The 72,089-nt window shown below is 37.9% G+C and overlaps 1 protein-coding gene and 1 pseudogene across 3 annotated transcripts; one reads left to right on the top strand and one right to left on the bottom strand.

Annotated features, from left to right (window-relative positions):
- Positions 1 to 16,720: 16,720 nt before the first annotated feature.
- LOC149828518 (mitochondrial outer membrane protein porin of 36 kDa-like) lies at positions 16,721 to 60,803 on the top strand. 2 transcript variants are annotated; one of them, XM_090017623.1, is made up of 6 exons: positions 16,721 to 16,848; positions 16,927 to 16,994; positions 26,616 to 26,726; positions 26,955 to 27,041; positions 27,291 to 27,499; positions 28,915 to 29,463. In XM_090017623.1, the coding sequence occupies exons 1-6, from the start codon at positions 16,800 to 16,802 to the stop codon at positions 29,219 to 29,221; spliced, it is 831 nt and encodes a 276-aa protein (XP_089873749.1). In that variant the 5' UTR covers positions 16,721 to 16,799; the 3' UTR covers positions 29,222 to 29,463. The 2 variants fall into 2 exon arrangements, with proteins under 2 accessions (XP_089873749.1, XP_089873750.1); XM_090017624.1 differs by lacking the exon at positions 28,915 to 29,463 and adding an exon at positions 60,389 to 60,803 and having other exon boundaries at positions 16,725 to 16,848.
- A 1,012-nt stretch (positions 60,804 to 61,815) lies between these two features.
- Positions 61,816 to 64,587, bottom strand: LOC149828517 (protein QUIRKY-like; annotated as a pseudogene). Its single transcript, XR_016434119.1, has one exon. The product of XR_016434119.1 is annotated as a protein QUIRKY-like (transcript).
- Between the last annotated feature and the right edge of the window lie 7,502 nt (positions 64,588 to 72,089).

Raw genomic sequence — 72,089 nt, 5'->3', positions numbered from 1 at the left:
TACCAGTTTTCAAAAAATAATGCCAGTTTTCAAAAAGCATGAGCCAATAAATTGCATTCCACATTAATTAAATTAAAAAATGTCATTTCATCTACCTTTTACAAAACTAATCAACGTGATAGGACGTAGCAGTCAAATCACGATAGCACATCTCGTGTGGATTTGACAATCAAACTTTTTTTGATCTTTTATATGTCATTGTGTAAATCGTGATAGAAAAATCCTTAACTTGGACAAAGCTCGTCAAAACAAATCACGATAAGACAAATCGTTGCAGTGATATCTATTTGCAACTGTGACAGGATATATCGTTCACATAGACAAAGCTCATCACCCTAAACACCAAACCCCAATACCTAAACGTAAAACCCAAAAACCTAAAACATAAAGCTTGTCAAATCACGATATTATGTATTGCTATCGTTCGCAAAGACAACGATTGATATATCATTATCGTGGTCGCTTCTTAAAACCTAAAACCCTATACCCTAAACACTAAACGCTGAACCCTAATCCTAAACCCTAATCCCAAAAGCCTAGACACTAAACCCTACACCCTAAACCCTACTAACTAAACCCTAAACACTGAACCCTACTACCGAAACCATAAATGCATACTATCTAAACCCTAAATCCTAAACCATACTACCTATACCCTAAACCATAAACCATACTACCTAAACCCAAAACCATAAACTATAAACCCTATTACCTAAACCCTGCTACCTAAACCCAAAACCTAAACCCTATTATCCAAACCCTAATTCTTAAAACCTAAACACTAAACCCAAAACCCAAAACCCTAAATCCTAAACCATAAACCTAAACCATAAACCCTACTACCTAAACCATAAACCATAGACCATAAACCATATTACCTAAACCGTAAACACTAAACCCTAAACCCTGCTACCTAAACCCTAAACCCAAAACCTAAACCCTACTATCTAAACCCTAATTCCTAAAACCTAAAACCTAAACACTAAACCCTAAATCCTAAACCATAAACCTAAACCATACTACCTATACCCTAAACCATAAACCCTACTACCTAAACCCAAAACCATAAACCATAAACCCTATTACCTAAACCCTAAACCCTATGCCCTAAGCCCAAAACCTAAACCCTACTATCCAAACCCTAATTCCTAAAACCTAAACACTAAACCCTAAACCCAAAACCCTAAACCCTAAATCGCTTATGAAAGTTTTTGCATGAGTACACATCTCTTATCGCTTATAGGATTTTCATTTATGAAGGGCAAACATTACAAGCCTTTGTTGACCGCATACATCACAAATCTATTTTGCGATTTTCATTCACAGAGGGTGAGCATTACAATGATTTCTGAACAGCAAACATCTCTTATCGCTTATAGAATTTTTATTTACGAAGGGCAAAAATTACAAGCCTTTATTGACCGCATACATCGCAAATCTATTTTGCGATTTTTATTCACCGAGGATGAGCAATACAATGATTTCTAAATAGCACATCTCTTATCGTTGTGGACTATTTTCATTTACAAAAGGCAAACATTACATGCCTTTGTTGACCACATACATCACAAATCTATTTTGCAATTTTCATTCACGGAGGGTGAGCATTACAACGATTTATAAACATCACACATCTCTTATCGCTTATAACTATCTTCATTTATGAAGGGCAAACATTACACGTCTTTGTTTACAGCATACATCGCAAATCTATTTTGCGATTTTCATTCACGGAGGGTGAGCATTACAACGATTTATGAACAACACACATCTCTTATCGCTTATAGGATTTTCATTTACGATGGGCGAACATTACAAGCATTTGTTCACTGCACACATCGCTAATCCATTTTGCGATTTTAATTTATGTAGGGTAAGCATTACAACGATTTACATGTGTGTTTAATAAAATTGAAATTTTATTTCAACCTAGAGAGATTTACATAATTTGTATACAGTCTTACAAAATTTTTATACAAAATTTGGTAAACACAGTCTACAAAATCTGTTAGAAATCTTTGTACATCATATTAATCCTGAAAGGATTGCGCCATTCGTTTCCTTGTAAGTACTCTTGCTGGCTGATTATTTTTCTCTTTCGCATTTAGAAACTCAGACAATTTTTGGCATAGTTTGGTGTGAAATCCCGGTAGATCATCCTGCAACAAAAATATAATGTGAAACCAATATATAAATTAAGTCCCCAATAACAGAGGATAAAAACATCATACAACATCAAAACCAGGTTCTCGTCCATTATATATTGCTTCAATATACTTCATTACGAATACGCCACAATCGACCCCATTACTTTGTAAATGATCATGGTCAGCACAGAACAAGATCTACTCGCCAATGTTGACACCCAAAACGTCTTTTAGGAATCCCGCTTGTGGTTAATGCAGAATATAGTAAAATCTAGGCCACTGTAAAAGATATGATACACCTATAGATAGGGGTGGCAATTTCTGACACGACCCGCCAATCCGACCCGCCAACCCGCCTCTTAGGCGGGTTCGGGTTGGGCTTAAGCCAACCCGTTTAATAAACGGGTCGACCCATGTAACCCGTTTATTAAACAGGTCGGGTTCGGGTTGGGGGTATGCCAACCCGCCAACCCGGCTGACCCGTTTAATAAACGGGTTAGGCGGGTGGGTCAACCCGCCAACCCGCCAACCCGTCTGCCCGACCCGTCAACCCGCCAACCCGACCCGCCAACCTGCCTACCTGTCAACCCGCCAACCCGACCCGCGAACCTGAAAACCCATTTACCCGACCCAACTCATTTATTAAATGGGTTGGCGGGTCGTGTCGGGTTACCCGTTTATTAAACGGTTCGGGTTCGTGTTTGCCACAGCCGACCCGTTTAATAAACGGGTCGGGTTTGGGTTGAGGTATGCTGACCCGCCAACCCGACCCGATTGCCACCCCTACCTATAGACAGAAACTTACCAAATGCATAACGTCACGTTGTACACCAGTGTGAAAGTCTAATGAGTTATAGCACCATAGTTGTTTTTCCCGTAAATCCATCATGTATAAGACCCAATGCTCAGCAGTTTGCCAGAGTGTAGGAATCAATATCTATGAATCAATACAATATATTAGAAATCGATAGACAAATCATGTTAGGAATGTTAGGCCTAAACCTTGGACAAGAGGTTTGTTCACTTACCTTTTCACTTGTCCAAAAGTCTTCACAGTGATCATCGTTACCCCAACATGGTAGTGCATCTTGAAATCCAATGGTGTATGGCTTTCGGCAGACGTAAGTCTGTTGAACAAAAGAGTGATAATAGTAAGGTTAAACCACGAAGCAACAAGAGTAAATCATAAAAGAAAATAAACCAATAAGAGTACAGATATACCATGAAATAAGGGGTGACAATGCGTCTAGTATTGCTTGTTGTGTTGCTTTGAATATAATTGACGAAATCGGATATAGTCTGTTTGCAACATATATGAACTTGTTAACATACATACCCATGGCATACGTAAATATATAACTGATAGTGGTTTCATACGTACAAAATTATTGATAGTGTTCTCTTCTGCAAATTCATCTTGCATCCGATTGATGTTCTCTTGGAGCTCTTTATAGCATTGTCGCCCACCTTTTTTTGCCATTGACATGAGCATAATATTCAGTATTCAACATTAAAATTGCTTTCTACAGTACACAACACAAATCGAATATATGCCATAAAAGAGAGAAATGTTGCCAAAACTAGTGATGAGGTTTAGAAAATATATACCTGAATCACCATCGTTGGTCGTGTAGTTGTGGTCATCTCCTTCGTCGCCATCACTGGCCATCTAGTTGTGGTCATCTCCTTCGTCGCCATCGCTGGCCATCTAGCTGTCGTCATCTTCTTCGGTGACATCATTGGACGTATAGCCATCGTCGTCTACTTCATCGATATCGATACCCCCTTTACAACGAAGCAGATTATATGTTTGTTTCACAGACACGTCGTTCTAAAGGAAAGCTAATCGACAACCTGCCAAACTTGTTTGATGTATCATTCATATATAAAGGAAATGTCGTTTCACCTACTACCCATTTTCAAAAACTGCATGCAAATTAATTGCATTGCGCTTTAATTGAATAAAAAAACATTGTTTCAACTGCCTATTATAAAATTAGTCAACGTGATATGACGTATCAGTCTAAACATCGTGTCAATTGGTTTATTGTTTTCTTTTTCGCCATTTATGAATGAGTCATTGTGTAAATTGTGATAGGATATATCATTCGCATTAAAAAAGCTAGTAACATCAAATCGCAATTGGATAAATATTGTAAAATTTTGAAAATTAAAGTATTATGGTTGTAAGTCTGTTTGTATTTATTAAGTAACTTATATTTGTATTTATTAAGTTACCTAGATTTGTAGTCTGAACAATGTCTCAATTTGTGTGATGGGTTTAGATGGGGGAGTGACCCGACCCGACCCATTGTTCAGGTCTAAATCCCTAATCTAGTTAACCTCTTTTCCTCTTTCTTTTCTGCGGCAGAGCAACTTCTTCTTTTTTCTCTTACGACTTCGTCTTCTTCTTCTTTTCTTTCTTCTTCTTCCTTGTATTTTTCTTTCTTCTTTATTCTTCTGTTTCTTCTACCTTTGCTTGATGGGTGGTGTTTGATGTTGATTCCGTAGTTGTTTCATGTCGTGCTGAAAGATCTGTATAATCTTTGATGATGATTATAGTGGTTATCTTCTGTAGATACATCGATATATTCATGACACATACAATTGTGGCATATTTGTTGTGAAGTATATCGAAGCATACGCAGTATATAACGGCCATAATCATCCTCAATCTTTGCCATCATACTGAAGCAAGTACAAATATTCTGCCTGATAGACAGGTGGGTGCTAATGACCATCTATTTGATCTATTCCTACTGTCGGACTCTCAATTGTTTGCAAACCATACTTTTTAGTTGAAAAAATATCTGCCCAATCTTCAATATACTTCATGACAAATATGCTAGTCGTGCGGGCTCCATCTTCTCTGCTTGTTGGGATCCACACCTTTATCTGCTATCAATATTCATCATGAAAAAAAACTTGCAAACAGATAAGGACCTCCATTGATAGATAGATTTGTCTTCAATCGTTCCCAGTGACTAGTGAAGGCCATTGAGTAAACTGAAAGTGCCAATGCTGATGATGATATTGATGATGTCTGTTTTGAAGCACATCACTATTTGGACGTGGGTTGATGCTGATGATGATGTCTGTTTTCTTCGATAACGATGATGGTAATGTATTATATCTAAGCCAAACCATTGGTCATGATGTATTGTAACTAAATACTCATGTAAATGAATGTCATTGTAATGTATCGTTCAAATTATTTATAATAACCATTTGTACTAAGGAATACAAAATCCTTCAACAATCATGAGTTATGAATGCAAACAATTACAACGATTTACACTACTGAAAGTTAAATGATAAAGTCATAACGATATGTACTAAGGAATACAAAATTCAGTAAAGATCATTACTTAAGAATGAAAAAGCGATTACAACAACTTACACTAAAGAAAGTTAAATGCTAAATCGATAACGACTTGTACTAAGGAATACAAAATCCTGCAATGATCATTACTTATGAATGCAAACGATTACAACGATTTACAGTACTGAAAGTTAAATGCTTAAGGCATAACGATATGTACTAAGGAATACAAAATCCTGCAAATATCATTACTTAAGAATGCAAACGATTACTATGATTTATAATACTGAAAGCTAAATGTGTAAGCAATAACGATTTGTACTGAGGAATACAAAATTCTGCAACGATCATTTCTTAAGAATGAAAATGATTACAACGATTTGCAGTACAGTACTGAAAGATAAATGCTAAAGTGATAACAAATCGTGATGGAACGTATCGTTCCCTAGGACAAAGCTCGTGAAGGAAAATCGCAATAGGATATTCATATAAGTTGTACAGATCGTGATAGAACACATTCTATGAAAAATAAATCATGATCTCTTATAAAAAAAACAAATGTGATCACTTTTATTTATGAAGGTTGAACATTACAAGGATCTGTTCAGTGGAACATGTGTGTTAGAAGTATTCAAAAAAGAATTAAACAATTAAAGAATGTCACATTATAAAAAATAATTATAGAATTACAAGAAATAATTATCGGGATAAAAAGAATCGCTATCGTTTATTCAGTGGCACTTGAAGACTCATATGGACTATGACATACAAATCATCTCTTTCTTTTTCTTAGTGGACTTTCTATCCTCGGTGGCCTCTTGGTTCCCTCGATCCTATTATAAACACTGGGCATCATCACTACCAGTGACTGCATTTGTGTCCCCAAATTGCTCACTTCCTTTCGTAAGTCCTTATTCTCCCTCTTCAATATCTTAAACCTTGTGTTGAAGACTACGTTCTCTTTTGTGAGTTGTGTTCGCTCTTCATCGTATAATGTTACTAAGGGAATCATTGTTGTAGCTAGAGAGAGACAATGGATGAGTTTTAGATGCTGGGATGTGACATGATGGGGGACAGAAGGGAGGCATGGGTTCCCAATATTCTCAATCTCCAGATTTCGACGCATGGGTTTCCAATATTTTTGGAAATAGACAAGATCATATTGTCGTTCTTTATAATCATACGTTATGGCACAGACACTTCTTGTGTTTCAGCTATCCAATTGTTCCTTATAGCGTTCGTGCTAATTCACGTTTCTGGCCCCACCACTATTCATCTTCTTTCTCACTTCCACAGGCTTCTTTGGGATAGACTGTCCCAAGCCAGATTGTAAGAGAACTCAATTACCATGTTGCAACTCGGCTTCATAATTGCTAAACAACTAAATATCGCGGTCAGACAGTCTTGCACCCTCGACAATAAGCTCTTGGTTCTCGTTCTCCCCATCTCCATACGGTCTCCACACAACCTGTACATTGGAAATTATGGTTTAGGTATAGACAATTATTCATGATAATGAATGCTAAATATTAATTTTTTTTTAATAACAAGTGCTAAATATATTACAACATCTGTTACTAAGAATGCAAACGATTATTACGATTTATAGTACTAAAAGATAAATGCTAAAGCGATAACTATTTGTACTAACAAAGACAAAATTCTGCAGTGATGATTACTTAAGAATGCTAAACATTTCAACGATTTATACTACTAAATGATAAATGTTGAACCAATTGTAAATGATTTTAGACCATTTACCTCATTTAGTTGCAGCCCATCTAAAATGAACTTAACATTATTCTCCTTGACATTTATTCTAACCCACCGACCAATCTTTGAAAAACCATGAATCACAGGGCCACACTGATGATGCGACGCAACAATATTCTCCTATGCCCAGGCCTACAAAAATAATATATTAGTAACACTACAACCTTCAACAAGCTTAGTCTACAAGTACTAAATATGTAATAAACAAATACCTGAATAAATGGCCAAAACCCTCTGACAGTTTTTGTACCCTTACTCTCATGGTAAAGTTGATTGTACAAGTATGTGAGCATAGTAGCAACCCATGCATAGTTGTCGACTTCGTCTAAGTCTTCCAAGTACTGCAACCACAAGTAACTTATTCTCGAACTAGAACATTCAGAAAATAAAGTAAGACCAAAAAAATAAAGAAGGAAGTCGCGCAACTCTTGGTCAGCTCTTTTAGATGCACATGTAGCGGACCAGCCTTCCCATTTATTATGGAAAGAAGAAACTTTCATCGATGTGGAATTGCTTCAACAAAAAATACATTGATTTCAGTCATCCATCGGCATTCCTAGAAGGGCTGTGCACTTTTCTCTTGCGTTATAGTTTGAATCCTGTAATAGGACAACACTGCCATGACACTTAAGGCTAATAATCCGTGCCCCATCTTCTAGGGTCATGGTGATCTCAAAAGAATCAAACTGGAATGTGTTCGTTTGATGATTCAACTTATTCACCAGGTGGGTCATGGTGTTCCAGCACATTTCAAAATAATGCTAGTCTAGAAGGCCACCAAAGTGCATATTTTGTAATCAATCATTCTGATATGCACTCAACTGACCATACCATGACAGAACTACATGCCACTGACACCGCCCTTCGAGCTTTTCACCCGGTGCTCTACTTCTCTTCTGACCCTCTGTAACACAAAATAGCATATTATTCGTATCAATTGTAAATTAGTCTCATTTGTACTTATACACCTAGTTGTAGACAATAATTGCTATAAATAATAATCGTTGCACATACACTATCACAGTAATCGCTAACACAGTAATTGTTATACATAGTAATCGCTATATATAGTAATCGATATCAAAGTAATCTATATCATAGTAATCACTATACATAGTAATACCTATCACAGTAATTGCTATACATTAATCGCTATCACAAAAAGCGCTATACATAGTAATCGCTAACACAGTAAATCGTGACAGACATGATTGATTTACGTACCTTGGTCGCACTTTTCTCCTCTTCAACCCATCCCTCCAACCTCTATCTTTCTTGTTGCTCCGCCGCCTCCCACTGCTTTTCTACTACTACCGTCCTTTGCTCTATTGCTTCCGTCCTCTGCTTTTCAATTTCTTCCTTCCTTTCCCTTTCCTTCTTTTCCTCCTGCTTTTTTCTTTCCCTTTCCTTCTCTTCCTCCTCCTGCTTCTTCCTTTCTCTTCCTCATCCTCTTGCTTCTTCCTTTCCCTTTCCTTCTCTTCCTCGTCCTTCTTCTCCTTCCTTTGCCTTTCCTTCTCTTCCTCGTCCTCCTTCTTCTTCCTTTCCTTCTCTTCCTCATCCTGATGCTTCTTCCTTTGCCTTTCCAATTTCATATTCATCATTTGCCTTTCCTTCTCTTCCCCCTCCTTCTTCTTCAATCGCTTTTCCCTCTCTTCCTCCTCCTCATCCTTATTCTTTTTTTGTCTTTCCCTCTCCTCCTCCTCTTTCTTCATTTGCCTTATCCTCTTTCGCTGTGCTAAATACTCCTGGAACATCTTTTGTCTTTCCTTCTCTTCCTCCTCCTCCTTATTCTTCAATTTCCTTTCCCTCTCCTCCTCCTCCTTATTCTTTTTTTGTCTTTCCCTCTCCTCCTCCTCCATCATTTGCCTTTTCTTCCTTTGCTTTTCATTCTCCTCCTCCTTCTTCCTTTGCCTTTCCCGCTCCTTCGCATTCTTCATTTGCCTTTGCTTTTCATTCTCCTCCTTCTTCCTTTGTTTTTCCTTCTCTTCATCATCCTTTTTCTTCATCTTTAGTTCTTTCTCATTCTTCCTTTGATCTTCAGCCTCAATATTTGATGGATAATCCTCCGCATAATACAATTTCAATGCTTTGTCCTTATCTTTATTATTCTCAATCTTCATTATATTTTGGTACCTTTCATAACGCTCATATAGATGGGACTAACGGATAACTTCTCTAATATTCATCCTATAAAACGATGGGAGATTTCTTGTCTGATGAGCTTCAGACATTTCTAACATGCATAACACATAAATTTAACTGCATCATTATACGTTACAACTACCTCCCCAAGTATATAATAATACAAATTATCCCATTCATTAAACGATCACAAACATTACAAATCGTCGCAATATTTGGCTTCATAAGTAAACATCATTGTAAGATTTAGCAAACTTAAGTATAAATTGAGGTAACTTCATAAATACACATTGTTATTACTTTAAATGTATAAATCATTGCGGATTAAAACTTACAAATCATTATATAAATCTCAACCTTCATAAGTACATATCGTTGAAATGTTTGGTCTTTGTAAGAAGCAATTGTGCTAACAGTTTTTAATGCCCACAAGGTGAATAGGTATAAATCGATTTGTTTTCGTATGATAATAGGTGTTATTTAGCATGGAGACAGCCACCCAATTGTAAGATTTAGCATTCAAATTTACAAATCGATTCGTTTGCATAACGAAACCTTACACGAAACTCACCGAAATGATAGGAGTTTTGGTAATTCGACAGTGGAGGAGAAACACCCAAAAGGTAGATGTAGCCGATGGTGGCAACAATGTTGTCACTACGCAGAAGACGACAAAGGATGCTCTGGCGACAGCAGAAGAAGGAAAATGATTTTGGTAATCCGACAGTGGAGGAGAAATACCCAGAAGGCAGACACAACTGATGGTGGCAATGATGCTGCCACTGCGCAGACGATGACAAAGGATGCTCTCGCGGCAACAGAAGAAGGAAAATGATGCTTCGGCAACAGCAGAAGAAAGCAAAGGATGCTCCGGCGGCAACATACAATGGCAAATGGTGCTCCGGTAGACTTTGTTGTTTAGGGTGAAAACAAAATGTTTGGACTTTTTAAATCCTTAAGATCAACCATTTTGTGCTTTTCTCGAACCATCGTTTCACTTTTCTAGATGGAGGGCACTTTTGTCCATTCCATGACGAGAATGATGGTAAAGGGTATTTAAGTCTTTGCAACTATGATGCTATCTGATGCTGACAAATATGGGGATACGAGCCACACGTGCTTATATACGTGGTGCTCATTGGGACCCCCGAACACTAGATGTAGCTAACGGTCGTCTTCGGGGGGGGGGGGGCATATAACCTGCTTTGCTCTTTTTGTAGTTCACAATCTCAGTGGCAACAAACTCTCATTCAAACATCCTTATACTGCAAAAGAAAGCACTCAGCAATAACCTACCTTACACTAATTCGTGAATAACGTGTTCCATCATAACCCAAAGCATAAGCATATACGCATGGCCACCAAGGTACAACTGTTGTTAGATGTACATGCTCTGCTCCAACAATCCCTTCTATGTTACTATAGAAAATCCAAGTTGCAACATTGTCATCACTCCACACAAAGAAGGGAATGGATCCTGGAAGGTCAAGTGTGGTGCATCATGCAGTGAGAGTTTGCATGCGTGACCTCTACAAAAAATCAGAATTTGAGTGTGCAACGGAGGTGCATTCATCCTGAGTTTGAGGCGTCTCAGTTGTGGCACAATCTCTCCATTATAGAATCAACACAATTTGGGAAATTAGAAGATACTAAGGAACCAAATAAAATTTAGTTTTTGCAGTTTCAATAGTAGCAAAATAGTAGAAAAGTATGAATAGAGAACTATTTGTGATTCTGGAAGAGGTGCACCAACATTGGACCTTTTAAGGTATCATATCAGACTTGTGCCTAGTGGGCTAGGCAAATCTCAAGGGAGAGAGGATGATACAAACCGATTTAACCTGGATCCAAAACCAATTCGATCCAAAGTTGCTGGCCGATGGGGCCCACCCTAGGGGGTGTCCTCTGCTATTTCTGAAGTTGGATAAATATGGAGAACCCTATTTGTGGCCTGGGTTATTTTTGGAGAACATATTCTTGTAATAGGTCTATCTTTGGAGATTTTAAAAAAATATACTAAGTTTAGCTTAAGTCTATTTTTGGATCTCCTAAAAAGTAGAGCAAGCTAATTCTGATCATAATTTTGGTATAACTTATTTATGGAGAACTCTAATTTTGGTGGTCCTAAAAATAAAGCAGTCTATTTCTAGATTGGAGGGCTCTAAAATTAGCTTGGTCCAAGAAGTAGCCATTTCAAGGTTCATTTAGATTTAGGTTTGAATTTAAAGTTTAATTTGTAACTTGTATAAGGCTTTCTTATATATAGTCTTTGTTATCCTTGTTTTAAGACTGAAAAAAATTGAATATGAATTCCTCTATCACTCTCTCTAAAGGGTGTGTCCCTATCTCTCTCACTTCTCTCTCCTCTATCTTACATCCTCTCTCTCAAGACGTCTCTCTCGGTTTCTCTCAAGGACTTGGCCCTCTCATTGTCTTTGGTTAACAAGACCTCTAGTAGGTTGAGTCCAATAAGCTAGAGCTTAGGTTGCAACACTAGGTCAAACACAATTATCAAATGCGTGCAACCCGAGTTTTGATGTTCCCTACCTTCTCGAGCTGAACCTTTGTGGATCCAACCTCAACCAGTCAGTTCTAGCCTTTGTAGAAGACCCCCTCTAAGTCCCCTTAGCCTGAGTAAGTCAGCGAAGCTTCTTGCCTTATCCTTAAACCTAAGTTGAACCTTTTCTACTCCAATTCAACCCAACCTGCATTTTGACAAATCTAGAAAAGTTCTCAAACTTCTAAAATTCACCCAGCCTAAACCGTGAAGGATCTGAGTATGAATTTTGGACCTAGTATTCTTTAGGGTATCTTTAACCAACCCTTCAAGTTTCATGATTTATTGAGCTTTCTATACAAAGAACTTGATTTTACAAGTCATTGTTTTTGTGTTCCGTAGCGTACCCTACATAGAAGTAGTGGACTGATGCGGGGGACAAGGTCTCCACCTTCACCCCATCTCAAAAATTTGCCCTCTATCCTTGCCTTCATCTTCACACGAGTTTTGATTTTAACTTTTATCCCCGGTATGTCTTTCATTTTCGGTCCAAACAGGGCGAGAAGGACCGGGACCTCATTTTCTCGGTCCTTCCACCGCTGCCACTATTGCATTTCGCCGTTAGAGAAAGGAGATTAAGGACAAGAGAGAAATTGGAGCTCTCGCGACTCGTTAGATGAAGGAGAGAGGAGAGATTCGAGAAAGAGATTTAGGTTAGAGTTTTATATATATATATATATATATATATATAATTTTATAATGTGTATACAGGTATAATAATAATTTTCTTAATGAGGACGGGGCAGGGCAGGGCGGGGGCAAAAGAGTCCATCCTCACACAGGCTTTGATTTTAACCTCTATCCCTGCTGCACTACTCGTTTCATGTCTTCCATTCTCGGTCCAAACGGGGCGAGGTGGGGCGGGGCCCCATTTCCCCTCGGTCCACTGCCATCCCTTCTTAGATCGATAATAGTTGGTATCATATTTTTATGAATCCAACGATGGATTTACATCAGGTTCTCATCTTGTGTTTCAAAGCTCTTTATGGGTTAAACACCTTATTTTTTACTACATTAAGGCTATGCTCGGCAGCCTGGACAAAAACATTCTCTTGTAAATGGTGTTGAAATGTAGTGTTGAGGTATTAATACAATGTTTTGGTAGCACCGCTGCTGCTAAATAGTAGAGAGCAAGAGAAAGATGAGGGAAACCATAACACAACTCTGTTTTAGAGTTGAGGACAATTAGCAAAACATGAAACAGAAACAAACAGTTAATTATAATTACAAAGTTTTGCATTCAACCGATGGATGGAAAAATAGCTAAAAAAATGGCAGACAATATAGACTTGTATAATTAATTTTATTAAACGAATTCAAAGAAACAAACATATATGAGGTTTTTTCCTTGAAAATCAAGGTAGGGTATAGGAACTATAGGATTGAATTTCAAGAATTTGTACAATCCATTTTGATTTTTTATAAATTTGATTTGTCATAGGATCCCTAATAGATTTTTTTATAATTTTTATAAATTTGATTTTTCATGTTTTAAACGTTTTTCTTAGAAGAACGATTTTTTGCCGATTTTTTTAACAAAGCCAACTGTCATTTGTATTTTTTCATCTCAGTTTTATTAAACAGTAGGGATTATGGTACCAGCCTGATAATAAAAAAAATGGAAGTTATATTGATCAGTGAGTTTTGCTAACTATAGAGTTGGTTGTAGGTTTAAATTTTATATGCCATCAATAGATGCCCTTAAGAAAAGTGGTTGAAAGTAGGAGTGTCAATGGGTCAGGCCTTCACTGGACTTGAGTGGGTCCAGACCTAAATCCGAATCTTAGGTCCTAGTACCCAGCTGGTCCAGACCTAGGTCTAACTGGATCTACCATAAGAGAGCCTTAACAGGGTTCTATAAGGATTGCATAAACCAGACCTGGTCCATTCTTTGTAAAACACTATTCTTTATGTTGTTTACATATGAAATATTGCAGTATTAATCGGAACTGTGGTCAAACAATCCGGGTCTGGTATGAAATTTCATAAACCATACTTGGCTCTGTATGCCGTGTGCTGCTAACGAAACCTTATGGGCCCATCCCAAATACTTAAATGGGCCCTTTCTTTTGTTTTTTACCAAACCTGGATCCTACCAGATCTGATACAGGTTGGCATCAGTCATACGTAGGGATGCAAATGGGTCAGATCCAAGATGGAGGTTTTGCAATTTGGACCCGACTCCTTCATGTATTTAACTGTTCCAGATCTGACCCATTTGTGTCCCTAACAGTTGGCACCCTTAGTTAAAAACATGACTTTTTATATATAAAAAGTGCGAGCTTGGATCCTAGTGCAAATGTCAATCTGAAATCAAATCCAGATCAAAAAATTCTGATAATAAAAATCCAAGCCCAATCCGCACACACGTTTAATCTTGGTTTAGGATCCCTGTGAGGGATTAGAGTATCAAATTCGTATCAGAGGCATGATGAAACCCGATCCATTTGCACCCCTAATGAAGACCAACTTAGTGGCAAAGGGTCAAATGGATCGGATTTAGTAGAGGATCTGATCGTAATATGACGCTATTGCTGTTCACGAACCTCAGGATAAGGTCCAGATGTGCATTCACATCAGACTTGGATTTGCTTGCTCGGATCATTTTCAAACGTTCCGGATTCAGTAACTATGTTAGTTTTGTGTTCGTACTTCAAAAAGTTCAAATAAATCCAATCTTTTTTGCACTTTCCACATTCAAAAAAGTCGTTCTTTCTTCTTATTGATCCAATTCCAGTGTTACAATATACATGTCCGTTTCCTGATTCAAACTTTGCTTCATCAGATCTCATTCGGATCTGGACTCGGGCTTAAATCCATTGCAGACATTTCCGACCATAATTCACATCCGGCCCGTATCCGATCCGTTTACAGCTCCACTTTTTTGATCCAGATCCGGTCCCTACCTGTTGGGACTAGGGGTGGCAATTTCTGACACGACCCGCCAACCCGACCCGCCAACCCGCTTCTTAGGCGGGTTCGGGTTTGGCTTAAACGGGTTCGTGTCGTAAACGGGTCGACCCGCTTAACCTGTTTATTAAACGGGTCGGGTTCGTGTTAGGGGTATGTCAACCCGCCAACCCGCCAACCCATTTAATAAACACCAAGAGTCCAAGACCATATCTGCCATTAACCAAAAATGTAGGGAGAAAAAAGAAAACACACTAAAACAAGCCGCGAGAAGACATGGCATTATTTTTTTCTGCCTGCACTGCAGTAAATTTGCAACTTTTGCTCCTTTTCGTTTGCTTCCACCGGAAGATACGTGGTATTGGTATACCACCATGGATGGTCGCTCTTCGGCTCGTTCCTGAGCCCATACTCGCCGGGATCCCCCCGCGTGCTCACCCTCCTGGTGAGCGGCGTGACCATCCCCCATGGCCAGAACCACCTGATCCACAACGCCTTTGCCGGTGGCTCCCCTGAGACCGACTTCTACAAGGACTCGCACAAGGACATCACCGCCGTCTACGGCACCCCCAGGCTCACCCTTGACCCATTCCACAACTGCACGGGGATCGCAGCGATCGCAGCCCTCCGGGACCTCGGTGTTCGATCCGTCGGCATCTCGGTTTTGCTGGAGAAGGGGCTCCCTCTCGGCAACGGCCTCGGCTCGAGCGCAGCCACCACCGTCGCCGTCGCCTTTGCCGATGGCTCCTCTGAGACCGACTTCTACAAGGACTCGCACGAGGACATCACCGTCGTCCACGGCACCCCAGGCTCACCCTTGACCCACTCCACAACTGCACGGGAATCGCAGCGATCGCAGCCCTCTGGGACCTCGGTGTTCGATCCGTCGGCATCTCGGTTTTGCTGGAGAAGGGGCTCCCTCTCGGCAACGGCCTCGGCTTGAGCGCAGCCACCACCGTCGTCGTCGCCTTTGCCGTGAACGCCCTCTTCGACCTCGTCCTCGCCAATCCGTTTACCCGAACCCAACCCACCAGCTAACCCGTTTACCCGACCCGACCCGTTCATTAAACGGGTTAACCGTGTCGTGTCGGGTTACCCGTTTAATAAATGGGTCGGGTTCGTGTTTGCCACAACCGACCCGTTTAATAAACGGGTCGGGTTCGTGTTGAGGTATGCTGACCCGTCAACCCGCCGACACGACCCGCCAACCCGACCCGATTGCCACCCCTAGTTGGGACCTGGGACAAACGACAGAGCGGATGGTGACAGGTAATGCTCGCGACTTGCAGCAACTTGTCATCCAAGAATCAAATTTGGGCTTAGGGATACTCGAAAATGACAAAAATACCCTTAATACGAACCCTTTTCAAAATCTACCTTGAAATATTGCGAGAGGCATTTTTGTAAACGTTCAAATTGTCCCGATGGTTTCAAAATATCGACGTTTTTTAAGAAACCATGATCTTTAATCTTTTTATTCTTTTATATAAGATTGTATTTAATTCTTTTTTCAAGTATATGTTTCATTATTTCTATTCTCTGACGAAATATTTTCTATTTAAGAGTACTGGTGACGAAAATTTCACTATCGTTTTTTTTTTATAATTTTAAATATTTGTTGTAGTGGATGAAAAGCCGCAAAAGTAGTATCATTTTCGTCATTTTCTAAGTCAAGCCCAGTTTCCCGGAGGGAAAAACCCCATTTTCGTCCTTGACCACATCAGACCGCGAACCGAAAACTCGCACAAGAGAGGCTACGATCGGCGGTAAGGAATGCGTTTCGTCGGACCCCAAGCCCCATCCGACGGTGGATATCTCTTCTCTACCTTCTCGGAGCTTCTCCCTCCACGAGGCTAAAAAATCTAGGGTTCCTCTCTCACACCCTCTCTGTCTCTCTCTCTGAAAGGAGCTCATCCCCTCTCTCTCTCTCTCTCTCTTCGTAGCGACAATGGTGAAGGGTCCCGGTCTCTACTCTGACATCGGGAAGAAAGCCAGAGGTAATTTTCGGATATTTTTTGCTTGTTTAAACTATTTCTTCATTTTTGTATTTTTCTTCAATTTTCTTCTCTTTTCAGATCTTCTGTACAAGGATTACCATAGCGATCAGAAATTCACTCTCACTACCTACACAGCGACTGGCGTTGTGAGCCTCCTCTCTGTATTCTCTTTCCTTTATATGCGGTAGAGTTTGTTGTTTTGTTTGAATAAGGGTTCTGCTTGGTTTGTATTGTTTGATTGTTAGTTTTTTGTGGCATTGTGATGATCATGCGCTAGGTTAGGCTTCTTCTTCCTTTTGCTATGGTTAGGGCTCGCTTCATCCGGATTACAAGGCGGGTTTCTGCCACAGAATGGCGCCAATTTTACGTTTTTTGTTCTTGCATCAAGCATCATTCTATTTCGCTTCTCGGGTTTCTGATGTCCGAAGTCTCGAAGATCGATTTGTATTAGGGTTTTGGATTTGACTAGATGTGGATTTTTCTCATATTAGGATTTCCTTATGAGGTGTTGCCGTTTTTTCATTCTGTTGATCTTCGGCTTCACACTTGGTGATTCGTCTCTACAGGCTAAATTATGCATTTCTTTGTTTTCTTTCCATTTTCGTTTTAAATCTGATTCAGATTGAGGTTCGGTCGTTTGACATGCTTTTCTTTTTCCTTTTCATTTTCCCCTCCATTTTAGCAGCCAATTTCTATTCCGAACCCTGCATTAGCCATTTTGATGAGGTAGTGAGGGGCTCGGGGTTATAGATTTTGATTCCTGATATTTTGTACTGGAATGTTACCTTCACGAGCGTGCAAGTTGTTGCAAATCATAGTTTTCAGGCAGATGCTCTTTTGGAGTACTTTGAGCTTTTATGTTCATTCTGATGCATCCTTCTCTTTTTATCGCTGTCCATTTCCTGTTCTGGATTATGCCAACCATTTTTTCAAGAGCCTTACAATTAGATTTGACTCAAAATATGAACTTTAGCTGTGCGTTGGATTGTGTGTGTTATTGCTTTCTATAACATTAGATTTTTGTTTTCCTTTTTCTTGTGGGTTTTCTGTTTAGCGTTTATATGATGCTCCGACATGAAGGTTTGCTTTGTTTTATTTGCTTGTTTTTGCAAACATTGAAATTGGATCCATGTCATATGAGCTGGGCTCGCTTGAAGAAACATGGATTATCATGTTATTGACTCTGGGTTCAGTTTGACCTACGTGCAAACTTCTGTTCTTTTGGTCGGGTTTGGATTATTTCGCTTTGAGCCACTTATGGTTTATGACCATGCATTTGCTTTTTGTTCTTTTTTTTCCTTCGCTTCCCTCCTTTTCATATCAGTTATGGTCTGTTTCATCTTAATGCCATCAGAGTCAGAAACATGTAGGGTTTCTACGCTTTGTTCATTTTGATTTTACTTTGTTATATACCTTATTGTTTGAACATTGATATGGGTCTTGGTGTTGGAAATTTTGAAGCTTAAAAATGTGGAACTATATGCATATACTTGCATACCTTTGTGTGTGTGTGCACGCACATGCACATGTGAGAAAATCAATTATGGTTGTGTTATACTCTTGTTTTGTTAGATGTAGGCCCCAAATGTTAAAAATAACCTTAGATATGTGTTTTGAAGGGTTACTATGCTAGTAGCTGTAGCATTACCCATATTGTATGAGATTCAATTGTCTAGATGGTGAAAAATCAACTGGTCATAATTCCTGAATGTAAGCATGGTTTAGAAATGGAGAAAACTCAAAAATATCACAATATACCCCAATATATTGAAAAAGCTATATTGACTAGTAAAAAAAGAACCCAACAACTCTATTTGGTATTTGGCCAAGTAGTCCCTATAAAAATAGAAAAGGACAAAAAGAAAAAGATAAAGTAAAAGTACTAATGTGCACTTCCTATTACAATACTTATGAATTAAGGGTATTACCTATTACATCATTGTAAATAGAATATATATATATATATATGAATTTTTAAACAAAGTAGAAATAATTTTAAGATTTTTAGAAACATTAGTAATAATTCAAGCAAGATAAGAAGAGCATACCTCAGAGATAAATTTTTATGAAATCAACATTAGGCAATCATAAGCCCCAAATCAACTTATTTTTCAAGAAAACATAAATATTGATCAAAAGTGAGTTTAATTACTAAAGAACATATAAATTATCAAGAAATAAACAATCATGCATTAATAATATCTCAAAGTTTTAAAAAATCACTTCAAATAAAATAAATCATCAACAACATGCATATAAATTATAACAATTAAAAAAGAACAATAATAAAAAATAATTATTTTTATCAATAAAATGCACGTAGAATGCATGAATTTAATGTAAAAATCAAGTAGCCTTCAATTACAAGCCAAAGTGTCCAATATCTAGTGGACAACACAAATGTTTACTTAAGGAACACACTCTCAAAACCCACAGAGGGGCACACACAAGAAGACTCAATATAAAGAATAAGATTTTATTAAACATCACAAGTATGCAAAAATGCTTGGAAAAACTAATAAATTTTTTATCAATAAACATTTTCCATACAAGGAAAAACAAGTAAAAGTTTAGAAGTTTCAAGGAGAGATTTTAAAAATCTCATGTAACAAAGAGAATGATATTTGCAAATCAACACAAATTTGCAAAAACAAAATGAAGAGATTTAAATTCTCACAAATATCAAGAAATGATATTTGTCAAACCTCAACAATAGTTCGACCATCACCAGTAATCACTTCACTAGGCCTCCAAACTTCAAAAATCAAGTGTATCAATAACTACAACAAAAGCATAATCACAATGCTACTAAAGGGTTAAAATCACGCAAAAGTGTTAATAAACGCCTCTTTTCTACATATAATGACACTCAAAACAAGTGTATCATCGATTATAGCAAGAGTATAGCAAGAATGCCTCGAATGGGCTAAAAACACACACGAAGGTGTGAATAAACATCTATTGTCCACGTATAATGACATTCAAAACAAGTGTATCAACGACCAGAACAAGAGTATAACAAGAGTGCCACTAATGGGCTAAAAATACGAATGTGTGAATAAACATCTCTTGTCTACATATAATGATACTTAGATAAGAAGCATAACATGACACACATGAGGTAAGAGAGCTTGTAATGAAAACAAGCTAGTGTCATCAATAAGAATATTAATTTTTAACAATCTTTCTAAACACCGTGCTTTAAAAAATAGATAGCCATCACAGATATACATAATTATAAGCATCCATAATAAAGACAATGACCAAAGAAACAAATGAGTGATTTAACACACTCACACTGCCAGTTAGAGCTAAACTACAAGTTGACAATCTAAACTGACATAAAACAAGGTACACACAACTCACCCCAACAAACATCTCTGGCTCAACAATAACAAAGCCATAAAAAAATGATGCATCATATAAAATATTTGCCGAGCAACCCAAATGCTATAAGGAGGCAATAAATAGTCATGAAAATCAATTCAAATAAGTGAGTTCATATATAAGAACCGATTTGAAACACAAAGTTTTAAATCAAAACTTAATAATGGTAGATGAAAACTAAGAAAGAATATAGTGCAATCATATGTACAACAAGATGTCAATTGATGCAATCATATGCGATGGAATCATATGCAATGTCAATATAAGCAAAGCTATATAGAGAGATAGCTCAATTTAAATTACAAGTCTACTATGAAACAATCAATGCTATATAACATTAAAGAGGGCCAAAACATATATAGAGATTCTCAAAGAACTATATAGAAAACCAAGTATATATACAACTACAACTAATCATGGATACTCATAAAGAGATGAAAAAACTCATGTATGCGCAATAATCTAAATAACTTAAAGCCACATATCTTATACGAAAGATATGCATTGGAACATTTTTAAGCACATATGCATGTGATAGATTAAGGTACTAAGGGCACAATATAAAAATTTATATTTTATAAATGACAAGTATGCAATGAAGAAGTTTCTCATGATTCTCAACTTAATATTTTAATTAAAAACTAAGTAGGAAACATAATATTTAAATCCCATGCAAAACATGTCAAATAACGCCATGAGACTAAGAAAATAACATAATCATAAGTACCATAAAAAATATCAACAAGAGAAACACCCTATATCATGATTTTTGTACCACAAAAGGACCATAAAAGACATTTATTAAAGTTAATTACTTCTCATAAGAAATTATGCTCAATACCTTATGTAAGAATAGACAATCTTATTCATCATGTAAGGCAAGCATAAGTGCACATGATCAAATATCAATATAAAAATTATTTATTCATAAGCTAACACTTCATATGCTACTTTTAATACACCAAGAGTAAAGAGAAAAATTAAACACAAGTTTAAGCAAAATTTCATAAGATCATGCTTGTGAAATACACACAACATCATTATTTTAAAACATCTCAAATTATTTTAAAATATATGATAAATTAAAAAAAAATGAACAAAACAAAGTTCAATAATAAATATGAACATGTTTTGACATTTATAATCATGATTTGTTCAAATAAAACATCTAAATGCCAACAATACATGCTCAAGCATACACGATTATATGCATATATATCAAATAAAGCAAGTTCTGAAAAATTAAGATTCAAACATCATCAACAACAACTACGCCTTCATCCCAAAAAATTAAGATTCAAACATGATTAAAAAAACATACATATATATAATTTCACAAGATTAAACAAATAAACTTTATAAGATATTTAATAAGAATAAGTCCAACGATAATTTAAAAACATTTAAAGTTTTTAAAATATATATATATATATATATATTTAAAGATAAATAAAATGAGTGATTCCTCATGCATAATGCATGAAATAGATAACACAAGAAACACTTAAAGATATAAGATACATACTAGGTTAAGATTTTCCTTGAATCCAAGCCACACAACGATCATGAATCCTTCACGAAGCACGAACTCGAACCAAAGAATCCCAAGAGGGCCAAGACCCAAAAGAGGCAAAATGCCAAGAAGAATTTCTTGGCTATGATACCATGTAATGAAATGAGCGGAAGATAAATACAAGCCAACTAAGGGCATACTAAAGCACAATGCTATGTGCTCAAGCACAAGTTCACTAGGGACAACACAAGAGCACAAAGGCACAACACAAGCACTAAGTGCATATAAGATATCAAAGAACTAAATAGAAAAACACAAAACATAAAAAATATTCATCATTGGGCATAAATGTTTAAGAGAAGCATTAGCGAATGAAAGGAGACAAAGCTCCTATTTATACACAAGGGGCCGTCTCAATAGAGATGTTGGGCTGTTCCAACAACTATATTGACAGGCCAACTCTATGTTGACTAGTCAAGAAAGAACCCAACAACTATTTAGTATTTGACCAAATAGTCCTTATAAAAACAGAAAAGGACAAAAAGAAAGAATAAAGTAAAAGTACTAATGTGTTCCTAATGGGCACTTCCTATTACAATACTTGTGAAATAATGAAAATACCCCTAGAGGGTATTACCTATTAAATCATTATAAATAGAATATATATATGAATATATGTACAATACAACAACAACAACAACAACAACTACGCCTTCATCCCAAAACAATTGGGGTCAGCGATATGAACCAAAAAAGAAATTCATTTTGGGTCTTCCACATGAATCCTTTTCCTCCAATCATTTCTATCCAACGCCATGTCCTCGGTGAGGTTCAAAGCATTCATATCCTTTCCTATCATCTCCATCCAAGTCTTCCTAGGCCTACCCCGACCTCTTTTAACTAATATATTTTCCCATTTCTCCAACCTTCTAACTGGAGCATCATTAGGCCTTCGCCGAATATGTCCAAACCACCGTAAACGATTCTCTCGCATCTTATTTTCAATGGGTGCAACACCTACCTTCTTACGTATCTCTTCGTTCCGAATCTTATCTTTTATTGTATTTCCACACATCCATCTAAGCATCCGCATCTCAGCTACACTCATTTTTTGAATATGATGTCTCTTGGCAGCCCAACATTCCGTACCATATAGTAAAGCGGGTCTAATAGTCGTCCTATAAAACTTTCCCTTCAACCGCAATGGCATTCTACGATCGCACAGCACTCCAGTAGCACTTTTCCATTTCATCCACCCAACCTTTATCCTATGATTTACATCTCCATCAATTTCTCCATACTTTTGAATGATGGATCCCAAATATTTGAAATAATCATTCACCGGTATATCTTGCTCACCAAGCTTCACTACACTCCCATCACTACTTCGTTGCTTACTAAACCGACATTCCATATATTCAGTCTTACTCTTACTCAACTTAAAACCTCTAGCTTCCAATGTCTGTCTCCATAATTCTAACTTAGCATTAACCCCAGCTCTAGACTCATCAATCAAAACAATATCATCAGCAAACAACATACACCACGGTACATTGTGAAACAAAAAAATATATATATATATATATATATATATATATATATATATATATAACTTAACATACACTACTACTAGCACCAATCATACCTTTCTCCTTTGCTGCAAAACTTCCTACTTCTGATGCTACACTAGGGGTTGTAGGATCAGAAGTAGGGAGCTCATCTTCGTCCTTTCAGGACTTTACATTACCTCATTTCTGCCTCACTCGTCTCTTTTTTTGTCTTTTTTCTTTCAAACCAGTAAGTAATTGCTAGCATTGCCATTTTACGGCATTCAACAATTTCTTTACGTGCAGGCTACAACATTGAGATTCCCAGCTAAATGATGCTTCAATCGATAGATGCCATCTGAAATAACAATATGGCAATAGTTGCACTCGATTTTCAACCGGTTTTCACTCATTATTCGAGTGCCCTATTGTCATGCCGGATCATTTGATGCTATCCCCCCCCCCCCCCCCCAAAAAAAAAAAAGCTCAATAAAAAAGAAAGAATAGGGGTTTTTTTACCTTAACCCACTTTCTTGAGTGAAAAAAATGGTGGAAATGCACTCTTACTTGATGAAATCGCAAAAGCCCTCTCCCTTGCGCACCGATCATTTTCCAATTCGCTCTCACGAGTCTTAGGGTGTGTGGATACCTCTCTAATAGCCTCTACACAACTGAGGGAGTCGGCCCTCAAGAGGTCTTTAAAACCCAAAAGCGAAAAAATTACTTTGTGGCCATTTTTAAGTGTGCTGAACCTGTATCGTACGATACATGCCATATCATACGATACTGTATGCTATGGGCCTGTATTGTACGATATAGGTACGATACAACCATACAAGTATGATACGCACTCGCATCGCGATGCGACTGCGTATCCTATCGTTTTCCTTCATAGTTACGATATGGTACAATCCAAACAACCTTGATTAGTCTTACCCAAAGTTACCGGAAGCTTCTTAGGTATGTGGGAAGCACGCTTCTCGGAAACTCACTGCGGAAGAGCGATAGAATCTCGATTCCCCAACGCTTTTTATATGCTTCCCACATGCATGGTCTATGCTTTACATGCATTTTCTCTCACACTTCCACTCACTTTCCATGTACTTTCTCTAAATTGGTAACCATCATTTGTTAGATTTTAACAAAAATTTTAACTCTTTTACTGAAAACTCATGAAATATATGATGTCTCTTGGCAGCCCAACATTCCGTACCATATAGTAAAGCGGGTCTAATAGTCGTCCTATAAAACTTTCCCTTCAACCGCAATGGCATTCTACGATCGCACAGCACTCCAGTAGCACTTTTCCATTTCATCCACCCAACCTTTATCCTATGATTTACATCTCCATCAATTTCTCCATACTTTTGAATGATGGATCCCAAATATTTGAAATAATCATTCACCGGTATATCTTGCTCACCAAGCTTCACTACACTCCCATCACTACTTCGTTGCTTACTAAACCGACATTCCATATATTCAGTCTTACTCTTACTCAACTTAAAACCTCTAGCTTCCAATGTCTGTCTCCATAATTCTAACTTAGCATTAACCCCAGCTCTAGACTCATCAATCAAAACAATATCATCAGCAAACAACATACACCACGGTACATTGTGAAACAAAAAAAAAAAAAAAAATATATATATATATATATATATATATATATATATAACTTAACATACACTACTACTAGCACCAATCATACCTTTCTCCTTTGCTGCAAAACTTCCTACTTCTGATGCTACACTAGGGGTTGTAGGATCAGAAGTAGGGAGCTCATCTTCGTCCTTTCAGGACTTTACATTACCTCATTTCTGCCTCACTCGTCTCTTTTTTTGTCTTTTTTCTTTCAAACCAGTAAGTAATTGCTAGCATTGCCATTTTACGGCATTCAACAATTTCCTTACGTGCAGGCTACAACATTGAGATTCCCAGCTAAATGATGCTTCAATCGATAGATGCCATCTGAAATAACAATATGGCAATAGTTGCACTCGATTTTCAACCGGTTTTCACTCATTATTCGAGTGCCCTATTGTCATGCCGGATCATTTGATGCTATCCCCCCCCCCCCCCCCCAAAAAAAAAAAAGCTCAATAAAAAAGAAAGAATAGGGTTTTTTTACCTTAACCCACTTTCTTGAGTGAAAAAAATGGTGGAAATGCACTCTTACTTGATGAAATCGCAAAAGCCCTCTCCCTTGCGCACCGATCATTTTCCAATTCGCTCTCACGAGTCTTAGGGTGTGTGGATACCTCTCTAATAGCCTCTACACAACTGAGGGAGTCGGCCCTCAAGAGGTCTTTAAAACCCAAAAGCGAAAAAATTACTTTGTGGCCATTTTTAAGTGTGCTGAACCTGTATCGTACGATACATGCCATATCATACGATACTGTATGCTATGGGCCTGTATTGTACGATATAGGTACGATACAACCATACAAGTATGATACGCACTCGCATCGCGATGCGACTGCGTATCCTATCGTTTTCCTTCATAGTTACGATATGGTACAATCCAAACAACCTTGATTAGTCTTACCCAAAGTTACCGGAAGCTTCTTAGGTATGTGGGAAGCACGCTTCTCGGAAACTCACTGCGGAAGAGCGATAGAATCTCGATTCCCCAACGCTTTTTATATGCTTCCCACATGCATGGTCTATGCTTTACATGCATTTTCTCTCACACTTCCACTCACTTTCCATGTACTTTCTCTAAATTGGTAACCATCATTTGTTAGATTTTAACAAAAATTTTAACTCTTTTACTGAAAACTCATGAAATATAAGAATGATCAATTTTATTTTAGTTTTTATTTGTTTCTTGTTTGATTCCTATTCAGTTAACATATTGTTTCATTTTTTATTGATATTTCGCTTTCAAATTGACACTTCGCTTCCCGCTTCCTATAAATTTTAAAATGCCTCGCTTCCCGCTTCCTATAAATTTTAAAATGCCTCGCTTCCGCTTCCTGTATCGTTTCCTGCTTCCGCTTCCTAGTTTGGCAACTTTGGTCTTACTTCGTTGATGAAATAACTCTAGGCTAATAATTTGCAATCTTATTTGTCAAATCGTATCTATGTTCTGAAATTTGTAATATATTCTTTTGGAGCTTTGATGGAAGTGCAAACTCATCAGATGAAGTGTTTTTTACTAGTACTGTTGGCAATCTTTCTTCTTATGCTTTTTTGCAGGTTATACATTCTTAGTGCTGTATCTCTTTTCTTTTCAGCTTTCTCGATTATCTATCATTCTTCCATTCAGTTGCATTTTCTGTTGTCATGTTCAACCTGATGGTCTCTTGTCATTGCAGGCAATCACAGCAGCAGGAACAAAGAAGGGCGAATTGTTCTTGGCTGATATCAACACTCAGCTGAAGAATAAAAATGTCACAACTGATATCAAAGTGGACACAAACTCGAAGGTGAGATAATATATTTTTCTTTTACATGATAGCAAATTCTATTTTTGTAATTACACCTATAAATGTGTCTATTTGTTTTCTTTATATCGATTCACTTGCATATGGTCAGCATTTATGGAAATTGCAATATAAGGTCACTGTCTTATAATTTTGTTAAAATTATTTAGAGGTAAAATTATGAGCTGTTATTTTTGCATGATCTGCTCATAAATATTTTATTATTGCCAGCTTCATACAACTGTGACTGTTGTTGAACCAGCACCAGGACTGAAGACTATTTTTAGCTTTGTTGTTCCAGACCAGAGATCTGGCAAGGTATGTAACAGTCCGTCTTTTCTTCTCTTTGTTAGTTTTTCGATGGAAATTTTTTCGTCAAACATCATTTTCATGATTTGGTTTTATTGCCATTTATTTATTGGTTAGGTGCTAGTTTTGATGTTTGTTTTACTAGTTAGGAAGGAATCTATGAATCTTAGGCCAAGAGCATGTAACATGTATATCAAAAAGTCGAATGCTTTTTTAAATGACCTATTTTTCTCATATGAAGTTATTCTTCATGCACAGGTTGAACTTCAGTACTTGCATGACTACGCAGGGATCAGCACAAGCATTGGCTTGACTGCAAACCCTGTTGTTAACTTCTCAGGAGTCATTGGGAGCAATCTTCTTGCCCTTGGAGCTGATCTTGCATTTGACACAGCAACAGGCAACTTCACCAAGTACAATGCTGGGTTGAGCTACACTAATGCTGATCTCATTGCTTCCTTGACCTTGTACGTGGTTTCTTTTCTATTTTTCATTTTTAATCTGCTTGAACACATTTTTTCGTTACTCATCTATGCTCTGCATTTGTCATAATTGTACACCTGAACAATAAAATAAACCTTTATCACACTATGCGTATCATGCTCTTTTTCTTATACCTGAACCTCTGTCAATCACCATGACAGCCTCAAGCCTCAAGGTCTTGTTCCCAAACAATGAAAGGTAAATGTTTGGACATCTTGCTGATCAAACTCAGCTATGGACTGGAGGCATTTATTTGTGCACTATGACACTGAAGAGAGAATGCAGATGGTGTGGACTGGATACAGTTATTTGTGCACTACGACATTCAAAGGGTAGTGCAGATGGTGAATCATAATCGTGACATTGCAAATGATAATAAACTCATTAGATCTTAAATTCTTGAACCACTAGTTGGACCCATTGCCACTTGTGTGAGATGTGGGTGGAGGTTGCATGTTGCCAAGTGCCCAAAGATCTCAGTATACTCTGTAGCATGTGGACTAAAGAGGACCAGCATTTGGATGTTAGGGTCATGGTTTGAAGTCCAACATAGAAAATGTGGTAACCGTAGTTGAATGTTTGTTTTTGGTACTATAGCTATCTGTAAAGAAACCTTGATCTATCGCATTGTAGACCATGCTAAAACTTCTCACTAAGGCAATAGAAGTGCATTTAATTTCATAAATCCTTCAATTCAAGAACATTATTTCGAGCAGAGAAGTGCTCTTATTGAAGCATGCAGGTATCATGGATACTAAACCCTTTTTTGAATTTCGCTCGGCGGTCGTTGTTCCTAAAGTACTATTGACAGTGACATGACACAATCTTGAGGTGCTATATGGTGAGATTTTCACTCTGGTTTATTTGAATGACCTGGCACTGGTAGCCCATGTTGACAATATAATATGGTTGAGCTGCTTAACAATCTTAAACCTTTTTGAGGTTGGGTGATTTGCTTGAGTGAGCAACTTAAGGCATACTCATGTAAACATTGTTCTGGCATCCATGCACCTCTTTCAGTCCAATCTTTTCTTAGTAATAGCACAATCGGCCAACACCTCAGTCCCAGTCCCTTTTTTCTTTAGTTTTTGTTAGGGTCTGAATATAAAGATGGCAACTCAACCAACTCCTTTTGGGAGTTTTTACAGAGTGCTGATAGGGGCCTCTTTATCATCACTGGCTTTGGATTCCAACCTGAGTGAAGCTAGGTGGTTGACCAATGTCAGGTTGAATACTTGATCTGCATATTTTTATTTGTGTATGCAGGATCAGAAGGGTTCCTGCAACTTCATGACTACTTTGGATGTGACATCAATGTTCAGTTCCTTTTTCATTTTCCGGCCAACTCATGCTGTTGGTGCCCAAGAACTGCCAGTGACGGTGATGTGTTATGTTGCAGGAATGACAAGGGGGATACCTTGACCGCTTCCTATTTTCATACCGTAAGCCCTCTAACAAGCACAGTTGTTGGAGCCGAGCTCTCTCGCAGCATCACAAACAATGAGAACACTCTGACAATTGGTGCTCAGCATGCGTTGGACCCTCTTACACTGCTCAAGGCTCGGTTGAACAACTATGGCAAGGCTAGCGCACTCATCCAGCACGAATGGAGGCCAAAGTCTTTATTCACAATCTCTGGCGAGGTTGACACGAGAGCAATTGAGAAGAGCGCGAAAGTTGGTCTTTCCTTAGCTCTTAAGCCATGAATGTTTTGAGGGGCTGGTTGCTTGAATCTATCACAGGGAGGAAAAACCAAATAAGGTAGAACTGGAACTCTGGTTTTTGCATGACGGTATTTTTAGGCAGGCATTAGAGTTTTGCTGTTTGTTTTGAGAATGTAAAAAATAATTCTGGACATGGCAAGACCAGGGGAACCAAATCTTTCTCATCCTTTTCTGTTTCTCAATCTTACTCTTAAATGCTCTGAGATGAGATTCATGGGGTTTCATCTGTTCCTCTTTCTCTCCTTTGTGAAAGATTTCATTTCGGTGCATCCATGACATTTATTGCCTTTATGCTGTAGCTACCAACGGCAATCTGCATGAATCATAGGGTTGTTTGCTTGTTTCATTGAACAAGGGTGAATCTTTGGCGAGGTTGCCCTCCTTCCGTGGTTCCTTCCAAATAGGAATGCTGCTTGCCACTTCTTCCAGTGTTTTTAGGGGATTTAGTTGAGAAATCATGTCATCCCACTTCAGGAAAATTGTGTCCGTGGAAATGCTGGTCCCAGATTACACGAGGTTTTGCCAGATTGTATGGTCATGCTGTGGCATTACATCCTTCGGCATGGGTTGTTGATGGTAGTTGTGGCTTTGGTGGTCGTAGCAGATAATGATGATGATGGCAACTATGGGGCCTTAGTGGGTTGGTCTGGTCAAAATTGAGGTGCCTTCCAAGTGTGCTAAGACTCCATTGCATGTCTCATTGATAATTCTTTTCGTGTGGCTATGATAAGCTTTCCAGGGGTTTTGGATTAGTCGAAATGAAACATGTTGGACTGGACTGGATCTCATGTGCTTGCCCAGGTTCAATGCGGATGCTGGCTTATTTTATTTCTTATGGCAATCAAAATATAGTAACATCAATATGGGTGCAATACAAGACATTAATGCAATCAAGGCTCTTGTTTGGGAGCGTTGCATTGTTGCATTGGGACGTTTAAACAATTTCATGTGTTGCCAAAATATGGAAAAACCAAAATGCTGTTCGAGGATGGTGTTGCCAAAAACACCTTGTGAAATGGTGTTGGGTCTGCCAAAAACACCCACTTGTGAATGGTGTTGAAACACTGCTCAGAGAGCATAAACCAACACACCTTCGACTTAAGTCTTCCAACACGAGGCTGTCATGTTCATGGTTGTCAAGATCCTCAGTTAAAATGGTGTAGCTTTAACTGGTCTGTTTACCTTATTTCGACTCCCATTATTTGCTTAAAATTGCCAAAAAAGGATGAGCTACTAAAAGTTTTTTTGAGCAAAATGGACTCATTTGGCTTGGCCAAGTCGATTAAGATTCAGTCTAATCGAGGTGCAAGAGGCAAGAAGTCATGACCGTCTGTAGCATGCTCTTTCCAAGACGTTGAAAATACATGGCCTCATCGGGTATGAACCCTTCATGAAACGTGATGTTGTTGCCCATGGTCTGGTTCGTGCTCGCCTCAAAAACAGCTTGTTTGAACTCGTAAAATATGCTTGTCAAGGATGAACAATATGTATTTTTTTTCCATAATAGGAACGGGAAAACCACCCCAGAGGGGTGTAAACCCGGGCGCACCCCTTGACCCCAGGAAGCCACCAGCTCGGCTCAGTTTGCGTAGGCTCGTTAAGTAGTAACGATTAACGAATATATTTTAAATATGTTTTATATCATATAACATGCTATAGATTTAATCATTAAAAGTTTGTCTTGCAAGCAATTAGTTCAGAATAAAACCCTTTGCTTTCTAAATTTTAAATGAACCAGCTAGAACTTGGCTCGTTTAACTGAAGCTTGAACTGGTCTCAATTTGCCAAAAAAAAAAGCCCAACTTGAGCACCTCAGGTTCGTCCTTTCATTTGCCTCGATTGCCAGCACTAGTTACATGAAGATTTAACTATTTGACTTGTGATTCATGTGGGTCTCTATAGTGACAAATTGTTTTTATTTTTATTTTTTGTAAATATTCACAGCCAAATCTTGTGCAACTTTGAAATTTTTCATAAATCTAGCATTTCGAGGAAAACTTAAAAATTAAAAACCGATTTTAATTGAATTTTATAAATAAAATAAAAAAAGTTTAAATGAAAAAAATTAATTTATGGTGTTTTTATCGAAAAATATGAGCCAGCCAAATAGGCCAGATGGTTGACACGTCAACAGCCCTACCTATCAGGTGCTTGGCCCTTTAAATGGTTCTAACTGGCTTGGCTCAATAATTGCGCTAATTACAAAGGCTTGGCTAAGAGGAAGCTGGGGTCTGGGTATGTGCTAAGTTTAAATTTTTAATGAATAAATATCATGTTAATATCGTGATATTTGAAAATTTATAACGGCATCTCAAAATATCGCCAGTATTTGTTACATAGATCGAGACAACTTCTGTTTTCTTGGTGGGTGCCTTTTTTGCGAGCCTGACTATAACCAAGCCATGGTCATTGACCCGGTCTCATTGGCTCCAAACCCAATTAAACAGAGTGGGGTGGGTTTGACTTGGAGAGAGAGATGGCCGGAGAAGGTGGGGAAGAGCAGGGGGTGGCGTTCCTCCTGCGCTTCGATCTCCGAAGGACGTCATCAATCACATCTTCTCCCAACTCGATTGCGTCGATCTCCTCCATTGCTCCCTCGTCTGCAAGTAATACCTATCTCTCTCTCATGATTACCTTTTTGTGGGTTTTCTTTCCTGATTCAAATTCTTTTATGAAAATCCCTTTGTTTTCGCCTCCCCTCCATCTGTACTGTTTTCACCTTGATTTTGAGCCCGACCACTCTTTTCTTTAGTAGTGTGCTTGCTTATGTTTCATTCATGATGTGAACCAAACGTTTTGTTTCTTAAATTTTGCGTCTAAGGAGCACCATCTTCGATCAGTAGGATTTATCAGCAATTTGGAGGCTGGAAGAGGAATATGGTTGGATTAACAGGCGCTTGTTCTTTTTGTTGTTAAGGCTGGATCTTGGTTATTTATTTGAGCCCCAACAAATGATTTAATTGATTAAAGTACCAATCAATAATATTTGAACGGATATCTCTTTTGGCGTATACATCCATCATCGATTTCGAAGCAGGCTTATATGAGCATGAGTGCAGACATTTGGCTTTTGGCATTTGAAATTTGGGTATTGTTTTCTGCTAATTTTACGAGGTCCAATTAAGATTGTAGTTCAAGTTTGATCATGTTGAACTTGTTTATTTAAGCAAATTGCATATTTTTGGATATTCTGTGGTGGGAAATTCGTGCCTGGAGTTGCATCTTGTCTATGTGCTTTTTAGCAGGAAAGTTTCCCCTTCTGAGTACAATTACTGTCAATGATGTTAATTCTAAGGTGTTTGTGGTTATTCTGATATTACTTGATAGCAGCTTGCCACTTTTCATTGATTGCCAAAAAAAGGGATGAAAATGAAAATATAAGAAAAGAAAAGAAAAGATGACAGCAATGGATCAAGGCGTGCAGAGAATTGACACAACTTGAAAGTGAAAAAATCAACTTGACTCGTATTCCATGTGACGTTGAGAGCTTCATGGTCTTAGATGACCTGATAGACTAAGAGACCTAATTGTAAGTCCAGTTGAGACTTTTTGTCTTAGTTAAGGGCGAGCGGAGCACTATCAGGCTGATGCTGAATTCAATCTTGTGATCATCGCAAAATTTTTCCTCTCGTAATGTTCTCTCTTTTCCTTTCTAACCTTTATTCTCTCATTTTGAAGGGAGAAAATAAAAGACAGAAAGAAAGAGAGAAGAGAAATGAGAAAAGGAAGAAGAGAAGATGAACTATTTTGCGCGGTCTCGCTTGACCTCGATTTAAAAAGTTTTAAAAGATTACTCGCCTCCGTTTTTGAAATATTTGCGGGAAAACTGGGAGATGGGATCCGCTCGTCGGTACGAGGTTCGACCGTTCCTGGCGCCTTTACCAGGGGTAATCGAACCAAGGATCGAATCTATGCCTTTTATTTTGCCTAAATATAATCTAAGAATTTATTCTAACTCTAAATACACAAAGAATCATACTTGTGCAATGCAAAGATGTATGCTCTTTCGAAAAGAATGTTTTGAAAAATTTCCAAGTTTTCTGAGATGAACTTGATAAGGGAGTGAAGAAATGATTGAATTTGACTTTAGAACTTGAGATAGATCAGAGAAGTTTGAAGTAAATCAGGATTGGAAGAATAAATCTTGATTTTGAGAAAGAATGATTTGAAGTTTTGAAATGAAGTTTCAAAGTCGAAAATGGACTTTGAATTTTGAATTTGAATTTAGGAAAGGAAATGAATACTTGAGATGGAATTGAATTTAAATTTTGAAGTTTGAAATTGGAATGGACTGAGAAAATCAAATGGTATTTAAGAATAGAAATGGATTCAGACTAGATCCGAAAATGGAATTGAAATCTAGAATTGGAATTTGATTCTGAATCCTAAACAGAATGGGATCCGAAATTTAGAATCCAAGATGGGTTTTAGGTTCTAGATCCTAGAATGGATTTGGATCTGAAGTCTAAGATCCAAATGTAGGATTGGGTTCCTGATCCTAAGATGGATTTTGGATCTGAAGTCTGAGATCCAAAAGTGGAATTGGATCCTGGATCCTAAAATGGAAAGTTTGGATCTAAGGTCTAAGATCCAAAGTGAAAATTGGTTCTGGATCCTATAAGGAAATTGGATCTGAAGTCTGAGATCCAACAGCGAAATTGTATTTAGAAGACTAGATCCAAGTTGATCCGATTTTGGATTTGGAATTTCCAAAATTGATTTGAAAATTTGAATTTTGAATATGCAAATGAATTTCAAAGTCAAATTGGACTTTGAAGCTTGAATCTGGAATTTAGAAGATGAATCCATATTTCCAAGTTTGAATGAAATTTAGGAATTGAATCTTGAATATACAAATGAATTTCAAAGTCAAGTTAGACCTTGAATTTTGAATTTTGAAATTTAGAAGATGAAGAGAATCTCAAAGTTTAATTTGAACTTTGGATTTGGTTGGAGCTTTGAATATAAAATGAATTTCAAAGTCAATTTGGACTTTGAATTTGAAGTTAGAATTTGAATTTTGGATATAAGTTGATTCTAAAGTTTTCAAAGTCAGATGAGACCTTGAAATTGAATTCTTGAATCCTTTTGAGAAATAGAGTTGAATTTGAATTTATGAATAGGATTTGATCTGAAAAATGAAGGAAAGAATCACTTGGATTTAAAAATATGATACAACTCTATCCTAAATGATGAATGAATTTAAATTTTTGAAATTGGATTTTGAAAGGCTATCCCATTCTTTAAATGAATAAAAATAAGATTGAAGATATAATACATCCTTGACTATGGTCATTGAATGTATTATATAATAATCTATATTTAAATTCAGGTGAAGAATGAAACACATTTGGTGCTTTTATAGAATTTAAAATGAAATTAACTCTCAATATACCCTGACTATGGCCATTGGTATATATTTTGAATTAATTTTAAGTTAAATTCTGATAAAAGAAGAAAATATTTGAGGAAATATGATGAATTTTGAAAACGGATCCAGTGTGGATCCAGTGCTATTTCGTAAAAGATAAAAATGCTAAGTCTTGTTTACATCCCGACTATGGTCGTTGATGTAAATCATCAATTTAGCATTAATTTACCTCTTACGAAATGGTGCACGTGCCATTCGTGTTTCACCATTGTGAGATTTTTTGCAAAAAAGGAGAAAATGATGTGGAAAACAAGCAATTCTAGAAAAATATGTATGCTCCTACATTCTGATCTAGTGTAAGGAATAAGAATTTCTTATTACGATATTAAATTGAATTTGAGATTTGAATTTAACATTCCTAAGCTAAAATGATATTTTTAATTTACTTCCTACAAAATAGAGTTAGTGAAGCAAGGACACAACTTGAGGGAAATAGTGGAAAACATCAAACCAAAATCTATATACATTTGACTAATGAAGATGTATATACCTGAATGCCTGATGACTGAGTCACCTACATGATCCATTTATATTTGTACAAGCAATTTGTAAGATGATACAAGAATATACTGAGATATAACAATGTGGATATGAAAGCAATGCCACAAGAGGTATGCTAAAGGGGAATTGACTACTAATGTAGGCTGCTGATATATGTTGTGTATTGAAGGTGTATAACAGATGTGCATAAGTGGTGCTGGAGGTGCTTTTGAAACTGTACCAAATGTGTCACATTTGTGATAGCAGTGAATCAAGGCAATGGGGGATTGAGTGCGGACGGAGGTATGCAGCAGTGGTGTGCACACAGCATCCATGCGTGTATTTACAGCAGGAAACGATGTATGGTGGCAATGTGTTGAAGTTTATGGGGTATATAGTTCACTGTTGTTCATATGAAAATGTTGGAATGTGAATATTTAGTCTAATAGGGGATGCAACATCAGTGGATTGGTCATTAATCTGTATCTGGACTACACCTGCAAATTGATCACTTAATTGGATGACAAACTAACTTCGACAGGGCTGGATTGACTTTAGTATTCTGGATTCTTGAATCTCAGCCCATCAGTATGAGAAGTCATCTCTTACCATGACAAATCCATTTGCAGCAGAATGAGTTTCAGCAAGAAAATAGAATTCAACAACAAAAAATATTTACATGGTGGAAGATACAAAATTTAATAAAGCATTGTGTTAATTGAGCTAAAACGCCACCATTGGATTGTATTCTAAGATGTAAAGCAGAACCAACCTATCAATTTTTAAGGCTTTCTCATTTGCAGCTGGTCTTTCAACAACAACATATTTGGAACTGTGCGTCTTCAAGAGCAGAGCAAGATTGAGAACTAATGTTCTTACCTGCAAAGTAGAAAATCATTCACCATTTAGATTTAGTAGTAACGGAGGATTGAAAACAGGGTTGCAAGTGTCATGAGATACTAGAGATGGATGTACAGATGAAGGGCGTGTTAACACTTACAGAAGATGCATTGAATATATTATATACTGTAAATGTAAATATAAATGTTAAACCGACCTGTCCATGCTGCAGAAAATATGAAACCGGTGGCAGTTTTAGATAAGATAGAGCTATTGAAAATTTTATTGCTTGGTGCCTGATTTGGAAGTGGCTTTCTGAGGTATTTTCAGAACAATCACTCAATGTATCATGAGGGAAATCATCCGACATATCAAATTGCCGAGGTCCATCCTCCTCCTTCAAAACTGGGGTATTGTAAGGCCCTCCAACTATGAATATATACCCAAACGGGACAAAGATTTTTCATGTAAGATGAATCAAATTTCTTAACGCCTGATCATGATTGTCAGCTGCTAGAAGATAGCCATCTGGTGACCAAGCAACAACTTTACACCCAAAGCACCTTCATGTGCTTGGTGTATTGAATGTAAGTACGGAGAGGCGTAAGCACTGTTGAGAAATAATAACATATAGTATATAATATGCATGGGAATGAAGCGAAAGGCTGCACAGACATACAGATTTCAGGTCTGAACATATTGCCATAACTAATCAAGAAAGATATAAGTAACAGTTATAACAAACATAAGGTTTTAAGCTAAAAAAAAAAGCATTGTTCTAATTAGGATGAAATTTCAAAGAATGCAGATATCATCCAGCAGATTCCAGTGGAGGAATCTTTCTTACCCAGTTCAACATAGCCCTTGGTAAGCACTGACCAGACAAACATGGTTTTGAAGCACATTTCTTGAAAACTCTCAGCATCCGTGAGCTCCCTTTTACTAAATGTAATTGTACTAGCTGGGACGAGTTCGATTTTTGACCATTCTATCATAAGCTAGAGGAGGATCTGGAAGTAACTAATGAGAATGGTGAAGATGCAAATGGACAAAATAATGAACATATTGATGTCATAGTGTTAATCGACCAAGGGGTATACCAACGATGTTAGCATTCAGGTTGTACTAATCAAAAAAAAAAAAAATACGATGCCTCTCAAACAATGAATCTGCTGAACCAAAAAATCATAGCTACGTAAGAGAACGCAGTTCATTGTTATGGATATTAACAAGTGCACAATGTCAGAAGCAAATAATACATGATATACAACAAAATCACGCTCTGTCTTGAAACAACGTGAATGTACTGGGATGGACCAGATCCAATGCTGATAAAACCAAAAAAAAAGAAAAGAAAAGAAACAAAATAAAACGAAAAGTAACACAAATGATGGGATATGGGGTGATAAAGAGAGATAATCGGACATTAATTGACAAAGATCTGATGGATTGGTGTTTGAAGAAATGGGATCTTGATGCTGTCAAGATATGAAACCATATATTAAGAGACAAAACAAAAAAATGAGGCATGACAGATAATCATGGCCACAAAAAAAAAGAAACAAAAGAAAAAATGAGAAATAACAAAGGGGAAAAGGGAATATACACGAAATTGCCTGGATATGAAATGCACAAATAAAAAAAATAACTAGAGGGAAACAGATATGAAGAGCTTGCAAAAGAAATGTAGAACTTGAAAATGGCATAAACGAGAATTTACCCTTACACAACTAATGAAAAAATTTTTGTAAAGCAGAGAACCGGTGTTGGAATTGGGAAATCCCATTTACTGTTGCACAAAGGGAGGGATTGATAGTGTTATAGGCAAATCAAATCCCTCCATGGTGCCTTGATGGGGCGATGAGACCAGAGAGTCCGAAGAGGAAATAAGATAATAACAGAGGAAGAAAAAAAAAAGAAAAAAAAAGGACTTACCAAATTTACAGGAATTCTGAAGGAGTGAGTCGAGATCTCTCCGATAGCTTCAAAAGATATCCAGGGGAAAAGGGATGCGTAGAAGAGTGCGATGGTGAGGTGAGAGCGGATCTGCTATGGTGCGTGCCTCTGCTGAGATCTTGAAGTTGTAGGCAGCCTCTTGCTTCAGCCGACAGGAAAAGGAAGAGGAGGATTAGGGAAAAAGAACGAAGAAGAGGTGTGCAGAAAAGAGCAATGGTGGGGTGAAGACGGGTCGTGAAGGAGAAGAAGGTGGAGAGGCAGAAGATGGCCCAGCAGGAGGAAGAAGAGGTTTGTTAAATAGGGAAAGAAGGGAGAATCGAGAATGGGTTTGTTAGCGATGGATGGAGGAGAGAGCGTGGTGGGCAGAGGAGGTTAGCGATCGGTGGTCGGCCATGGAGGGGCTCAATGGGGAGAAGAATGCCGGAAGCTTCGTGAAGGGTGGCGATGAAGGAACGAGAGTGAGAGGGGGAGAAGCTTCTGGAGTTCGGCCTCCGACCTTTTGCGAGAAAAACCCTAAAAACATGTTCAGTCCCTCAGATTTACGTAATTTCCAAAAGGAAGGTTCCTTCAACAAGATTTTTTTTTGTAAAAAATGGTTTTTAGAATGGGTTTTTTAGCAAAAATTGACTTTAAAACTCATTTCATTTTTCTTGTAATTTTTTCAATTTTTTTGGTTTTTACGATAAAATCCTAAGATTTACGAGAAATAAAGATTTAAAACTGATTTTTTGTATTTTTGCAAAAGATATTTACAAAAGAGAGTTTTCTGAGAATTTTTTTCTCAAAGAGGGGATCTGATCCGATTTGGATCAAAATTAGGTCAGAGCTAAGACTTTGGGTTCGAGTTCTAACGAATCCAAGGAATGAATGGAGTTTTTGGTTAAAATTTTACCCGGTTATTAAGAAGGCGGAGGTCAGGGGCAAAGAAGGAATTTTTGGATTTTTGGAAAATTTGGGGTGTTCACATATGCCCCTCTTTGCTGCTAAGCCGGTTGCGAGCCGAGCTTAGCGGCAAAGAAGACACGCCAAATTTTCTAAAAAATGCCCCAGTCAGAAGATCTGAACTGGGTGTGGAAGAATTGGCTTTGAAAAGCTTTATTACTTTTTTAGGTTTTGTACCTTATTCTGAAAGGGTTTTGGGAAGAGAACGAAATCCTCGAGAATGAAAATAATCTGGACAGAAGAAAACGAGGAAATCGTGATGGGACTTTGGGATAAAGATCCCGAAATAATAAAATGAGAGATTTTTAAAGAAGTTTCATGGTTGAGACAAAGATAATGATTTTTGAAAAGACACAGGCTTAGCCCTTAACCTGGATGGGACATTTTTTGAAAAATACCTCGTGGGACGAGGCTCAGGTGTAATCTTTATTTGAATGGATATACAAAGCATGTATTCCCTGATGAGGAATACCATGATGGGACTGGGAGAAATACGTCACCCGAACGAGGCAACTCTCGTTTAAAGAATGTACAAACAACGCTAGGTTGTATCAAAATGGATATTGAGCACTTATTTCCTCTTTGGAAAATCAGAAAATTTTGTCAACAAGATGAAATTGCAATTGATTCAAATGCTCGAAAGTGTGCACGTATGTGCAAAAGATATTTCCTCTTTTCACCTAGAGTATTTCCTCCAAAATGAGGTTAACTCCTTGGATTTTAGAGTTAGATTCAAATTTTAAAGCTATTGAGTTTCTTCAAGGAAGTTATCCATTTCCTTGATATGAGTAGAGAAGAAATACTCTTAATTTCATAAAAGCAAGCAATGAAAAGACATTGATGAAAGGATTTCGCATAAGAAAAGATGATTCCTGGCAATTTTGGCAGTTTGATATCCTGAGGCTTTTCCCATAATGATCTTTTGGCACTCTCCTTGGAACATTGAGCTTTCTTGGGTTTCTACATCATCCTTCATTTGGATGTTTCCTGACTTTTCTCTCTTTTCCGGAGAAGGGTACGTCACAAACTTCACCCTTTTAAAAAGAATACTAGAGGTAATCTGAGGTGATTCTTTTTGTGTAGTAAAATATTGGAATCAAGACATATTTTAGCAAATTGGCAAAGTTTTCGAGAATCCTTTGTGAAATAATCACTCAATATAGATTTTGATAGGACCCCGGGCTGAACATCTTTTATTTTTGGCAATCTTGATCAGTAAAACTGGGTTTTACGAGACCAACTTAAGGAATGAGGTTTAAGTAAAGAAATTTTGGTAGAGAATCTTGTGAAAGAATTGGTAAAGAAATTTTTGGTAAAAAGACTTTGGTAAAGGACCAGTGCTAAAATGGAATTTTGAGAAGGATTTTGGTAAAGGAATTCTTGGTAAAAGACTTTGGTAAAGGATTTTTTTTGGTAAAAAGACTTTGGCAAGGGACCAGCGCTAAAATGGAATTTGAGAAGGATTTTGATAAAGGAAGATTTTGGTAAAGGAAGATTTTGGTAAGGTCCAGTGCTAACTGGATTTTGAAGGACCAATTTGTGAAAATTGGAATTTTGAAGGACCAATGTAAACATTGGAATTTTGGAAGGACCAATTCATGAGAATTGGAATTTTGGAAGGACCAATGAAAACATTGGAATTTGATGAAGGACCAATTGGAATTCGAAGGGCCAACGTGAAACTGGAATTTTGAAGGACCAATGTAAACATTAGAATTTTGGAAGGACCAGTGTAAACATTAGAATTTTGGAAGGACCAGCGTGAAACTGGAATTTTGAAGGACTAATTTGTGAAAATTGGAAATTTTGAAGGATCAATTGGAAATTTTGAAAGACCAATGTAAACATTGGAATTTTATGAAGGACCAATTGGAATTCGAAGGACCAGCGTAAAACTGGAATTTTGAAGGACCAATTTGTGAAAATTGGAAATTTTGAAGCACCAATTGGAAATTTTGAAGGACCAATGTAAACATTGGGATTTTGAAGGACCATTTGGAATTTGAAGGACCAATTTGTAAAAATTGGAATTTTGAAGGCTTACTCAACTTAAAACCTCTAGCTTCCAATAAAAGATAAGATTCAGAACGAAGAGATACGTAAGGTAGGTGTTGCACCCATTGAAAATAAGATGGGAGAGAATCGTTTACGGTGGTTTGGACATATTCGGCGAAGGCCTAATGATGCTCCAGTTAGAAGGTTGGAGAAATGGGAAAATATATTAGTTAAAAGAGGTCGGGGTAGGCCTAGGAAGACTTGGATGGAGATGATAGGAAAGGATATGAATGCTTTGAACCTCACCGAGGACATGGCGTTGGATAGAAATGATTGGAGGAAAAGGATTCATGTGGAAGACCCAAAATGAATTTCTTTTTTGGTTCATATCGCTGACCCCAATTGTTTTGGGATGAAGGCGTAGTTGTTGTTGTTGTTGTTGTTGTAATTTGTGAAAATTGGAAATTTTGAAGGATCAATTAGAAATTTTGAAGGACCAGCGTGAAACTGGAATTTTGATGAAGGGTTTTGTGATGAAGGACTAGTGTTAGACTGGATTTGGAAGGATCATTATAGAAGGCTGCGCTGCTTCTATGAATGGTTTCAAGATTATCCCTTATCCTGAATGGGAATGAAGGGATTTTAAAGAGAATAAAACTCAATTTGGATATTCAAAGAGATGGAATGTATAAAGGGGAAAAGCCCGAGTCGGAACCCAGATTTTCAAGATAAAAGATGAAAGATAAAATTGAGTTTTGAAAACTTAAATTTTTTAAAGAAATAATTGTTTTCCAATGCGAGGATTGGATTCAAAAGGAAGTCCGAGTCGGAACTCAGAACTTCGAACGAAAAATAATAGAAGAAAAACCCGAGTTGAAACTCGGTTTTCTAAAGAAATGATTGATTTCCAATGCGAGGATTGGATTCAAAAGGAAGTCCGAGTCGGAACTCGAAACTTCGAATGAAAAATAGTAGAAGAAAAACCCAAGTTGAAACTCGGTTTTCTAAAGAAATGATTGATTTCCAATGCGAGGATTGGATTCAAAAGGAAGTCCGAGTCGGAACTCAGAACTTCGAACAAAAAATAATAGAAGAAAAACCCGAGTTGAAACTCGGTTTTCTAAAGAAATGATGGATTTCCAATGCGAGAATTGGATTCAAAAGGAAGTCCGAGTCGGAACTCGGAACTTCGAACGGAAAATAATAGAAGAAAAACCCGAGTTGAAACTCGGTTTTCTAAAGAAATGATTGATTTCCAATGCGAGGATTGAATTCAAAAGGAAGTCCGAGTCGGAACTCAGAACTTTGAATGAAAATAGTAGAAGAAAAACCCGAGTTGAAACTCGGTTTTCTAAAGAAATGATTGATTTCCAATGCGAGGATTGGATTCAAAAGGAAGTCCGAGTCGGAACTCGAAACTTCGAATGAAAAATAGTAGAAGAAAAACCCGAGTTGAAACTCGGTTTTCTAAAGAAATGATTGATTTCCAATGCGAGGATTGGATTCAAAAGGAAGTCCGAGTCGGAACTCAGAACTTCGAACGAAAAATAATAGAAGAAAAACCCGAGTTGAAACTCGGTTTTCTAAAGAAATGATGGATTTCCAATGCGAGGATTGGATTCAAAAGGAAGTCCTAGTCGGAACTCGAAACTTCGAATGAAAAATAATAGATGAAAAACCCGAGTTGAAACTCAGTTTTCTAAAGAAATGATTGGTTTCCAATGCGAGGATTGGATTCAAAAGAAAGTCCGAGTCGGAACTCGGAATTTCAAAAGGAAAGATGAAAGGGAAGACTCGAGTCGGAACCCGAATCTTTAAAAGGAAAGGATAAAAGATAAAAGGAAACGATTGGTCCAATCAGAACCAAAGGGAAGCCCGAGTCGGAACTCGAAACTTCAAAAGAAAAGATAAAGGGAAAGGCTCGAGTCGGAACCCGAATCCTTTAAGGGAAGACTCGAGTCGGAACCCGAATCTTTAAAAGGAAAGGATAAAAGATAAAAGGAAACGATTGGTCCAATCAGAACCAAAGGGAAGCCCGAGTCGGAACTCGAAACTTCAAAAGAAAAGATAAAGGGAAAGGCTCGAGTCGGAACCCGAATCCTTTAAAAAGATAAAAGATAAAAGAAAACAATTGGTTCAATCAGAACCAAAGGGAAGCCCGAGTCGGAACTCGAAACTTCAAACGAAAAGATAAGAGGAAGACTCGAGTCGGAACCCGAATCTTTAAAAGGAAAAGATAAAAAGAAAATTAGGAATTAATGAGAATGGAAGATGATTCAGGTTTATCCCTTAACCTGAAAGGGAAATGAAGGAATAAAATTGACAATTTTAACAAAATTTAATAAAGGGTTGATAAAAAATTAAAAGAATTGATAACAAATGAAAAAGAATCAATAAAATTGATAAAGAATCAGTAATAAAGAATTGACAAAGATTGACAAAGATCTAAAAGAATGGTGAAGCTTGGTACAAAAATTAAAGATACTTGGAAGATGATGAAGGACTTCAGGAGTATCCCTGATCCTAAAGGAAGAAGGACCTCGCGGGATGAGGTTCAGTTTTATCCCTTATCCTGAGAGGGAAATTCAATAAAATTTATAAAAATGGGGAAGAATTTAAAGGAATTTATTTTGAACAAGAATTTTCACAGGTAGCATTGGTGCTCCTATGAGGGGTCTCAGGATTATCCCTTATCCTGAATGGGAATGAGGAAGAAGGAAAAAAGGAATACCTCATGGGAAAGAGGCATCAGGTTTATCCCTTAACCTGAAAGGGTAATCAAAATAAGAATTGACAAGAAAAATTAATAAAATCAACGAAGGATCAATAAAATTGACAAAATTAATAAAAAATTGGTAAGACTGATAAAATTGCCAAACAAATAATAAAAGGAAAGAATTGATTGAGAAGAAAAAGAATTTTGTTTGATCCTGCCTGCATGTGGGATCTCTTAAGTAGGAGAAGAATACAAGGAAATCATTTTTGAAAAGCGGATTAACTATGAGAGCTTGATTTTTGAAAGGGGATCATTCACGAGAGATCATCATGAGGGTTAAATTTTTTGAAGCAATGATTTGAAAATCAATTTGTAGAAAATATGATCAATACGAGGGTTGATCTTTGAATGTAATGATTCAAAATCAATTTTTAGAAAATATGATCAACACGAGGGTTGATGCTTGAATGTAATGAAATCAATTTTTGAAAAAATGAGATCAACACAGGGGTTGATCTTTGGAATGCAATGATTCAAAATCGATTTGTAGAAAAATATGATAAATACGAGGGTTGATCCTCGAATGTAATGTTTCGAAACCAATCTTGGAAGATAAGACCAACACAAGGGTTGATCTTTTGAACATAAATGATTTGAAACCCACTTTGGAAGATAAGACCAACACAAGGGTTGATCTTTGGATATAAATGTTTCGGAATCACAAGGGTTGACCTTTTAATACGATGGTTCGAAAACTTATTTTTGAAAACATGATCAACTCGAGGGTTGATTTTTCAATGCAACGGTTCGAAAACCTATTTTCGTCAATATGGTCAACACGAGGGTTGATTTTGACAAAGGTTGGACCAAAGAACATTTGAATTTTTTGGTCATCATAATGAAGACTTTCAAAATTTCATGATTTTTGGAAAAACCCTCATAGGTAATATCATTTCTCTCACGAATGATGTCAGGATTTTGCCCCACATTATGAGAAGAACAGGAATTTAATGACAAGAGAATATTTTGAAGTGTAAATGTAATTTTTAACAAAAGATGCCCCAATATGGCGAAAGAAGTAAGAATTGAACACAAAGGTAAGAAGGAAATTGATATTTCATTTATATGTAACTATTGAAAACAAGAACTTGACTATTTACAAGCATGTGACAAAAAAGATCACAAAAGACTAAGGCTGACTTGCCCCTACAAGACAGCGGGAAAAGCAAAAAGGAAGAAAGCAAGAAAAACTTCGATATCATCAGTTCTTTGAGTGATCTGAGAAAGGCTTGGTTAGGACAATGGGCTGCTCTTCTTCTTCGTTCTCTATCAGAAGATTTTTATCAATGCAGTCCTGGATGATGTTCTTTAGGACAAAGCAGTGCGCGGTATCGTGCCCCACTGCTCGGTGAAACTTGCAAAACTTGTCCTTCCACTTTCCTAGGGAGACCGGAGGATCAGCAACTCTCGGTAGTTTAATCATATCTTTGCTCAGCATATACTCCAGAACTTGCTCGAGGGACTGTTCCAGAGCAGTGAATTGGCGGTCATAACCCCAACCTTCACGTTTTATCTTTTCCTTCTGCTTGGCGAGAACTGGTTTGTCATTCTGCTTGAAAGGTTCCTTTTGTTGACCCATCTGCTTGGTCTTGTTATCTTTGCTGCCACTGCCCCCAGAGTTAGCTGAAAAGGTATAATTCACTTTCTTTTTGAGGTCTTGGCCGCCCTTGATGAGAGTGATGCCTTCATAATTCCCATTGTCCATCCCCATCTCGAGCCACTCAGCTCGTTCGATAAGCTCTATGAATGATTTAGAGGGGTAAGTGGAAATGAGGCTTTTAAGAGGTTGAGAAAAATTGTCCAGGATAACTTGGAGTGCGTGCTCCTCTGAAATGGGGGTTCTCATCTTGTTGCAGGTATCTCTCCATCTCCGAATGAAGTCTATGGCTTTTTCCTTATCTCCTTGTTTCAGGTTATACAGGTGATTGAGGGTTGGAAGTGCCTCAGTGTTGAACATGAATCTTTCCACGAACAGATTAACAACCTTGTCAAAATTTTGCAGCTCGACGGGATTGATATGCTCTGCGTACCATTTAGCTGCTACGCCTTCTAGACTGCGAGGAAAGCACAAGAAAAGGGTCCGATTGTCTTCACTAAATCTGGCACATTCGGCGAAGAACATTGCGAGATGGGCCTTTGGGTTGCCGGACCCATCGAACTTAATAAATTTACGGGGGAGATCTTCCAAGTTATTGTCCCCATCTAAACCAAGGTAGAAGTCCTGTCTGGTATATACCCTCTTTCCCTTATCTCGGATCTGTAGGTCTTTGACCATCTTTGTCAATATTTGAACTGAGTCTTCTGCCGGGACTCCATCTTTAGGTTTGTTGACTGATTCAGGTTCCTCTGCCACCTTCTTGACTTGTCGCAGATGTTTCGGGACGAACACAAACTGTTCTTCTTCGGAATCCTCATCTTCCGACTCTGTACCTTCAGAGGTGCTGTCTTGCTGATCCTGACATGCTTCTTTACTGGCTTCCTTTTGACCTTGGTTTTAGAGGATGTTTTCTTTGAATCTGCCCCTACTTGCTCAGACATCATTTTTGCCATCATCTTTTGAAAGATTTTATACATCGCCGGGTCGACATCATCCTCATCCGAATCATGTTTTCGGGACAACCTGGAAGAGTTCATCTCTTCCACTTTGCTGTTATCGCGCTGCTGAGCTGCCCTTCTTTCTGCTCTCGTTTGAACCATGATTGGAACTGTTGGTGTTTTCTGCCGAATAAATGGAAGGTTCAGATCAAAGAAATTTTGGAAGGAAAAGAGATAATGAAAGAGAATTTTAAAGAGATCTCTCAATAAAAAGGATTTTATATGAAGAAGATGAAATACACGAGGAAAGAGTATTTTTCGAAGATGACAAGACCCTGAATATTTTTTATTTTTTTATTTTTTTTAAAAATTGCAGGCAGGATCAAAAGAAAATAAATCAGAAGAAGAAGAATACGCCTGGACTTTTGAGAGATAAGGGAAAGAATTTAAAAGAATGTCCAGGGTTTTAAGAAATTTATGAGAATAAAGAAATAAGAAACATACCATCCTGGATTTTGAGAAAATAAAAGAATTTTTATGAAATAAATATCCAGGGTTTTGAAAGATAAGAATTTTCAAGATAATATCTATAAAAGAATCAATTTATACAAGCAATGATGCACAAAATAGCACTCCCTAGAAGATGACTCTAAATGCAAATTTTGAAAAGGCTCGTAGGACCTTAATCCTAACTCTAAGGTTTAGATCATCTGATTCCAATCAAGGTATGCCGATATACCCAAGCCGAAGCTCGAAGTACGTGGCATAAAAATTATTTCTCCGGTTCTAAGGTAAATGCTTCTCAACATCCTTGAGCACCTACCGATATACCTCGGACTATGGCCCTTAGGTACGTGGTAGGGGGGCGCGAACCCAAATAAGTGCCCAGTTGTGAGGCTCTCTCCCGAAATATGGTTCAGTGAGACAACCCAACAACGTGAAGACCGGGACAATATAGGTAGGGATGTTTTCAAAATATGATCAACATGCAATAAAATCAGAAGGTTCTAATGCAAGTCCTAAAGAGATAGAATTTAAATGAATAGAAGCATACACTTGCATACATTGTTTGCATTCAATCCCTAGAATTGAGGAGAGTTGTTTTTAAGACCTAAGTCTAATGTGAACATGGATATAATCTCCTCAATATGGTCCTACCAAACCATACTTAAATCCTATATGCGATGATGTCAGCTTAGGACAGAATCTAGGTTTCCTATGGTCTGCATGGAAGTGAAGCTGACATTTATAGAATAAAGACTTAGAAAATATTAAAGCAAAGCAAAGGCATAGATTCAACCGGACGAAGACGATGTCCCATCACGGTCGCCACTTCTGTGATCATCGCAAGATTCAACCGGACGAAGACGATGTCCCATCACGGTCGCCACTTCTGTGATCATCGCAAAATTTTTCCTCTCGTAATGTTCTCTCTTTTCCCTCTCTTTTCCTTTCTAACCTTTATTCTCTCCTTTTGAAGGGAGAAAATAAAAGACAGAAAGAAGGAGAGAAGAGAAATGAGAAAAGGAAGAAGAGAAGAGGAACTATTTTGCGCGGTCTCGCTTGACCTCGATTTGAAAAGTTTTAAAAGATTACTCGCCTCCGTTTTTGAAATATTTGCGGGAAAACTGGGAGACGGGATCCGCTCGTCGGTACGAGGTTCGACCGTTCCTGGCGCCTTTACCAGGGGTAATCGAACCAAGGATCGAATCTATGCCTTTTACTTTGCCTAAATATAATCTAAGAATTTATTCTAACTCTAAATGCACAAAGAATCATACTTGTGCAATGCAAAGATGTATGCTCTTTCGAAAAGAATGTTTTGAAAAATTTCCAAGTTTTCTGAGATGAACTTGATAAGGGAGTGAAGAAATGATTGAATTTGACTTTAGAACTTGAGATAGATCAGAGAAGTTTGAAGTAAATCAGGATTGGAAGAATAAATATTGATTTTGAGAAAGAATGATTTGAAGTTTTGAAATGAAGTTTCAAAGTCGAAAATGGACTTTGAATTTTGAATTTGAATTTAGGAAAGGAAATGAATACTTGAGATAGAATTGAATTTAAATTTTGAAGTTTGAAATTGGAATGGACTGAGAAAATCAAATGGTATTTAAGAATAGAAATGAATTCAGATTAGATCCGAAAATGGAATTGAAATCTAGAATTGGAATTTGATTCTGAATCCTAAACAGAATGGGATCCGAAATTTAGAATCCAAGATGGGTTTCAGGTTCTAGATCCTAGAATAGATTTGGATCTGAAGTCTAAGATCCAAATGTAGGATTGGGTTCCTGATCCTAAGATGGATTTTGGATCTGAAGTCTGAGATCCAAAAGTGGAATTGGATCCTGGATCCTAAAATGGAAAGTTTGGATCTAAGGTCTAAGATCCAAAGTGAAAATTGGTTCTGGATCCTATAAGGAAATTGGATCTGAAGTCTGAGATCCAACAACGGAATTGTATTTAGAAGACTAGATCCAAGTTGATCTGATTTTGGATTTGGAATTTCCAAAATTGATTTGAAAATTTGAATTTTGAATATGCAAATGAATTTCAAAGTCAAATTGGACTTTGAAGCTTGAATCTGGAATTTAGAAGATGAATCCATATTTCCAAGTTTGAATGAAATTTAGGAATTGAATCTTGAATATACAAATGAATTTCAAAGTCAAGTTAGACCTTGAATTTTGAAATTTGAAATTTAGAAGATGAAGAGAATCTCAAAGTTTAATTTGAACTTTGGATTTGGTTGGAGCTTTGAATATAAAATGAATTTCAAAGTCAATTTGGACTTTGAATTTGAAGTTAGAATTTGAATTTTGGATATAAGTTGATTCTAAAGTTTTCAAAGTCAGATGGGACCTTGAAATTAAATTCTTGAATCCTTTTGAGAAATAGAGTTGAATTTGAATTTATGAATAGGATTTGATCTGAAAAATGAAGGAAAAAATCACTTGGATTTAAAAATATGATGCAACTCTATCCTAAATGATGAATGAATTTAAATTTTTGAAATTGGATTTTGAAAGACTATCCCATTCTTTAAATGAATAAAAATAAGATTGAAGATATAATACATCCTTGACTATGGTCATTGAATGTATTATATAATAATCTATATTTAAATTCAGGTGAAGAATGAAACACATTTGGTGCTTTTATAGAATTTAAAATGAAATTAACTCTCAATATACCCTGACTATGGCCATTGGTATATATTTTGAATTAATTTTAAGTTAAATTCTGATAAAAGAAGAAAATATTTGAGGAAATATGATGAATTTTGAAAACGGATCCAGTGTGGATCCAGTGCTATTTCGTAAAAGATAAAAATGCTAAGTCTTGTTTACATCCCGACTATGGTCGTTGATGTAAATCATCAATTTAGCATTAATTTACCTCTTACGAAATGGTGCACGTGCCATTCGTGTTTCACCATTGTGAGATTTTTTGCAAAAAAGGAGAAAATGATGTGGAAAACAAGCAATTCTAGAAAAATATGTATGCTCCTACATTCTGATCTAGTGTAAGGAATAAGAATTTCTTATTACGATATTAAATTGAATTTGAGATTTGAATTTAACATTCCTAAGCTAAAATGATATTTTTAATTTACTTCCTACAAAATAGAGTTAGTGAAGCAAGGACACAACTTGAGGGAAATAGTGGAAAACATCAAACCAAAATCTATATACATTTGACTAATGAAGATGTATATACCTGAATGCCTGATGACTGAGTCACCTACATGATCCATTTATATTTGTACAAGCAATTTGTAAGATGATACAAGAATATACTGAGATATAACAATGTGGATATGAAAGCAATGCCACAAGAGGTATGCTAAAGGGGAATTGACTACTAATGTAGGCTGCTGATATATGTTGTGTATTGAAGGTGTATAACAGATGTGCATAAGTGGTGCTGGAGGTGCTTTTGAAACTGTACCAAATGTGTCACATTTGTGATAGCAGTGAATCAAGGCAATGGGGGATTGAGTGCGGACGGAGGTATGCAGCAGTGGTGTGCACACAGCATCCATGCGTGTATTTACAGCAGGAAACGATGTATGGTGGCAATGTGTTGAAGTTTATGGGGTATAGTTCACTGTTGTTCATATGAAAATGTTGGAATGTGAATACTTAGTCTAATAGGGGATGCAACATCAGTGGATTGGTCATTAATCTGTATCTGGACTACACCTGCAAATTGATCACTTAATTGGATGACAAACTAACTTCGACAGGGCTGGATTGACTTTAGTATTCTGGATTCTTGAATCTCAGCCCATCAGTATGAGAAGTCATCTCTTACCATGACAAATCCATTTGCAGCAGAATGAGTTTCAGCAAGAAAATAGAATTCAACAACAAAAAATATTTACATGGTGGAAGATACAAAATTTAATGAAGCATTGTGTTAATTGAGCTAAAACGCCACCATTGGATTGTATTCTAAGATGTAAAGCAGAACCAACCTATCAATTTTTAAGGCTTTCTCATTTGCAGCTGGTCTTTCAACAACAACATATTTGGAACTGTGCGTCTTCAAGAGCAGAGCAAGATTGAGAACTAATGTTCTTACCTGCAAAGTAGAAAATCATTCACCATTTAGATTTAGTAGTAACGGAGGATTGTGTTAAAATGTAAAACTGTACATATATGTATATATAATAATATTATATTATTATATACATATAAATACATTTTTAATTTCTTTCTTTTCTGTATTTTTTTTCCTTTATTTTTATTTTTTGTCTTTATGTCATCTAGTTCAGTTTGAGCTAGAATGACTGTTGCTAGTCAAGTCCTGTCCAGACTTGACTAGCAATAGAGCTGTTGGACTGACACAGTCCAACAACTCTTAATAGAGCTGTTGGACTGACACATTCCAACAGCTCTAAATAGAGCTGTTGGACTGTGCCCAACAGCTCTATTGAGTCCTCTTTCAGCTGTGTATATAAAGGGGTGCAGCCCCTCTTGTATTTTACTCCAATGCTTCTTAAGCAATTGGTTTTTCATATCAATAAAGAATACATTTTTATTTTTATTTTGTTTCCAGTTATACCCTTTTTAAGGGTTATGCTTTAGTGTCATTCTTGACACTTGCTCTTGTTAATCAAAGCTCGTGTTTCGAAGATCCCCATTTCATTTCATGGTATCAGAGCCGCGGAAGTACTAAATCTTGAGGAAAAGCTGCCTCGGTTTCCGTGCCCGTTTGCAAAAGTGTTCGCCACTTGAAGAGAAGTGTTTTATCACTTCATTGGAGAAGATTTCACATCTTGTTGTATTGTTTTTTTTTTCTTTCTTTCTCATTTTCCTTCTTGTTTCTCTTCTATCCCTATTCTTTCTCTCCTTGTAATCGATGAATGACAATGATAAAATCACCATCATGCCTATGAAACTAAGCGATACGAACTATGTAACATGGGCTTCAATCATGAAGTACCATATATGGGGAAAAGGCTTATGGGAGATTGTGGATGGTTCCGATTCGGAACCTAAGCTATCTCTTACTAAAAAGGAGGGAGATAAAGACGTCCCTCTATCGGAAGAAGAGAAAATCAAGGCTATTGCCTCATACGAGAAGAAATGGAAAGAATGGAGAATATCTCATGCGAAGATAATGTCATGGCTTATCAATAGCGTTGACATTAAAAAATGCTCAAGTCTTGCCAAATTTGATCATGCCGATAAGGCATGGGAATACCTTAAGAATATGTATTCCCTTAAAGATATTGCACACGTGTGCAACCTCCAAGAAAAAGTTCGAATGATGACACAAGGAGACAAAACTATTCGTGAATATTACAATGGGTTGTCCGAACTTTGGGAAGAACTTTCCCTTTTAGAACCAAAGTGGCATTGTGCCGAAGACATCGAGCTTCGTCAGAAACAACTCGATGTTGAACATTTTTACCAGTTTATCACTGGATTAAGGCCGGAATTTGAAACCACTAAATCGGCCCTACTTCACCGGGGAAAAATTCCTTCTATTGTTGAAACTATTGAAGAGTTAACAATGAAAGAAAATCGTCTCCGGAAAGGTTCTTTAAAAATTGAAGATGATTCCGTTTTAGCAGTGTCTAGACCAGGGAATCATGTTCGATCATATAGGCCTCCTCACTTTAACCGACAAAATGGTGACTATGATAAGAAGAAAGTTATTTGTCATCACTGTCATGAACCGGGACACTACAGGCCACAATGTCCCAAACTTAAGGAGCTGAGAGAAAAAAGAGCTGCAATTGCTGGATCGGAGCCTAAAGATCAGGATGCACCAGTTTCCCTGGCCCAACTAATGGAGATCCTTCAGCCTCTCATCAAAGGTGCCTCTTCCTCATCTGAAGCTTCAACCGGCGCAGCAGCCTCATCTTTTTCTGATTTAGGTAAAATTTCTTGGCTTCTTGACTCTGGTGCATCTTTTCATATGACCCCAAATAATCAAAGTCTATCCAAATGTGTTAAAAATAAAACAAGTGTGTCAAAGGTCTTTACTGCTGATGGGACTTCTCTTGAAATAGAAGGAATAGGAGATTTTGAAAAAAAATTATAAAACAAAAAATTTTTTTATTCCAGAAATTAGATATGTTCCCAAATTAAATTTAAATCTTTTATCTGTATCTCAAATTTCTGATTATGGGTGTAATATTTCTTTTTCTTCTCATGGTTGTTGGGTACAGGATCGCCAGTCAGGCAAGCTGATTGGGGAAGGCCATAGAGAAGGAGGACTCTATTACATGGATTTTTTGGAAATGCCGAAGAAAGCTTTTTGTTATAATATTCAAAAAATAGAGTTGGAACTGTGGCATAAGAGACTTGGTCACCCACATATAGCCAAAATCCAACATTTTCCAAATCTAGGGAAATTTTGTAACTCTGAATCATTTGATTGTAAAGATTGTATTCTCGGCAAAATGAAAAGATTACCATTTCAGAACAGAACCTTTTTCTCTTCAAGACCACTTGAATTAATACACTCGGATGTTTGGGGTCCTGCACCAGTAATTTCTAAAGGAGGATTTGTTTACTATGTTATTTTTGTCGATGATTTCTCCCGACATACGTGGATGTACTTTCTCAAACATAAGTCTGAAGTATTTTCATACTTTCAAACTTTTCATAATATGGTTAAAAACAAATTTCAAAATGATATTACTATTTTTCGCACAGATTCAGGGGGAGAGTTTTTATCCACAGATTTTCAAAATTATCTTAAATTGCATGGCATCACACATCAAAGATCTTGTCCTTATACACCTCAACAAAATGGACTGGCAGAACGAAAACATCGCCATATTATAGAAACCACTAGAACTTTATTAATAGCAAATCAAATCCCTAAAGACTTTTGGGCAGAAGCTGCCTTAACTGCCACCTATCTCATTAATAGGATGCCATCTTCTTCGTTACAAAATATCACTCCCATTGAAAAACTTATGAACATTTCTCCAGACTACTCTAGATTAAGAATATTTGGGTGCAAATGTTTCATATTTACTGACAAAAATGATAAACTTTCCCCTCGTGCGATTCCCTGTGCCTTTTTAGGATATGCTGAAAACCAGAAAGGTTATAGATGTTTTGACTTCAAAAATAATAAACTATATGTGTCTAGAAATGTTTCCTTTCTTGAAAAGGAGAGCTTCTTTGATTTTAGAAAATTAAAAGACGTCACTGAGTACTCCTTTTTGCTAGATCTAACATCAACATCTGATGAATATGACCTTGATTGTAACTTTGATGATGATCTTGATTGTAACTTTGATGATGATCCAAGAATTATTGATCTTAATGTTGAAAATGAAGAAGTTCATAGAGATACTAGTATTCAATATTCCAGGCGACAAGAGTCTAATACTCCATGTGCACTTGAGAAATATTCTAACATTCCAACTAGACAATCATCCCGAATCTCGAGGCCTCCAGAAAAGTTTGTATCATACGAGTCTTTCTCACCCACATATAGGGCAGTTATTGCATTAATTCACTCATATGAAGAACCATCCACATATTTTCAAGCAAAAAATGATATCAAATGGATAGAAGCCATGAAAGTTGAATTAGATGCACTTGAAAAGGCTTCTACATGGAATATTCAAGATCTTCATCCAGGGAAGAAAACTATAGGATGTCGATGGGTTTATAAAATTAAAACCAAGAGTGATGGTACTCTTGAAAGATATAAAGCCCGTTTAGTAGCCAAAGGTTATGCCCAAGAATATGGGATTGATTATGAAGAAACCTTTGCTCCGGTGGCTCGTATGACTACTGTCCGAACCTTAATTGCCTTAGCTTCTATCAAAAAATGGTCTATTTTTCAAATGGATGTCAAAAATGCTTTTTTAAATGGAAAGCTAGTTAAAGAAGTATATATGGAACCCCCTCCTGGTCTAAGTATTCCTAAGGGTAAAGTCCTTCGCTTAGAAAAAGCTCTTTATGGACTTAAACAAGCACCAAAAGCTTGGTATGATAGGTTTAGTCGTGTTATGATTGATATTGGTTTTCAATTCTGTGTAACTGACACTGCTTTGTTTATTAAGAATTCTGATGCAGGGATCATTGTGCTTCTTCTCTATGTGGATGATATGATCATCACCGGAAGCGATAAACAGGGAGTTGAAACAATCAAAACACTTCTTAAATCTCATTTTGAAATGACTGATTTGGGCTTGTTGAGATATTTTTTAGGCATTGAAGTTGCTTATTCTCCTAGAGGATATTTATTATCTCAGACTAAATTTGCTTTTGATATTGTTTTCAGGTCTGGTATTACTGATGATAAGAAAGTTGACACTCCAGAAGTTGTTAATGTTAAAATGAAGATTGATGATGGAGAACTTCTTGCAGACCCTACTCCTTACAGACAGCTTGTCGGGGCACTTTCCTATCTATCCATTACCAGACCAGATATAGCACATGCTGTTCATACAGCAAGTCAATTTCAACATGCTCCTACTTCTGTTCATATGGGAGCAGTCATGCGTATTATCAGATACATCAAGTCCTCTCTTTCACGAGGACTTTTCTTATCTTCCTCCTCTTCTCTTGATTTAATTGCATATACTGATGCTGATTGGGGAGGTGATCCCAATAACAGACACTCAACCACTGGCTTTTGTGTCTTTTTAGGGGAATCATTAATCTCGTGGAGGTGTAAAAAGCAGCAGAAGGTATCTCTCTCATCCACCGAAGCTGAATACAGAGCCATGGCAACCACGACCATGGAAGTAGTTTGGCTCCGACGACTGCTTGCTGACATGGGAGTTGAAGCAACAAAGGCTTCACAAATGTGTTGTGACAACAAAAGTGCGATCTACATTGCCAGTAACAGAACATTCCACGAACTCACCAAACACATCGAAATGGATTGTCACTACGTCAGAGAGGAATATCTACACGGGATAATTGATCTGCCATATGTCACTTCAGAATATCAGTTAGCAGACCTCTTTACAAAGCCTCTCATTGCTACCCGATTTCACTTTCTCTTAGACAAACTTTCGCTCATTGTACCGTAAGTTTGAGGGGGAGTGTTAAAATGTAAAACTGTACATATATGTATATATAATAATATTATATTATTATATATATATAAATACATTTTTAATTTCTTTCTTTTCTGTATTTTTTTTCCTTTATTTTTATTTTTTGTCTTTATGTCATCTAGTTCAGTTTGAGCTAGAATGACTGTTGCTAGTCAAGTCCTGTCCAGACTTGACTAGCAATAGAGCTGTTGGACTGACACAGTCCAACAGCTCTTAATAGAGCTGTTGGACTGACACATTCCAACAACTCTAAATAGAGCTGTTGGACTGTGCCCAACAGCTCTATTGAGTCCTCTTTCAGCTGTGTATATAAAGGGGTGCAGCCCCTCTTGTATTTTACTCCAATGCTTCTTAAGCAATTGGTTTTTCATATCAATAAAGAATACATTTTTATTTTTATTTTGTTTCCAGTTATACCCTTTTTAAGGGTTATGCTTTAGTGTCATTCTTGACACTTGCTCTTGTTAATCAAAGCTCGTGTTTCGAAGATCCCCATTTCATTTCAGATTGAAAACAGGGTTGCAAGTGTCATGGGATACTAGAGATGGATGTACAGATGAAGGGCGTGTTAACACTTACAGAAGATGCATTGAATATATTATATACTGTAAATGTAAATATAAATGTTAAACCGACCTGTCCATGCTGCAGAAAATATGAAACCGGTGGCAGTTTTAGATAAGATAGAGCTATTGAAAATTTTATTGCTTGGTACCTGATTTGGAAGTGGCTTTCTGAGGTATTTTCTGAACAATCACTCAATGTATCATGAGGGAAATCATCCGACATATCAAATTGCCGAGGTCCATCATCCTCCTTCAAAACTGGGGTATTGTAAGGCCCTCCAACTATGAATATATACCCAAACGGGACAAAGATTTTTCATGTAAGATGAATCAAATTTCTTAACACCTGATCATGATTGTCAGCTGCTAGAAGATAGCCATCTGGTGACCAAGCAACAACTTTACACCCAAAGCACCTTCATGTGCTTGGTGTATTGAATGTAAGTACGGAGAGGCGTAAGCACTGTTGAGAAATGATAACATATATATAGTATATAATATGCATGGGAATGAAGCGAAAGGCTGCACAGACATACAAATTTCATGTCTGAACATATTGCCATAACTAATCAAGAAAGATATAAGTAACAGTTATAACAAACATAAGGTTTTAAGCTAAAAAAAAAATCATTGTTCTAATTAGGATGAAATTTCAAAGAATGCAGATATCATCCAGCAGATTCCAGTGGAGGAATCTTTCTTACCCAGTTCAACATAGCCCTTGGTAAGCACTGACCAGACAAACATGGTTTTGAAGCACATTTCTTGAAAACTCTCAGCATCCGTGAGCTCCCTTTTACTAAATGTAATTGTACTAGCTGGGACGAGTTCGATTTTTGACCATTCTATCATAAGCTAGAGGAGGATCTGGAAGTAACTAATGAGAATGGTGAAGATGCAAATGGACAAAATAATGAACATATTGATGTCATAGTGTTAATCGACCAAGGGGTATACCAACGATGTTAGCATTCAGGTTGTACTAATAAAAAAAAATAAAAATACGATGCCTCTCAAACAATGAATCTGCTGAACCAAAAAATCATAGCTATGTAAGAGAACGCAGTTCATTGTTATGGATATTAACAAGTGCACAATGTCAGAAGCAAATAATACATAATATACAACAAAATCACGCTCTGTCTTGAAACAACGTGAATGTACTGGGATGGACCAGATCCAATGCTGATAAAACCAAAAAAAAAGAAAAGAAAAGAAACAAAATAAAACGAAAAGTAACACAAATGATGGGATATGGGGTGATAAAGAGAGATAATCAGACATTAATTGACAAAGATCTGATGGATTGGTGTTTGAAGAAATGGGATCTTGATGCTGTCAAGATATGAAACCATATATTAAGAGACAAAACAAAAAAATGAGGCATGACAGATAATCATAGCCACAAAAAAAAGAAACAAAAGAAAAAATGAGAAATAACAAAGGGGAAAAGGGAATATACACGAAATTGCTAGGATATGAAATGCACAAATAAAAAAAATAACTAGAGGGAAACAGATATGAAGAGCTTGCAAAAGAAATGTAGAACTTGAAAATGGCATAAACGAGAATTTACCCTTACACAACTAATGAAAAAAATTTTGTAAAGCAGAGAACCGGTGTTGGAATTGGGAAATCCCATTTACTGTTGCACAAAGGGAGGGATTGATAGTGTTATAGGCAAATCAAATCCCTCCATGGTGCCTTGATGGGGCGATGAGACCAGAGAGTCCGAAGAGGAAATAAGATAATAACAGAGGAAGAAAAAAAAAGAAAAAAAAAGGACTTACCAAATTTACAGGAATTCTGAAGGAGTGAGTCGAGATCTCTCCGATAGCTTCAAAAGATATCCAGGGGAAAAGGGATGCGTAGAAGAGTGCGATGGTGAGGTGAGAGCGGATCTGCTATGGTGCGTGCCTCTGCTGAGATCTTGAAGTTGTAGGCAGCCTCTTGCTTCAGCCGACAGGAAAAGGAAGAGGAGGATTAGGGAAAAAGAACGAAGAAGAGGTGTGCAGAAAAGAGCAATGGTGGGGTGAAGACGGGTCGTGAAGGAGAAGGTGGAGAGGCAGAAGATGGCTCAGCAGGAGGAAGAAGAGGTTTGTTAAATAGGGAAAGAAGGGAGAATCGAGAATGGGTTTGTTAGCGATGGATGGAGGAGAGAGCGTGGTGGGCAGAGGAGGTTAGCGATCGGTGGTCGGCCATGGAGGGGTCAATGGGGAGAAGAATGCCGGAAGCTTCGTGAAGGGTGGCGATGAAGGAACGAGAGTGAGAGGGGGAGAAGCTTCTGGAGTTCGGCCTCCGACCTTTTGCGAGAAAAACCCTAAAAACATGTTCAGTCCCTCAGATTTACGTAATTTCCAAAAGGAAGGTTCCTTCAACAAGATTTTTTTTTGTAAAAAATGGTTTTTAGAATGGGGTTTTTAGCAAAAATTGACTTTAAAACTCATTCATTTTTCTTGTAATTTTTTCAATTTTTTTGGTTTTTACGATAAAATCCTAAGATTTACGAGAAATAAAGATTTAAAATTGATTTTTTGTATTTTTGCAAAAGATATTTACAAAAGAGAGTTTTCTGAGAATTTTTTTCTCAAAGAGGGGATCGGATCTGATTTGGATCAAAATTGGGTCAGAGCTAAGACTTTGGGTCCGAGTTCTAACGAATCCAAGGAATGAATGGAGTTTTTGGTTAAAATTTTACCCGGTTATTAAGAAGGCGGAGGTCAGGGGCAAAGAAGGAATTTTTGGATTTTTGGAAAATTTGGGGTGTTCACAAATCTCCAGTGTTGAGTTGAGTCGATGGTTAAACTTTACTCTCCCTTAGTCTTCCATTTTTATTCTTTTCTTATTTCTGTTATTGGTGCTTCTTTGTCAGTTGCAACCCTGGTTTCTGTACAGAATGTTCTAAATAGTTGTCTGAGTTGAATGAATCTTGCTTATTTGTTCTGAATTTTCTGCTACAAATCGGACGGTCTTTAGCCAAAGCATATCTTGTTTGGATCAGGTTGACATCATTTGGATCATCTGGGCTCAAAAGAGGTGGTCTTTTGGTGGAATGACGTCATCCTACAAGGTTCCATTCTCTACATTTTTAGCTGAGGTTCATTATAGATCATTGTTTGTGCACATGAGGCTAACTTTGATGGCATATGACTGCTGCTCACTAAGGACTTGTGTCCCTCATGCCGCTCTTATCACGATGACACCAGGGGATTCCACAACTACCTCATGGATATCTTTCTTTAGGTACCAATACCCAGATCTAGTTCAAGAAATGCATGTCCTTGCCCAACTTATCTTGACTTGCTATCACTTCTAGCTTTTGGGCCAATTAAAATAGCAGTTTATAATGAATTGAGTTGAGGATCATTGTTCCTACTTCTACTTACTATCCTGGCATACCTAAGAATGCCTGATGACAATATTGAGTGGAACCTGAGTTAGCATAAGTTCACAAGATTTTAGGTAATACCTATGAATGGAAATTAAAGAATGAACCATTCAAAGAATTTAAAAGCAACATTTTAATAGAATTTACTCCAGAGTTGCATGAAAGAGCACAAAATTCTGTAGACATTGAATAGTTATCACAGCTTAAGATCTTTATGTGCATGGTTGCTACAAACCCTCTAGTGTGGGGTTTGAAAATAGAACGGTAGAAACTATTAAGTTTGTGCTAATTTTTTTCACTATCATTACACAAATCTATTTTGATATGAGGATGATATGACCAATGTTTATGCAGATCTTTGGTGATAGAAGAGGTCCTGCTATTTTGTTGGCAGTGTAGGAGGCTGTATCATCAGTCATTTTATGTCTAGCACGTGTCTGAGATGTGTAGACACATCTGTGCCCATGCACATATATTCTTCATGAAAAATATTGTTTATTCATGCACATAAATTAGTGATAATCAAAAGGAGTGAAATCTAATGCATCTTGGAAAAAATAAATGGACATGCTGTGAACCTGAACAGTGAATTCTTATTTTTTTCTCTTTAATTTTTGTTTTAAGCAACTGCTTTGCTGCTGATGGAAAGAAACTGAAATATTTTCACAATTTTAATCTGCATTCCAGACAGTGGTACAGAGACTCTGCAGAGCTGAGGGAGGGTTGGAAGAATGAATATCTAGAGGCTTGTAACTTAAGGGGATTGTACATCAAAACGGAGAATCATCCACCGCCAGCATCATGTTCCATCAGGGGATTGCATAGCTGGTGTTTCTGATTATTTGCTGCTGCCATTTGGCCCAGATATTTAAGGAGAAATCACTATGCTTGTACAGACTAAAATCAATGAAAGTGCTTGTGTGTGAACTGGGTGGATATCAACAGTTGATGTGGGTCTTGACATAAGTAGTTTATGGATGTCATGTATATTGTTTTTGCAGTAAGGTGATCAAATGTGCACAATGTTCCATTTTTTTTAAATAATTTCCACATGTACTGTTAGTACTTAATCAGTAAACTATTTTGTTGTATGGTTTGTCAAGTTCCTTCCCTTGCCTTGTATGATAGTTGCTACATTATCTATCGACAAATATGTAGTTTGTGATGAATCAGATGTACAGGCATCACTATAGAGTTGATTATGATGTTTGATTGTTTTCTTTTGCCAATGTCTATGAGCAAGCTGCATTGACAATGTTGATGCACTAAAAGGTGGATATCCTGATTTCCTGCTATCATGGTTCCTTGAAGCGTTCAAAGCTTGCATGTTATTCATCAGCTTCTTTTAAGAGACGAGAACTGCTTGCGATGGGCGCCAAACATGATAATCATCACCATTTTTACCACCATCACCGTCTTTGTTGCAGAGATGAGAACCAAGTGCAATGTGATTGGTTGCTTCAAACTAGTACAACTATTAACTCTTAGTATACATATAAAGTCTTGAAGCTTTATACTCCTTTGCATGTTCACAAACTTGTAGCATCTTGGAATGTTTGGGCACAGTAAGTCTGGTTGGAGATGATCTTGTTTTTGATGTTACACAGGATGCCAACTGGAATCATCCATAATCATTCAGGCTTTGTAATTTACTATTATTTCTGGCCTCGTTTGTTCTCTTTGCTTTGTTTTCTCTGGTGGGTGAAGCCTTTGCTGCCTGCATAAAGAAAAATTCTTCCTTTGCATCTCTGAAAAGTGCATTTTACTCATTTATTGAACATCCAAGTATTCTATGATGCAAGAAATACCTAGAACCGGCTTGGGTTTCACAGATTGAGAGAAAATCCCAAATTCTTCCACATGATGCAATTAAACTTGTGGAGTGATGCTAGAGAACATAAGCACTCGTGTCCATCTGTCACATTATATGTTATCTGTTTTTTGTCTGGGAAATAGAGAGTAATTCTCTTGCTAACCTTATGCTAGTTTATACTATGATAAATTGTAGACTTCAGCTAGCTAGCCGAAAGTTGAGTTTTGCTTCACAATTCACATCATAAGAGAACGCAGAGTGTTCTACGCCCGCAGTAGCAGAAATTTGTTGCTTTTGTTGTTGCTGCTACAACTGTTCCAAGTTTTTCTGCATTAACAAAAATGCACTTTACAGTAGCAGACTAGTTTTTCATATAGGGAAACAACAATTTGAAGAGATCTATTAAACCAGCTCTTGTTATTATTAATTCATTAATGCATGTTTGATTATTACAAAATTTCAAAAATACCCATCCATTTTAACTAATAGAAAAATTATACGCACTCAGCTCAAAAACAAAAGGTCCAAGGCCTCTCTTCTCACCTCAGATTATTCTTACTAAATCCTATGGACATCAATGACTTTTCTGTCTTATGTCTTCTATTGCACTTTCCATTGAGAGTTTCCCCTTTCCTCATGTCTCATTGATGCTCCATGAGTACACGATCCTCATACTAAACTCATTCCTCTACATTCGATTTTTAAGGCACAAATTATGTAGAAATCGGCAATTGTAAAATGTAAAACATTAAACTGGCACTTCCACCCACCTTCCCAATTACTTCACTCTAGGCTGCTATAGAGTTTCAACTACGAGTTTCATAATCTTCTTTGTGATCATTTCTATGGCACCTTCTAAAAACATTGATCAATGCTACTACCGTTCTGCAATCTTACATCATGCGATCAGACAAGCTTGGCAACCGCCTGAAGAAATTCAGGCATGCCGGTGGCATCGGATCCCTGAACATCGGGTGTCTCAACAAGTAGAATCCGTTGGCTACCGCCACCGTCTTTGCAGGGACAACGTAAAGCACGATTGCCACCAGCAGACATGTCCCAATGCACAGCCCAGTCACCCGTGGATCCCTCCAACTCAACAACGCCTGGAACCTCTCCCCTTGTGTTGGGAAATCCCCTAGTACAGTCTGTATTCTTGCTGCTAATGTCAGCAGCCTATCGTATCGGACTCTTACAATTTCCAGCAGCTTAGACGTCGGAACCTGATCAAATTCTCCTTCGAGTTCATCAGGATTGACGGTTTCTGCCTGCGAGAGCCCGATATCCATCCCGGCCGGAATTCCTGGCTGAAACCTGTAGTACCATGCTCCCATCAGAAAAACATAAAACAGCAATGTTGGTGCAAGAACAACACATGCACCAATATGGTGATCACTGGATTTCGCCATCGGCAGATCTCATCCACCCATCTCGCCAATCCGACAGCCCATGTAAGCACATTCATGATCCTAAACCAGTTCGCTTTGCTCCTCATGCTCCACACATGCGAATCTGTGTCAAGCATGTACTGAACAACCTCCGGACCCAGTGGTGGCTCCGAGCACCCGAGCCAGGCTGCCACCATCCTCGTTGCTGCTCCCCTGAGCTGATCCTGCTGCGACACGCCTTTGGGGTAGAGATAGTGCATGCGAGGAAGCAGAGGCTGCCCATAAACAGAGCACATATCTATCAGAGACGGGCAGCTGAACCTCACTGCCAACTCAATCTCCCCCATCTTCTTCACTCCTGAACTTAGCAAAACCAAGAGAGGGTATGAATTGGTGTACACCCTGTTGCTCTCCAGCATCGACAGGCGGATGCGCACCTTGCCGATGCGGTAGTCCGGCTTGCCGTCGGCCGCCACTGCAGCGTCGCCGAACATCCGCCAATTGTCGAAGACGCCGACGGTGAGCGCGGTGCAGGGATCGTAGACTTGCCATGTATACTGCTCGTTTCACCGCGGCTCGAAGCTGTCCGTGATCGTCCTGGTCCGCACCCACTTCTTCCCGTACTTGGCGACGCAATACGCATCTGTGGATCCTTTCCGGCCACCTTTAGTCTTCATGGGTAGCAGCGCCCGGGGGCCGAGAATGCCGAGCTCGAGCATGCCGATGGCCGGCTTCCACAGCTGCCCGTCGGCCGGAAGTCGCTGCAGACGTGGGCGGCCTCATCGATCACATGGTAGCCGCCTTCGAGACAGCCGGAGGTGAATTCGACCACCACTACCTTCGAGATTGAACCATTTCGACAGAATGCTGCGCAATTCATCGATCCTCTGCTCGATGGATGCCAATGGGATGGTAATGTGGCCAAGGAGAGCCGTTTCCTTGGTGGAGCGGTCTTCCACGAGGACGATTATCGAGTCCTCCAGCGGCTCTCCGGCGATCAACATCAGCTCCTCTCGCCATACGATTGAACTATGCGTGTTCCTTCCCGGTCTGCTTCTCAAGGATTGAAAGCCCAGCTGGATTTTCACCCTTATTTCCTTCGGTGGTGATGAAGAACTCAGGATCAGATCATGAGCTTCTATGATTGTGACCCTGAGGTACCAGAGTTTGGGAGAGTGGTAGATTTTAGATTGAGTGTGGTGTAGGAATGGGGCGTCGGATTGCCAGGCCTCCGGGAAGGCGTCGTCGGCCTGAGTTCCGATCCACACGGAGAGCATGATGTCGCCGGAGACGGAGCTGTTGCCTTCGAGCCGGAACCACTGTGGTGCCAACGGGCTATCAGGAGGGACGCGAAGGGGAACCTCCGACAAGTAGAATCAGACGCCGCCGAAGAAGGCGTAGATGGAGATCTCCAGCTTCGCCGCCGCGTTGCCGGAGAGATCAAGCCTGTCGTGGCCTAAGGCGAACGCCTGGTGCCACTCCGGCTGGCCGGAGAGATCCCCTGCTTTATTTGACAACGCTGGTTTCGAGCGGACGTAGTGCCCTCCGGCCCTGATCTTCACGTAGGCATCAGCGGCGCCGCCGACGATGGTGCGCGCCTTCACGATCCGGATGAAGAGGTACTTCATCGGCTCCACGCAGCTCAGTTTCCGCCCGAAGCAGGTTAAGGCTTCTCTTATCCCCATGTTTGTTAGCATTAATTAGCATTGGAGTTTGATGCGATTGCAAAGACTTAAGTTTCCCTCCGTTGGGTGTCAAAAAAAATAACAATTCTAAAAAAAAAGTGATTGGAAAGACTTAAGTGCCCCGAAGATGATTATTTAAGACCCAGTATCTACACTGCAGGATTATCCGAGAAATAAATCTTTCTTGGAGGAGACCATTAATATCAACCTTCTCACTCTCACTCTCCCTTCTCTTTCTGCTTCTGTGCACATCCAACAGAAGATCCTACATTGCTCCATCAAGCACTGACTGATCTGCACATTGACTGTTGTGGAGCATGATTTAAAGTTTTTACCCTTACAGGAGGAGGGTTTGGATGTTCCTCCCAGCGTGGGTAGCATCGTTCAACTAAATGAGTTATGGAGTCTGATTCAAAGATTTTACCCTTACAAAAGGGAGGTCTGAGGGCCCCTCCCAACGTGAATAACATCATTCAACTTGATAAATTGTGGAGCTTGATTCAAAGTTTTTGTCCTTACAAGAGGAGGGTTTGAGGGCTCCTCCCAGCGTGGATAGCATCGTTCAACTTGATTCATTGTGGAGCCTGATTCAGAGTTTTTGCCCTTACAGGAGGGGGTTTGAGGGCTCCTCCCAACATGGGTAGCATCGTTCAACTTGATGAGTTGTGGAGCCTGATTCATAGTTTTTGCCCTTACAGGAGGGGGTTTGGGGGCTCCTCTCAGCGTGGGTAGCATCATTCAACTTGATGAGTTGTGGAACCTGATTTAGAGTTTTTGCCCTTACAGGAGGGGGGGGGGGGGTCTGGGGGCTACCCCCGACGCGGGTCTCGCTGGAAGCAAATCAATTTTTTGAGGCCTTGTATTAATTTTTTATTTTCTTTCCCTCTTTTAACTACCGAAAAAGAGCAATAAAGCGATTTATAGTGTCTTCCGCAAATCACTATAGCGATTTGTAGTGTTATTCAGTAAGCAAATCGATGTAAATCGTTACCCGAATTAGGACCAACTTGTCATGGTCATATCTCCCTAACTGAAGGTCATATTCCAAATCCGTAAAAAGTGGTGTCTTCGTTATTGAGTCTAGTTTAGTCCTGTAAATTTTTAGCGATTTCTATGGTCATTTTATTCTTCATTTTAACAAAAAACCAGACGCCTATTATTCTGTGTTGTGCAACCCCAAAACACTACAAATCGCTATAATGATTTACGGAAGACACTACAAATCGTTGTTGGAAGACTAAATAACACTATAAATCGGTGTGAGGCTTATTGGAGACCCAAAAACACTACAAATTGTTGTAGGAAGGCCCGTCAATACTATAAATCGATGTTGGAAGACCAGATAACACTATAAATCGTTGTTGGGCTCGTTGAAGACCTGAAAATACTACAAATCGCTGTATGAAGGCCCGACAATACTACAAATCACTGTTGAATGATCGGATAACACTATAAATCGCTGTGAGACTTGTTGGAGACCCGAAAATACTACAAATTGTTGTAGGAGGGCCCGATAATACTATAAATTATTGTTGGAAGACCAGACAATACTATAAATCGTTGTGGGGCTCGTTGGAGACCCGACAACACTAAAAATCGTTGTAGGGGAGTCATTGAAAAAATCATGGGAAAGAAACAGAAAAATAGAAAAATCGTGGGAAAGAAAACGCTTTATTGCTCTTTTTTCGATAGTTAAAAGAGGGAAAGAAAATAAAAAAATTATACAAGACCCCAAAAAATCGATTTGCTTCCAGCGGGACCCGCGCCGGGGGGTAGCCCCCTGACCCCCCTCCTGTAAGGGCAAAAACTCTAAATCAGGCTCCATAACTCATCAAGTTGAATGATGATACCCACGCTGGGAGGAGCCCCCAACCCCTCTCATGTAAGGGCAAAAACTATGAATCAGGCTCCACAACTCATCAAGTTGAACGATGCTACAATTAGTGTAAAGGTCAGTTGGTGTTTGATGGAGCAATGTAGAATCGTCTGCTGGATGTGCATAGAAGTAGAAAGAGAAGGGAGAGAGAGTGAGAGGGTTGATGTTCATGGCCTTCTCCAGGGAGAACTCTTTGCCTCCCTTGATTTCTTTTCTAAAGAGAGAGAGAGGGTTTTACAGTGTTTTACGGAGAAGGAAGAAGAAGAAGATGATGATAAAAAGTTCAAACAAACATTTTTTATGGCTCAGGTTCGTTTCGCCGGATGACCATCAGATCGTCGGCTCACCATCATTTCGCCGGATCACCATCGGCGAAATGATTAAGGTTAGTTTCGCTGTATAGACTTTGAAGAGTCAACATCATCCTTGACTTTCTGAATGGAGGACATGTTTGTCCTTTTTTTGAACCGTTTGTTTTTCTTTTTTGAATGAAGGACATTTTTATCATTTTCTCAAATCGTTGTTTTATGAAAAGAATAGCAAGAAAGGGTACTTAAGTCTTTGCAACCACACTAGACTCCAATGCTAAGCGATGTCAACATACACGAGAATACGAGCCCCATGTGCTTCTATACATGGTGCTCATTCAGACCCCCGAACACAGACGTGGGATTCAATGAATCATCGGGGGAGAACATACACCACCCTCTTATTTCCGTCGAGAAAGTGGCAGCTTTCCGCAACGTTTTTGGAGTGAATTCACCGTTTGCTGCAGATGGTGCTCTTGCTGCTCGCAGCTCTACTGGTGGTGGTGGTGGTTGTGGGGAAGCTGGATTTTGATTTGGATTTACCTCCTCAGGTGGTGCCTGCTCAACGCGTGGTGGGTTAGGTTGTGGTGGTGGTGATGGTGTGTCCTCCTGTGTCGCATTCACAGTTGGTGCAATTTCTGTTGGTTATGATGGTGGTGGTCCTTCGTTTCCCTGATCCGCCGGTGGAGGTGGAGGATCTGGAATGGGCTCGTCCACGTAGTAAACCAATGCTTCCTTCTCTTTCTCCAAAAAATGGCTACCGGGGATCCTGACACGGCCGAGGAAGTGGTTTTTCTGGCCATTGTCGGTCTTCTTGTCATTGTAGACCTCCGCCTTGAGGTCCTCGGCCGCCATGGTGGCCGGATCGGTGACAGCGAACTCGAGGGTCTCGTCCCACATCGGGTTGAGGTCCCAGAATTTGGTTTGAGTTCGCTTCTGCTGGCCAACGAAGTCCACCACAACGTAGGGGCTAGAGGTTCCGACGCCATCCTTGGGCAGCAGATCATGGGCGCCAACGACATCCACGATCAGCTTTTTGGTTGTCATCTTGGTGATTTCATGTAGAGTGGTGGTGGTGGTGGAGGAGAGGAGGAAGGGAGGAGAAGCAAAGAAAAGGAAGCCAAGCCTTTTTTGGGGGTGGTGGATTAAGAAGACTAAGCGAATGGGAAGAGGGAAAGGAGATTCTCAGTAGCTTTTTGAAATTGAAAGCCTGTCTCGCGAGAGATTTCGGCAAAGCAGGTTATATGCCCCCCCCCCCAAGACACATGTGCGTGTTCGGGATTCGAACAAGCCCCACTTATATAAGCACGTGGCGTATCCCCATGTGTGTCAGACATGCATGACTTAGCGTCGGAGTTCGGTGCGGTTGCAAAGACTTAAGTACTTTTTTTTGTCATTCTCGCCATGAAACAATGGTTCAAGAAAAAGATAAAAATGTCTTTCATCAAGAAAAGTAAAATGGCGGTTTGAGAAAAGGATAAAAATGTTCTTCATCCAAAAAAAGAAGGATGACGTTAGTTCTTCAAAGTCCAAACGTTATGTTTTCGTCCTAAGCAGTAAATGTTTGTACCATCTACTGTAACAGGAACTCCCTCTGACAATGCACCTTTTGTCATCGTCTGCTGTCGTTGAAGCACCTTTTGTCATCGTCTGTTGCTGTTGGAGCATCCTTTGCCATCGTCTGCACAGTGGAAGCATCGTTGCCACCATCGACTGCATCTACCTTCTGAGTGTTTTTTCTCCATTGTTGGATTACCAAAACTCACATCCTTTCGGTGAGTTTAGTTATGTAAACAAATTGATTTGTAAATTTGAATACTAAATCTTATAACTCGTTGTACTATTCATGCTAAATAATACCTATTTTCATACTAAAACAAATAGATTTGTATATATCCACCTTCTGGGCATCGAAAAACAGTTAGCACAATTTGTTCTTATGAAGGCCAAACATTACAACAATATGTACTTATGAAGGCTAAATTTCTATAACAATTTATACGTTTGAATCCAACAATAATTTATACATCATTTAATATAGTAGCGATTTGTACGTTCGATGTAGCAACGATTTATATGTTTGAAGCAGTAGCAATGTGTATTTATGATTTATGAAGTTACCATGATTTATACTTAAGTTTGTTAAATCGTACAACAATGTTTACTTATGAAGCCCAAACCTTACAACGATATGTACTTATGAATGTTGCAATTTCTACAGTGATTTGTAAGTTTGAAGTAACAACGATTTATACATTTAAAGCAATAGTGATGTGTATTTATGAAGTTACCTCTAAGTTTGCTAAATCTTACAACGATGTTTACTTATGAAGCCAAATATTGCAACGTTTTGTAATGTTGGTGATTGTTTAACGAATGTGATAATTTGTAATAATATATACTTGAGAAGACGGTTGTAACATATAATGATGCTGTTAAATTTATGTGTTGTGCAGGTTAGCAATGACTAAAGTTCATAAGACAAGAAAGCTCTCGTCGTTTGATGGGATGACTATTGAAGAAATTATTCGCCAGTCTTATATATATAAGCATTATGAAAGGTACCAAAATATAATGAAGATTGAGAATGATAAAGACAGGGACAAAGCATTAAAATTGTATAATGCAGAGCATTATCCATCAGATATTGAGGTTGAAGAGCAAAGGAAGAAGGATGAGGAAGAACTAAAGATGATGAAGAAGAAGAATGGTGACGAAGAGAAGGAAAAACAAAGGAAGAAGGAGGAGGAGAATGAAAAACAAAGAAAGAAAAGGCAAATGAAGGAGGAAGAGGAGGAGAGGAAAAGGCAAAGGAAGAAGGAGAAGGAAAATGAAAAGCAAAGGAAGAAAAGACAAATAAAGAAAGAGGAGAAGGAGAGGGAAAGGAAAAAGAAAAATAAGGAGAAGGAGGAAGAGATGGAAAGGCAATTGAAAAAGAAGAAGGAGAAGAAGAAAGAGAAAGAAAGACAAATAATGAAGATGAAAGACAAAAGAAGAAGCATGAGGATGAGAAAGAGAAGGAAAGGCAAAGGAAGGAGAAGGAGAAGAAGGACGAAGAAGAAAAGAAAATGCAAAGGAAGATAAAGAAACAGAAAGGAAGAAGCAAGAGGGGGGAAGAGAAGGAAAGGGAAAGAAAAAAGCAGTAGGAGAAAGAGAAGGAAAGGGAAAGGAAGGAAGAAGTAAAAAAGTAGAGGTGGGAGACAAAGGAGTGAAGGAAGGAAGTAGAAAAGCAGAGGAGAGAGGCAGCGGAGTGAAGGAGCAACAAGAAAGGCAGATGAGAAGAGGTGGATGAGAGAATGAATGGGGAACAAGAAAGGCAGATGAGGGAGGAAGAGCGAATAATGGAGCATCAAGAAAGGCAGAAGATGGAGAGAAGGGATGAAGAAGAGAAAAGTGTGACTAAGGTATGTAAATTGCTCTTGTCTGTCACGATTTACTGTGATATGTATTATTATGTATAACGATTACTGTGATAGTGATTACTATGTATAACGATTACTGTGATAGTGATTACTGTGACCTATGTATAACAATTATTGTAATAGTGATTAGTAAGTATAGCGATTACATAACGATTTACTGTGATAAGTATTATTATTTATAGCGATTACCGTGATAACGATTACTATGTATAACGATTACTGTGATAAGGATTATTATGTATAACGATTACTGTGGCCTATGTATAGCGATTAGTACGTATAACGATTACTTTGATATCGATTATTGTATATATGATTACAGTGATAATGAGTGTGTAATGATTATTATATATAGCGATTACTGTGTACAACGATGTCTAGAAGTATAAATGAAACTAATTTTGATTTGATACGAATAATATGCTATTTTGTGTTACAAGAAGATCAAAAGAGAAGCAGTGCACCAGGTGAAAAACTCAAAGGACGGTGTCAGTGGCCTGTAGTTCTGTCGTGATATAGACAACTGAGTAAATATCAGAAGAACCAATTGCGAAATATGCACTTCGGCGACCTTATAGACCAATATTATTTTGAAACGTGCTAGAACACCATGACCTACCAGGTCAATAAGTGGACAACATTATTTTGATTCTTAATATCGATTTGTATGTTGATTCTAAGCTATTAATTTGAATTTTCATATTGATTTGTAAGATATTTTATTATCGATTTGCAGATATTGATTCCTATATTATGGCAATCTTCTGAGCATTGGGTCTTATACGTGATGGATTTACGAAAAAAACAACTATGATGCTACAACTCATTGGACTTTCACACTGGTATACAACGTGACATTATGCATTTGGTAAGTTTCTATCTATAAGTGTATCATATCTTATACGGTGGACCAAAATTTACTTGCTTCTGCATTAACCATAGGAGGGATTCGTCAAAGACATATTGGGTGTCGACATTGGTGAGTGGATGTTTTATTGCGTACACGATGCTTCTTTACAAAATAATGACATCAATTATAGCGTATTTGTAATAAAGTATATTGAAGCAATATACAATGGACAAGAACCTGATTTCGATGCTGTATGCTCTACACTTAAACATGTTTTATTATCCTATATTATTGGGAAGTCAATTTATATATTGGTGTCACATTACTTTTTTGTTGCAGGATGATATACCTGGATTCTGCATAAAACTATGTGAAAAATTGACGAAGTTTCTAATTGCGGAAGAGAAAAAAACTTAGACGACAAGAATACCTATAAGGCAACAAGCGATGTAACCCTCCCAGGAGTAATATGATATACAAAGATTTGTAATGGATTTTATAGATTGTGTATACAAATTTTGTAAGACTGTGTATACAAATTATGTAAATCTCTCTGGGTTGAAATAAAAATTCAATTTTACTAAACACGTCAATAAGTTGGATTGTTATTTATAGCAAAGGCAAATCGTTGTCTCCGACATAAACGTCATTGTGTAAATCGCTATAGGACACTATCTGGTATAACAATTCAAATATAGTATATGTATAGGGATTTGTCTTATCGCGATATACACAATGACTAATAAAAGGCAAAAAGAGAAAGAAAAAACAAATCGACATGATGTTTATTGATAAAGTACCAATCTAAGTAACTTGAAAAATGCAAATTGACTTACAACCAAAATTCTTTAAGTTTCATACTATAACAATATTTGTCCTATCACAATTTGCTTTTACGAGCTTTGCCAATGTGAACGATATATTTTATCGCGATTTACACAATGACTGATTCATAAAAGGCAGAAAAGAAAAACAATAAACAAATTGACACGATGTTTAGACTTAGTAAACTACAAATTGAGGTAACTTCAACGATACAAATCGAG

The sequence above is a fragment of the Nuphar pumila genome, chromosome 9 (genome assembly GCF_984573655.1).
Source record: "Nuphar pumila chromosome 9, dmNupPumi1.hap1.1, whole genome shotgun sequence".
Lineage (NCBI taxonomy): Eukaryota > Viridiplantae > Streptophyta > Magnoliopsida > Nymphaeales > Nymphaeaceae > Nuphar > Nuphar pumila.
The sequence above is the reverse complement of the archived record's forward strand: the minus strand, read 5'-3'. Positions and strand labels throughout refer to the sequence as shown.

What these genes read in the sequence shown, in the direction of transcription:
- LOC149828518 (XM_090017623.1), top strand. Translation starts at nt 16,800, where the DNA reads ATGGTGAAGGGTCCCGGTCTCTACTCTGACATCGGGAAGAAAGCCAGA. An exon ending in CATCGGGAAGAAAGCCAGAG is followed by an intron (nt 16,849 to 16,926) that starts GTAATTTTCGGA and finishes TTCTCTTTTCAG; the next exon opens with ATCTTCTGTACAAGGATTAC. An exon ending in CAGACCAGAGATCTGGCAAG is followed by an intron (nt 27,042 to 27,290) that starts GTATGTAACAGT and finishes CTTCATGCACAG; the next exon opens with GTTGAACTTCAGTACTTGCA.